The sequence below is a fragment of the Thamnophis elegans genome, chromosome Z, assembly GCF_009769535.1.
Source record: "Thamnophis elegans isolate rThaEle1 chromosome Z, rThaEle1.pri, whole genome shotgun sequence".
NCBI lineage: Eukaryota > Metazoa > Chordata > Lepidosauria > Squamata > Colubridae > Thamnophis > Thamnophis elegans.
The window spans coordinates 114,710,723-114,774,810 of record NC_045558.1 but is presented as its reverse complement, the minus strand read 5'-3'; the positions used below and the strand labels follow the sequence as shown (position 1 = coordinate 114,774,810).

At 40.0% G+C, this 64,088-nt stretch overlaps 3 protein-coding genes across 3 annotated transcripts; 1 reads left to right on the top strand and 2 right to left on the bottom strand.

The window, feature by feature from the left end:
* Nucleotides 1-4,419: 4,419 nt before the first annotated feature.
* Nucleotides 4,420-13,323, bottom strand: LOC116521571 (vomeronasal type-2 receptor 26-like). The gene is made up of 6 exons (XM_032236230.1): nt 13,154-13,323; nt 12,015-12,306; nt 10,285-11,148; nt 9,244-9,471; nt 7,359-7,485; nt 4,420-5,321 (listed from the first exon to the last, which is right to left on the bottom strand). The coding sequence occupies exons 1-6, from the start codon at nt 13,321-13,323 to the stop codon at nt 4,420-4,422; spliced, it is 2,583 nt and encodes an 860-aa protein (XP_032092121.1).
* A 14,563-nt stretch (nt 13,324-27,886) lies between these two features.
* Nucleotides 27,887-39,916, bottom strand: LOC116521570 (vomeronasal type-2 receptor 26-like). The gene is made up of 8 exons (XM_032236229.1): nt 39,867-39,916; nt 36,146-36,289; nt 34,729-35,020; nt 34,507-34,583; nt 31,846-32,581; nt 31,460-31,609; nt 29,237-29,363; nt 27,887-28,638 (listed from the first exon to the last, which is right to left on the bottom strand). The coding sequence occupies exons 1-8, from the start codon at nt 39,914-39,916 to the stop codon at nt 27,887-27,889; spliced, it is 2,328 nt and encodes a 775-aa protein (XP_032092120.1).
* Nucleotides 39,917-41,856: 1,940 nt separating this feature from the next.
* On the top strand, nt 41,857-56,518 carry LOC116521569 (vomeronasal type-2 receptor 26-like). The gene is made up of 6 exons (XM_032236228.1): nt 41,857-41,972; nt 43,101-43,392; nt 46,078-46,932; nt 47,162-47,311; nt 55,042-55,168; nt 55,617-56,518. The coding sequence occupies exons 1-6, from the start codon at nt 41,857-41,859 to the stop codon at nt 56,516-56,518; spliced, it is 2,442 nt and encodes an 813-aa protein (XP_032092119.1).
* The last annotated feature ends 7,570 nt before the right edge of the window (nt 56,519-64,088 follow it).

Below are 64,088 nucleotides of genomic sequence, written 5' to 3'. Positions count from 1 at the left end.
TTAAGCCTTGACTTGATTCCCTATGGAATTGCTAGAGAAGCTGCATTTCTTACAGTTCAGCAAGTGCTTTCTTTTCTACTCAGACAGGAAAGGCTATTTTGGCATAATTCAAAATGGACATTTTTGTTGCCAATTGAGGGACCACAAATAAGCATTTGTGAGACAGTTGAGGGCCACATCATGAAAGTTGGTAGACAGAGGGTTGGGATTGGGGTTTGTGTTGATGTGTTTCCCTTCATTTGGAGAAGGGGTTTAGGAATGTTTACATCAAAGTGCCGGCCGATCTTGTTTTGGGTTATTTTAAAATTATTATGTTGTCTTATAATTGGCTTTGTCCTGCTTTCTGAATTGTGAAGATATGTATTGCAAGACAACAGTCATTTAAATGTAAAAAGCAAACAAATGAAACTGAAATATATTATTCTTGGCCATAATAGGAATGAAACTCTGAGTTGGGAGGTTAGCTAGTCCAATTTTAGGAGAGTGAGTTGTCATTCTCTTCTGTAACTATTACTTTAAAATCCCAGTGTGCTATCAGCTGTGATCTTCCTTAGGGTTCCTCTTTTAAATATTAACAAAATTTGAACATGCATAATTAAGACATAAGCAAATTTGAGAAAGTGCTGCTACTACACAGACATTCTTATATGAACATTTTTGATAAAGGATAATATTTATTTACATGAATCTATTCTTCTTTATTCATGTCATGAATAAAGAGCTGAGGTGGCGCAGTGGTTAGGGTGCAGTACTGCAGGTCACTTCAGCTGACTGTTATCTGCAGTTCAGCGGTTCTAATCTCACCGGCTCAAGGTTGACTCAGTCTTCCATCCTTCCAAGGTGGGTGAAATGAGGACCCAGATATGCTGACTCTGTAAACCACTTAGAGAGGGCTGAAAGCCCTATGAAGCGGTATATAAGTCTAACTGCTATTGCTAACTGCTATGTCATATCATCATGCATAATTTGGGTAGAAGGACAGCCTACTATCCCTGAATTTGAAGTTGAGATGGACAAAAGATCTCCAGCAATCACATATTTTCCATTTCCTCTACCAATGGGTTAGAACAAAGCGTAATTAAGCTTTGCAAAGTATCCAAATATTTCCTTCATTGAAAGTGTCAGATAGTTTTCTGACTGAGAAAGATAAAGTATTGCTCTGACATTTGGGATTGAAAGAAAAATTCCCAAACATGCAGTAGAATTACTTGAAGAAGCCTGAAAGATCAACCAAAAAGCATGTGAATGCCATTTTGACTGGGGGCAGAACCCAGATCAGTCGTGGCCGCCATTTCGATACCCCAATCGGGCAATTACTTCGATGGCTGACAGCAACGGACAAGGTCTTGTGGCAGGCACCGTCAGATGCACTTCTGAAATCGATCAGGGCCGCCTCACGATAGGGCAAACGGTGCCCTCTCCTCCCTCATGTTCGCCACCTCAAGTCCTCTCAGGAAGAAAAGCACCCAGTAAGACCTCCTCATCATCATCATCTCTTAAGGGGTCCAAGGCCAAGAAGTCATCAAAGTCGAGCTCCAAAATCTCCCATAGGGAGCCTACATAGCAGCGCGCTGATGCCTTGCCTGCCTAAGCAGGCTGGCCTAGCCCACTGCCATCTCTACAGCTGGAGATCAGCCAGGGGCTTTTCAGTCCGATGCTCCCTATAGATACCTCTGGGCTCTGGGGTAGTGCAATACCCAGGCCGCAACAAGGCCAGCAGAGGCCACCTTTACCCCAACTGCGGCAGGTCTGCTGTCTGAGGAACAATGGATCACACTGCCGACAGCCTATCCAGTGCCTGCCATCCCACCAATGGCTTAGGCATCCAAGACTTCCTCGCAGAGGCCATCAGGCAGGGTATCGCGGCAGGCCTCCAAGAGAGATTCCAGGGGGTGCAGTCAGGGGGCACTTGGGCTACGCTGGGTGACAGGGTCTCACAAGTGGGGGCACCTACAGTCACTCACTCACCTGCCTCCTGCAGACCTTATCCGCAGCCCTTCCCCCATATCTGAAGAAGGAGAGATTAGAGACGTCGAGCTCTCGGGTGAAGACGTGCTGGGTCCTTGTTCAAGCCGCTGTTAACTAAGGCCAAGGCATCCTCTGATGTCAAGGTTCCGCCCTTCATCACTGCTGCCCTGGCTCAACTGCCATTGGCCAAGGTATTGTTTACAGAGCAGAAAATTGAAACTGATACCAGTGCCTTAGCTATTCATCGACATGGTGCAGAGGCAGTGGGCAGCTCTCGACAAATCCCTCTTATGGCCCAACATTGATTGCCATGGCCCTATTGCTGTGCTGCATTCCAATACCACCCTGCCCGGAGCACAGGAGGACATCCTTAAGCTGGAGGACAGATGAGCCAACCAAGTCCTCCAGCGGGATCATCAGGCAGTGGCCTGGGCAGTGTGGGCCTCCATGTCAGCGTCCTTCTTTTCTCACTCCAGTCTCTGTTGGCTCCAACAGCTAAAGGAGTGCATCCCAGCGGGCGATTCATGAGCACACCAGGACCTTAACAAAATAATTGCAGCTGTGCAGTTCACCACAGATGCCACCCTGAATGCTAACAGATTCACATCCAAGGCCATGGCATCTTTGGTGGCTTCGCGAAGGCTCCTATGGCTGCACCAATGGCAATCTGATGTCAAGCACAAGAGGTGTCTGGTGTCGGAATCATACAAGGGGAGAGACCTCTTTGGGGACTCGCTTAATCCCTTATTAGTCGAGGGAAAGGATGAGCGTAAGATCCTACCCTCTAACCCTAAGAAGGGCTTTGCCCGCTCCACACCCTACCTTAGACGACAACAGTTCAGGGCTCAGGATTATGGGGGATCCTTCAGACAATCAGATTATTCCCCCTCAGGTTTTCGCCAACAGGACGGATTTGTTTACCGCTCCCGGAACCAACAGCAGTATCGGCAACCGAGAGGGGGGAAATCCAAAAGGCCTTTTCAGGGTGGTGGTAACCAATACTACCGGAAACCTTAGACTGCCCCAGGCTCAGACTCTCATTGAGGGAAGGCTGCGAATTTTAGCAGACCAATGGGAGGCCACAACTTCTGATCCCTGGGTCAGGGCCACAGTCAGGTTCAATCTGATCTTGGAGTTCGTCTCCATCGGAACAGATAGTGCTCACCCAGGGATCGCTGGAACACCCAGAGGCCTGTTGGCTCCAGTTTACCACCTGGTGGTTGAGCGGCTAGCTCTGAAAGGGGGTGAGTACTCAGATAGAGTCTATGTATGGGACATACCCAAGTCCAGCCATTCTCAAGGGACGGAAGTAGATCATTCTAGCTGGTGACTCTCTGACCCGACCGCTTGCAAGATTCTATGGCCAAAGTCTGTGTCTGCAGAAGCGAATTTATCTAGTTGATAGTGTCTGAAAAAGGACAAAGGGGACACCCACGCTGCTGCCCTGCAGATCTCGTCCAATGATGCCAGAGTAGACCACACCATGGTGGAAGCGGTGCTCCTTGTGGAATGAACAGTAATGGATGCTATCTCCACCCTTATTGAGAAAGGGCGTTGATACTTACCTGATACGCCTCTTCTAATAAGGGGAGAGATAGCATCCAGGCCCCCCCATCTGTTGTACCAGTTCTAGCTGTGCCTCCATGTTGTGTATAATCTGACCTCCTTTAAAGTTCAAGACTCTTTGTACCATTTATAATTTCTTACTAAAGCCATTGTTGGATAACATCATTGTATCTGTATTTATTTCCTTTGTGGAAAAACTGGGTAGAGTCACTCCAGGATGGGGTTATAAGGCTTGTTAATTAATTAATAATCAGACTCAGTCCAATCAGAGTATGGACAGTGTCAACCCATACATGGATGCTATCTCCCCTCTTATTAGAAGAGGCGTATCAGGTAAGTACCAATGCCCTTTCTCTTTTCTTTTGGACTTTACAGTGTACTCATCGTTTCTGGTGTTGCCAATAAAATAGATAGTGAGTTTACCATCCCAATACCACCCAGGAGTGACTGCCTCTTTTGTTTTTCTTTCTTTGTTAAACAGTGTTAGAACTACGTACAAAATATGTTAAAGATTTTATTTTTTACTATCTTAGTTTATTGCATATTATAAGATAATACAGAAAAGGAGGAAACTTTCTGACCATGTTAATAGCCAAGAATACCACAATAGGGACTAGGAAATGCATTACATTTGAACAGATATTAAAGCACTTATCAGTCTCTGCTTTTTAATCTTGGCCAGTTCCTAGATTATTTCAGAGAGCTGGTCCACTGCTTAAGTTCAAGAAATCAAAGTTTCAGTGAACAAATAGGGATAGAGTGGGCAAAATGTACAGTATATAAACAAGTAGATAAAAGTACTATTTTCCTAAATCTTCTACTATGAATACAGAAACAGAATTCTATCTCCAGAAGATTGATCAAGAATATAACAAATGCTTTTTATCATTCTTTTCTTCTAATTAATAGTTCCCGGTTATTCAGTTCTGGTTGTAATACAATGATATAGCATTTTGGGAAAAAGATGCAAATTAGAAGTCCAGCACCAGAGGCTAAGATGGAAAAGATTTCCACAGCCACCATGTATTTTCCCTTGGAGCTCAAGTATGCTGGGACAAAGGACAGCCAAACACTGCAAAAGACCAACATGCTAAAGGTGATGAACTTAGCTTCATTGAAACTGTCTGGTAACTTTCTGGCAAGGAAAGCTGTGGTAAAACTGATAAGAGCCAGGAAACCCATATAGCCAAGGACACAATAAAACATGATCACAGAGCCTTCATTACATTGTAGTACAATTTCTTCAGGCACTGAGACCATATCAACATCTGGGAAAGGAGGAGCCACAGACAGCCATAAAGTACAGATGATTGCTTGGATCAGGGAGCAGGAAACAACAATGGAATTTGTTAATTTCTTCCCCACCCACTTCCTCATCCTGGATCCTGGTTTGGTAGCCATAAATGCTAGAATCACTGTGATAGTTTTTGCCAAGATAGAAGAAACCGCCACTGAGAAGACCATTCCAAAAGTAGTTTGTTGCAAAAGACATGTCACTTTTCCAGGCTGGCCAATGAATAGAAGTGCAGAAAGGAAGCAGAGCAGGAGAGAGATGAGGAGAATGTAGGTCAAGTCCCGGTTGTTGGCTATGACGATGGGAGTGTTGTGGTTCTTCACAAATATTCCTAGCACCAGAACTGTGACTAGGGAAAAAGAGTGTGCAAGACAGGCTAAACTCAACCCTAAAGGTTCTTTGTAAATCAAGAAACTGACAATTTTTGGAACACAGAAGTCTTTTCTTGTGTTGGGATAATAGTCAGCTTTGCATCTAAAGCATTCATTTTTGTCTAAGGAAAAGAAGAAAAGATGTTGTTTATTTTGCAAGCATGTCATTAATATGAATGGTGTCCAATTATAGTAATAAACCAACTTTTAAAAGAAAAAATCAGGTTTATAGAAGGTCTCCAAGCTCACTGGGTTTTGATAAATTTTAATTTAATTATCTTTTTATTTTTTGAATTTTATTTAAAATTAAGGATCTGTCTGTCATGAAGAGTAGAAGCATAGGCATATTCCAACAGCATTGGAAGAATAAAACAGTGTTCAAATTCAGTGAAAGAAAAAATATCAAGGCAATTAACACCTTGCAATTCCAGATATTAGATATAGAGCTGAACATTAGATATGAAATAGGAGCCTTGGATAGGGAGTCCAGAAAAATAATGATATGGCGAGAAAGAATATTTGTATCTCAGGGTTGAATTGTGGGTTTTTTGGTGATCTCTGAACTTGGTTGTTTTCTTGCAGACATTTAATTCCCAAACTAGATAAGAGCAGCAATACTACAGTGCTGTTGATTAGTGTTTGTTTATCAGACTTGGTAGCTCCTTGTTTCGGATATTGTTTACTGCTTAATTGTCGGTGTTAATCTCTTCTGGGTGTTGATTGATAGCATGGAAATGGTGTGGTCTTTTAGCATTTTGATTATTCCTTTTGAAATGATACATAGATGTTGCGTATCTTTCTGTGCCTGTTAATGGCTGATTTGTCTGAATATGTGACCCGTCAAATGCGCTCCTGACAAAAGTGCGCTGACAAAACCGCGGCGAGAAACCCGCGACGTCGAAAGCACTCCCACAAAAGAGCGCCGACAAAACCACGCCTACAAAAGCGTGATTAGGGTTAAGGTAAGGGTTAGGGTTAGGGTTATTATGTTGTTTTCGTTGTTTTTTGATGGCACGCTTTCGTCAGCGCGCATATGTAGACACGCTTCTGTGGGCGCAATTTCAACCTCGCGGTTTTCTCGCCGCAGTTTTGTCGGTGTATTTAGGTATACAGGGGAAAGGGAGTGTAGGACAAATACAAAAAGAAGTGTGAACGAGAATAAATTAAACAGTAAAACACAACATTCACTCGACATTCGGGAGGGGCGAAAGTAAAACTTATCCCCAGGCCTGACGGGCTAGCCAGATCTTGAGGGCTGTGCGGAAGGCCTGGACGGTGGTGAGGGTACGAATCTCCACAGGGAGATTATTCCATAGCGTCGGAGCCGCAACAGAGAAGGCTCTCCTCCGAGTAGTCGCCAGTCGGCAACTACTCCTCCGAATACGGAGGAGGCCAGCTCTATGCGATCTGATGGGACGCAGGGAGGTAATTGGCAGAAGGCGGTCTCTCAAATAGCCAGACCCACTACCATGGAGCGCTTTATGGGTGGTGAGTAGGACCTTGAAGTGCACCCAGAGATCGACAGGTAGCCAGCGCAGCTCACGGAGGATCAGTGTTATGTGGGCGAACCGTGGTGTGCTTTTGTCATGTGCGCATTTGTCGGTGAACTGTCTGAATGTCTATCATTTTTAGACATTGCTTGCTCTAGGACAGTGTTTCTCAACCTGTGGACTTCAACTCCCAGAATGCCCCAGCCAGCATAAATCCACAGGACTTAAAGTCGCCAAGGTTGAGAAACACTGCTCTAGGATGTTCAAGGTTTCCTAGTTAAAACTACAGTAAAATCTGTCCAATTAAGAAATTTTCATTATGTATTCTGATTTCTAATTGGTTTCATAAATATGCTCTGCTAGTCTTCTGCCGGTGTGTCGTACATAGGATTGTCTTACACTATATGTTGCAGACACATCCTGTTTTCTTTTCTTACTCTATTGTATTTTTTGGTTTACTTAAGATGTTAGGTGGGCTTTAGTTTGCTTCTGTACTACTGTGATGCCATGTGGTTGAAATAGTCTTTTGGTTGTTTCTGAAATGTTTTCATGTGTGGCAGTGTTACCTTTTTCACAAATTGCATTGGTTGTGTTGTAGTGCATTAAATGGTCAGGCAGATTTATGCAAATTTATTTCCCGTAGTCCAGATCAAATGATAATATTTTTACCATTCTCAGTTGAAATGCTCCCATCTGGGCATGGGATGCAATCATAGCAGCAAAATGGCTGCCCTTCCTTGACTTTCTTGCTGAAACCTGGATGACAGCTCTCAGTACAGATAGAAATAGGCTGCACCTAGGAAGAAGATAACAGTAGTCTGAAGAAGTCATCAATTTTTATCAACATTTAATGCACACATTAATCTCTTTCTGGTCTGTAACACTTTTGCTTATATTCATCCATTTATATAGTTTGAATAAATCCCCCTCCCCATTAATTTGTTTAAAGCAGAAAAGGCAATCAATATGTATAGCAAAAAAAGCTCTCTAACAAAAATATTTTGTCTTGCAACAAAAGAGTTAACTTCCATTTCCGAAAAAAGTTTGGCAGAACCTTTAGGAGGCAATAAAATATTGTATTCCAAAAAGTGGAAACAAAACATTGCTACTGTAGAAAAAAATAGAAGAGGCTATCATCTTTCAGGTGCTTCCTTTATTTTGGACAAAATAAATCAAAGAACTACCTGTCTCAATTTAGCTAAGAGTATCCAAACACTTTATCATATACTGCCAAACATTTTAAATGTTATAAGTGATGCGAATGGATGTCTTCTTATTTTAATATTCCCCCAATGGTCACTTCCGAAGTCAACTGTGCTACTCTGAAGATCTGGGTGTCAACACTTGAGTATTTAGGGTTTGTGTAATAAATATGGTAGAAGTTGGTGCCTTTAATAGCAAGCTCATCTAATTCAAGCCACATGCATCTAATATTATTTATTATGTCCTAACCCCTTCAATCTTTTTAATCTGGTAATTTCATTTAAAATTGAGCTATGACTAAGAGTTGTTGCTATTACTTCATTGAGGTTTTAATCCACACCCAACTTCCTTGGCCAGTATGATCTGGGTTAGGAAAAATGACATACAGTAGGTATTACAATTCCTAGATTTATATGGTCAGTAAAGGCCACAGGAGTGGCAGGAGTGACAATTATTTCTTATTTAGACAGAATTATTTAGACAGTCACTTGATCTACGTGAGCTCTCATTTAGAATCCATATCCTGCAAACAATTTAGATATATAAATTTCACTGTATCAATTTCACTAGTTCACCATCAGTTTATCAGCATTTCATGACTAACTCTACTTGTATCAAGCAAAAACTCTGGTTTGACCAATGCTATGTACAAATAGTGCTTGACTTATAACCACAATTAAGAACAACTTTTCTATTTCTGAGTAAGATGGTTGTTAACATTGAGTCATGTTAATTATTTTTGCTACAGTTGTTAAGCAAACCACTTCAGTTGTTAAGTAAATCAAGTGGTTGTTATATTAATCCAGTTTTCCCATTTGACTTTGCTGATTGGAAACTGGCTGGGAAGGTTGCAAATGATAATCACATAACCTCAAGATCTTGTAACCATCATAAATACCATATCAGATCCTACAACCATCATATATCTGAGAAAATCAAATGAAGAAAGAAATCAAACAAATAAATAAAATACATAAACAAACAAACAGGAAGGCTGATTGGCATTGTATCTTTGTAGAGTTGCTAAACAAAGTCAAGGATTAATTGTGCATGCCAGTATAGATGAAGTAAAAGATTTCAATTTTAAAAGAGCAAAGTTACCAATATGAAGAAAGCTTAAACCAATATGTATAAATGTAGAACACCACCAATTTGCAGCAATAGATGTAATATTAAATAATATGCTTTTGTTCCAGACATAATTAGCAGAGGTAGCCATCTAAGCTGATATGAGTAGGATCTCATCATACGAATTGACATAAATTTTTTTAAACTCAATAGTCCGTACAGATCTACCATTGCCTAGAAAATGAATACAAATCAGAATTATGGTGGGATAACTGGACCTTACCTGTTTGAACAAATTGTGCCATGTAATGAGGTCATCGTTGATAGTTAATGCTTGATCTGGAGGTGCTAGGTGATCCACCTTCCCAACTTTTACACGAAGAAATGATTTGTTTGAGAAAGCAATCCAGTTGATAATATCAAATCCAGCTCTTACTATGCCATTTTGGTCAAAGGAGATCTGGTCCCCAGCACTATTGTTAAAAGAGACTCCTCTTAGAAAGTAATGAAGCTGAGCAAATAAATAAATAAACCAAATAAATAAAATTTAACTTGGAAAGTTAAAATACTCATTGCCATGATGATAGTTTTCATAGCAGAAAAAAAGATATACAATTGTATTCTTTGTTCACATCTTTTACATTTACTGTAATTGGATCACACCCACATAGAACAATAGAGTTGGAAAGGACCTTTGCAGGCAGGAGACCCTATACCATTTCAGATAAATGATTTTCGAGGCTCTTTTTTAAAGCCTCCAGTAATGGAGCACCTACAACTTCTAAAGGCAAGTTGTTCCATTGGTTAATCGCTTTCTTTGATTTCTCTTCAGTTCTCGGTTTTTTCTCTCCTTGGTTATCCATTTTTTCTCATCTTGCCTATTGGTGCTTTGGAAAATAGTTTGACCTCCTCATCTTTGTAGAAGCCCCTCAAATATAGGAACACTGCTGTCATATCTCTCTCTCTCCCTCCCTCTCTCATATAGTTAGTCAATCAGTCAGACAGACAGATACAGAAACAGGCATAGACAGACAAACCCAATTCCATGATAGATTCAGAAGGAAAGAGAGTGGGTTTTCTCATGTTATGCTCACAAATATGACTTTAACATCCTAAACTTCGCTCAGAGGGATTCAATAGAATTCAAAGTAAACCATTCAGATAGTCACAATGGAAATGAAATATTGGGACAAAGCTATGAACTGTTATTTCATATTCAGGAGATGGGAAAGCAGATGAAATGCAGATGTAGGTTTACCAACATACCTAGATGCATGGTGCTGTGGCAAATGAGGATATTGATTACCTGTAATACCTGTATTACCTGTAGGATATCTTGTTTATGATTTTTTTCTCCTCTTCTGACCCCCATTGCTCTATGTTTATATCTAGCTGTGGATACGGCATGGAGAGCATGAGCTATTGCATAAATACCATTGTAGATACTGTAGCTATGGCCAGTCATGTCTATTTCAAAAATAGGTGCAGGAAGGCTCTTCAGATTCTCTGTCCCAGTACAAATGTCTTCAGGCACATCACTCACAACCTCACCTGGGAATACACAGTTGAAAGCATCTTGCCAAAACTGACTGATAAATCCATTTTCCTTTCTACTGAAAATGGGGTTTTGCTTTGCAACAAATGACCGAAACTCTGGTAGATAAGCAGAGGGCATTGAGAAGGAAAGGGCACCATGGATTATTTCTGTACTCCAGGAACGTTGAAATGCTGAGCAAGTCAGTTCTACCTGGGCTGACATTATCCACACAATACCTTTTGGTTGAGCATTTGTCTTTTCTATACTTGGTATATATTGCAACCATCTCAAAAATATCATGGTGAAGGACTCTCCATAGATGATAAATGCATTGGCTTTACCACCCATGACCTGATCATAGATTTTTATTCCTTTGTGAAGCATATCATAAAGTCCATCAATATCACTAAATTTGCCAAGTTTTTCAATGAAAGAGTAGCAAATCCCTCTTTTGGATAAAACTGGAATCACAGTTTGTACAAATTTTTCGCCTTGATCATCATCCATGGTAAGGATCCCAATCCACGTCCACCTAAAATGTAGGAGCAGTGAGACAATCCCTGCATACTGGAGCGGATCTGGAGGAACCGTCTGGTAAAAAGTGAGGTCTGGAGATTTTTCATTCATCAATGGAGCCGAGCCATAAATAAGCTAGAGAAAAGCGAAGAAAAATAAAAACAGCATGCATAGAACCCTGACAATGTACGTAAAACTTATTAAGAATCCTACCAGTACTTACATAAAGCAACCTTCAACATGTTTAGTTGAAATCCCATTTCAGTTCCTGTTGTATATACTGTATACCATTGTTTTGTCATAAATCCTATGATGGTGCCTTAAATTTAGAACTCATTGGAACATCCCTTCAAACGCATCACAATGATATTAAATTGCATTAGGCAATTCTGAAATGTTTTACTGGAATTAAAAATGATTTAGAGAGATTATGTATGTTTTTGAGCCCCTGATCCATGAAAAAACATGGATCCTTCTTCCTTATTTTGCTAGAATTTGGTGATATTCACTGACAGGTAAACAAAGATGCAATCTACTTTCATTTTTTATCTGATGTGCAATTTTGTGTGTGTGATGTTCTGGCTTTTACCCAAATTAAAACCATCAATATTTAGGTTGCTATTTCATTTTAAGTCTTAGTTGCTTTATCTTATTTGTACAATGTTCCTTTCAGCCTTCCTGTTCTGATCTGGTCCTGTTGCTTCCCAATATCCTGCATTTTGTTTCCAAGAAAGCCATGATTTCCTTTCTGTCACTTCTTGTTTCTGCTTATCTTGTAGTCCACAAATGTAAGGTGTAGTGTGGAACCAATGCTAAGGATGGAATTTAGACTATTTATTAATATGGTTTGAGGAGAGCCCTTTCTGCCAGTGATTGGTCTCTTCTGCCTTGAAAGGGATGTTAAGAAATTATTCAACAATATTCAACCAATTAAAATTACCTAACTGAAAGGTTACAGAGTTTATTTACATTAGATTTCATGCACATAATAAAAAAAATACCTGTGGAATTTTATAGATATCCAAGATGGTGGAGATGTGAAGAGAGATTTCAGCATCTAATCCTCCAACAACAGATACTAAATTATTATGAATGTTGCAGCTGTAGTTGGGAATCAGTCTCTCCACAGATGAGAGAAACAGCATTGTAGCCTGGTAAGTCCTTTGAGCATTGTCATAGCTGTCATAAATATGGAAGCCTAAAGTAAGATTGGGTAAGATTTGAGGGTTTTCATTTATCTCCTTTACAGCAAATGCCATAGCCAGGATGTGTTGATAATTCTTAGCAACAGGGCTAAAATGAGACAATATGAATAGAGATAAATAATACCAATTTTTCAGAACACTTTATTCTCTGCACAAATTGAAAGCAATGTATAACTTTTTCCCAGATACACACTCACACTATAAATACATATATAATTATATATGGACATCATCCATGAAACTTTATTAGGTAACAGACAGAAGGACAGGGATAAATGCATTCATATATGTGAATTTATAATTACTTGTACTGATTATATAAATGAAATTAATTATATTTAAAATGAGGAACTGAAGGAAACTAAAACTCAGATCAAATGGTTTTTAAAGGTAGAGCTATTTAAATTTCTGCAAATTGCTAGGCTTATACACCTTGGCATTTCTATAAAAGTTTCTTACTTGTGTTTCTGTAAGAAAGCAGATTGCTTTTCCAGAAGATTTTTCAAATTATGAATACGTATTTCCCAATCAGAAAACTGTATTGAAATTGGAAGGGCAAAGTCTTGAAAAATTGTATGAAAAAAGTAGCAATATAAGAGATTGAGCAGGAGAAACAATGAAGACAATGGAAATATTACAGGAAGAAAAAGAAGAGGTTTAAATTAGTCTTCTACTATCCAAGTGGATACCATCTTCTATCTCATGCTTCAATTCCCACCCATTTTCAGAAAACTAGTGAAGAGAGTCACAAATATGAAGGAACATAAGATTTGGGAATGTTGATTTAAATGTGTGAATACTTTCCAAACTATATTTCTCAGTATCTCCTTAGTGTTAGCAAGAGAAATTAGCTTATATTAGAAGACACCAGAGCCAGATATTAGTATTTTAATAACTGATATATTTAAAACACAATTAAAAGTACAGTTCCTTACATAAAATCTCCACGCACTGCTGATGGGGGAGGTTCAGTTAAGCTGATTTGTCTGAAGACAATTGCAGCCTGGGAAACAATGCCACCAACCATAAGGTCTCCCAGATAATGGTATTGGTGATACGGAGTGTGGGGATTATAGATGCTGCACCTGTCTCTCTTGCATACCATGTGAGGAAATAGCACTAGCAGCAAAACTAATAACAATGCCATCCTCTGTAAAAGGCAAATAATAAGATTTTCTCTTCTTCTAAGACCCAGCCATTACTGTATCTATGGTTAATACAGCCTGACTGGAATGGTGTCTCAATCTCAGTGGTGGGATTCAAATAATTTAATAACTGGTTCTCTGCCCTAATGATTTCTTCCAACAACCAGTTCAGCAAATTGCTCAGAAAGTTAACAACTGGCCCTTTGGAAGTAGTGCAAACTGGCTGAATCGCACCACTGCTCAATCTCCTGGTAAAGTCTGAACCTTGGACTGCCTACCATTAGAACGATGAATTCTTTCCTGTCCGAAATCTTGACTCTTCTCTGTGGCTCTAAATGGCATCAGTGTTTATGCATATATATCTCAAGAGAGAAAAAGAAGAAGGCAGCAATCTTAGTTGTGAGTTTTTTTAGTGAGCAGTGAACTCCATGGTGAAGGAGCAGAATAAAATGCAAATCTTTAGATTCAAAACAGAAAGGCTATTATTAAGTTATATGTCCATTTCCGAAGGGTTTGCTGATGAAATAGCATTCCCTATAGATTAGCAAATTGGAGTATGTTAATAGTACAGAAGCTCACAGTTACAGTGGAAAGGTTCCCCCTCTCCAATTAATTAATGTGGAAATAGAAAAATACTGTCTCACCGGGACAATTTCCATTTATATGTTTCTGACAGACATTCATGTATGCAAAGAAAAAAGAAATGGTTTTATTTCAGAAAAATGATGAAATAGTGTTCTGAGCTTTGGTGATATTCGGCTGTTCTCATTTTAGGACATTGCTGATATAATCCAGAATGTAACAGCTTGCATGCTGTTGGATGTTCACAGATTTACCCTTGTTATGCTTTTATTGCACAAGCTATAGTGACTCCCAATTTCCTTCTGAGTCCAATTCAAAATGCACCTTTAAAGCCCTACATAACTTGGGACCTGGCTATTTACAGAATTTGATCTCCCGAAGAATATATGTCTGTGCCACTAGGTCCACTAGGGATATGCATACACCAGGTCACTTCGCTGAAATCCATCTACCTTTTGGGACTTTGGAAGTTGGCCTTTTCAGTGACCTAGCTAGTAAAACAATCTCCTTTGGGCCCACACTCTTTTAACCTTTTGGGAGGCTATTAAAACCTGGCTTTTTAGCAATATGTTGGGAAAAGATTCTATAGATCAGGAGTCCCCAGTTGTTTTGGTTCTGCAGACCGGCAGCAATGGCTTTAGCTGCGGGGCGGAATGTTTCACGCATGCAGCCTAAATCCTGTGTATGAGCAAATAAAGTTTTGCATCCTGGCCTGCTGCTTTGGTGGCCTGGTTCCCAATGGGTCAGGGCCTAGTATTATAGCAGGGAGTTTGGGGGTCCCTGCTATAAATAGAAAGGACAAATTCTATAAAAAGAAAATATGCTTTATATACTGATACATCAGTGGTGGGTTTCAAAATTGTTTATTACCAGTTCTGTGGGCATGGCTTATTTTGTGGGTGTGGCTTGGCAGCCATGTGACCAGGTGGGAGTGGCTTCGCAGCCATGTGACTCGATGGGCATGGCCAATGTAGCCGTCTGTTTTGCCAATGTAGTAGTCCATTAAACAATACATAGCAGCCCCCTTTTTTATTCTTTTTAATACTGCATGAAGTTTTTGCTCTAGGGGTTTTTTTTTTTTTACTAGCGAAGTGGAGGTTGGCAATGCCTGGGGATTTCTGGGAAATTCTCCTCTGTGTTGGTAGCACTAAAATAACAAAGATGATATAAGGTCTCCTGCTGGAGGAGGGGGTTGGACTAGATTAAGGTGACCAGACGTCCCGCTTTTGGCGGGACACCCCCTCCTTTTGATGCATATTCCCGCGTCCCGCCCGCTTTTTAAAAAGGCACGCTTTTTTTGGCGCGCGCAGCTCCCGCCCATCAGCTGCTGGGCTGGCTCATCGTTTCGTTCTATGCTACCTACAAATTTAAGCCAGCCCAGCCTGCCGCTCATTGATTTGATTGGCTGGACTCCAGCCAATCAGTGAGCTGGCCAACCAGCTCACTGATTGGCTGGACTCCTTAGCTGAGGGCGCATGCGCGAGTTTCCATTTTTATTTCGTCTTTCTTTCTTGTTGGGGTTGCAGCTGCTGCACTTACTCACTGGTGGTGAGTAAATAAATAAATAATGTATTATTTTATTCTGATAATTTTATTGTCTTATTGTCTCGGTCACGGACGGAGCTTTGTGGCGGCGCCTGTGCTGTGCGCTTGCCTTCCTGGCTTCCCAGCGATCACGCCGCAAGTCTGCGAGGCGTGGTCGCGTCCCGCCGCCCTCCCCTGCGGCTCTCCTGCCGCAGAGTCCGTTTTTCAGCCTTGCTGCCCTTGCAGACAACTTTCACTCGCTTCCGCGGCTCTCTCGCCGCCCGGCAGAAGCCACGTGGAAGTTCTCTGGGCGAGGTGAAAAACAGCCGCCGCCCCGCCCGCCCTCCCCGGCTGGGCTGGCTTAAATTTGTAGGTAGCCTGGTAGCATAACGAAACGATAAGCCAGTCTGGGCGGGGGAGGCTCCCCCGCCCATCAGCTGCTAGCTAGCTCGCTGGGCTGGCTCATCGTTTCGTTCTATGCTACCTACAAATTTAAGCCAGCCCAGCCTCCCTCTCACTAATTTGATTGGCCTGGACTCCAGCCAATCAGTGAGCTGGCTGGGATGGAAAATTTTCAGCACGCCACGTGCTGAAAATTTTCCATCCCAACCAGCTCACTGATTGGCTGGACTCCTTAGCTGAGGGCACATGCGCGAGTTTCCATTTTATTTCGTCTTTCTTTCTTGTTGGGGTTGCAGCTGCTGCGCTTACTCACTGGTGGTGAGTAAATAAATAAATAATGTATTATTTTATTCTGATAATTTTATTGTAATTTTATTATAATTTAATTTTATTTAAGGAGAGAGGAGGAGGGGGGAGAAAGCACCGGCGTTGCTGGTCGCTGCGTGCTCCCTCACTCGGGGCGGAGAGAGGAGGAGGGGGGGGAAAGCACCGGCGTTGCTGGTCGCCGCGTGCTCCCTCGCTCGGGGCGGAGAGAGGAGACGGGGGGGAAAACACCGGCGTTGCTGGTCGCCGCGTGCTCCCTCGCTCGGGGCGGAGAGAGGAGGAGGGGGGGGAAACACCGGCGTTGCTGGTCGCCGCGTGCTCCCTCGCTCGGGGCGGAGAGAGGAGGAGGGGGGGGAAAACACCGGCGTTGCTGGTCGCCGCGTGCTCCCTCGCTCGGGGCGGAGAGAGGAGGAGGGGGGGGGAAAAACACCGGCATTGCTGGTCGTCACGTGCTCCCTCGCTCGGGGTGGAGAGAGGAGGAGGGGGGGGAAAAACACCGGCGTTGCTGGTCGCCGCGTGCTCCCTCGCTCGGGGCGGAGAGAGGAGGAGGGGGGGAAAGCACCGGCGTTGCTGGTCGCCGCGTGCTCCCTCGCTCGGGGCGGAGAGAGGAGGAGGGGGGGAAAGCACCGGCGTTGCTGGTCGCCGCGTGCTCCCTCGCTAGGGGCGGAGAGAGGAGGAGGGGGGGAAACACCGGCGTTGCTGGTCGTCGCGTGCTCCCATTTTAAAAAAACGGCGGTCCTTCTAGCTCGCTTTGTTGCTTGGTTTGCTGCAGCCCTGGGGAGCCATGGAGAGGGCGAGTCAGAGGCAGCCCAGCACCTGGCGTCCCCCCCCTCGGCGGCACCGAGATGGCTCTCCTGGACGCCTGACCTGCCGGTATCTCCCCCCTCCCGTTTTCCGCCTTCCGGAAGCCCATCGCTTCGGGCGCTTCAGGCTCTTTCCTTTCCTCCCATCCCTTGCCCTGCTTTCTGCTCGAACGGAATATCTTCTGCTGCCTCCTCCTCCCCCAACAGCACTGCCGGATTTGCCGCCCAACGCTGCGGCTGAGGTGAAGCCGCCAAAGCTCCCGCCAGCATCCCTGCTTAGGTACCGCCACCGCTGCCATGGGCGGGGGCGCCTGCGGGAGCTTTGGCGGCTTCACCTCGGCTGCAGCGCTGGGCAGCAAATGTGGTGGTCCTCTTGGAGGAGGAGGGGGAGGCGGCAGGAGTTATTCTGGTGGGGGGAGGCTCATCGGCATCTTCAGCGGCAGCCCTGCCCCTGTGAAAAAACCCGAAGATGGAGCAGATGATGTCGCCGCCACATGACTGGAGGAGGAATTCTGGGAGTTGAAGTCCACAGTCTTAAGCTGTCAGGTTTGAAGATCCCTGTGTTTTTTTTCCCTAAAGGGTTAGGGGTGCAAGGATCTTGTAACTTGACAGCTTTAAGACTTGCATGCTTCACTGCCAGAGTTTCTGAGCCAATATGACTGGAGGAAGAATTCTGGGAGTTGAAGTCCATAAGTCTTAAAGCTGTCAGGTTTGAAGACCCCTGAGGTTTTTTTTCTAAAGGGTTAGGGGTGCAAGGGTCTTGTAACTTGACAGCTTTAAGACTTGCATGCTTCACGGCCAGAGTTTCTGAGCCAACATGACTGGAGGAAGAATTCTGGGAGTTGAAGTCCACAAGTCTTAAAGCTGTCAGGTTTGAAGACCCCAGAGGTTTTTTTTCTAAAGGGTTAGGGGTGCGAGGGTGTTGTAACAATAGCTTTAAGATTTGCGTGCTTCAAAAGCTAGACTTTCTGAGCCAACATTTTGGTTGCTAAGCAGGACCGTTGTTAAGTGATACTGATATTATATAACACTTTTAATTAAGCGGGTACCTTGAATAAACATAACTTTGAGTTTCAAATAATACTGATTTTGTTGTTGTCTTAGGTGACATCTGTTAAAAAAATTCAGGTGCTCAGGCATGAAAATGTACCGCTCAAACACTATACTTTTCCGCTCACACTGAAAAATAATTGGAACATTGGAGAGAGAGTGTGGGTGTGTGTGTGAGAGAGAGTGTGGGTGTGTGAGAGTGTGAGAGGTCATAAAATGGGGCAAAACCAATGTGACCACTGTCTGTGATTCCTTTGTTCCATCCAACTATATACCAATTATCCCATATCCAATAAAATTCTGATTCTTCTTTTCCCTGTATTTCTTTTGTTAATATATCCATTTCGGCACAGTCCATAATTTTTCTTATTATTTCTTCTTCATTTAGGTTTAGTTTATTTTTCCACTTCTGGGCGAAAGCGATCCTTGCTGCTGTAAGTATGCGTAATATTAGATATTGTATTTCTTTTTTGTATTTCATCGGTATAATTCCTAATAGAAAGAGTTCAGGTTTCCAATCTAACTTAACCTTTGTTATTTCTTCCAACCAATTTTTGATCCTTTTCCAGAATTTTTTTGCCTCTTCACAAGTCCACCATAAATGATAATATGTGCCATGATGTATTGAATCACATTTCCAGAAATTTAGCGAGGTATTTGTTGAAATTTTGGCCAACCTTGACGGTGCCAGATGCCATCTATAATAAAGCATTTTGTACTGGTTTTCCTTGTATGGGATTGATAGTGTCATTCTTAAATTTATTCCCCCAAATTTTTCCCATTTGTCTAGTTCAATGTTATAGCCAAAGTTCTGTGCCCATTTTATCATTGGTTCTTTTACAATTTCCTCTTCCATTTGATACTTCAAGAGGAATTTGTATATTTTCCCTATCATCTTTCTGTCCAGACTTTGAATAATTTTATCCAATTCGTGTGGTTCTGTTTCAATACCATATATTTTAGTGTCTTTATTGTATTTAGTTTTCATTTGGAGGTAGGTTAGCCAATCACCTTTCATATTCTGATCTGCCAATTCTTCAATTGTTTTTAAATTTCCCTGTCTATCAATTAGATCTCTGTATCTTAGAATTTTGTTCCAATCTGTAAAATTTGGGTGTGTCGTTCTTTCTGTTGGTGATAGCCAATTTGGGGTTTTCACATAGTGTTTTTTTATTTTATTTTGAGCCATTGTTGCACTAAAGTTCCAATTAAATGATTTTGAAAGTATTTGTGTGTTTTATGTTTGTCATTCCATAAGAAATTATGCCAGCCTGCCTGCAGGTCATGGCCTTCTAAGATCAGAATTCTTTTATTCTTTAACTCAATCCAATCCTTCATCATTGTCATTGTTACTGCAGTTGCGTATATACTAGGCTCCCTGTGTGCTTCCATCCATCGCTACGAAGATCTGCTGACTCTGCCTGCCTGCTGGTAAGTGAGCCGGGTTTTTTCTTTTGTTTTTTTAATGTATTTTAAAATAATATTTTATTTATTGTGCATATGATTTTTTAAAATAGTGGTATTCTGTGTTGATTCTTTTTTTAAATTGTCTTAGACTATTTAAAAAAAGATTCTATCCAAAATAAATTGAAACAAGCCATTTTTAAAATTTCTATGCACAATACTTTGAAATGGACTCAGGAGTCATGATTGACACTGAGTGAATTTGCACTTTAATAATCAGGAAGATACAATGGCATTGAAAAAAGTGACTGATGACCATTTTTCACACTTAGCGACCATTTTCACACTTAGCGACCGTTGTGGAACCTCATGGTTTAAAATCATTTTACTTCAATTTATTCTGTGTGGAATAGTTTGAAATGGTGACAGTATAAATTATTGCTGGTGTAATACTTAACAATGGTTTTTAAGGATTTCTTTTATTTATAGAATACCTTTTTATTATTTTGGGGGGATTTTTATTTTTAAATTGTTTATAAAATGTATTTACTGCAAATGTGATCTTTGCAAATCTTTGTGATGCAATATGTTCAGACCAGGTTTATGTGTCTCAAAGTGGCTGCTATTCTATGGGCAGGGCAGGTTGGTGCAAGGCAGCTTTGCCAGATTTGGTGTGTTTCACCCTCATTGAATTTTATATAGTATAAAATCATATAATTTTAATTTTTTTTAGATTATTAACATGAGTAAGAAAAGAGGATGCAAATTCAACGATGATCTAAGAAATGAATTTCCTTTTCTTAAAAAAACAAAAAGCGACCACATAGTAAGATGTGAGAAATGCAATGGCGAATTTTCTATTGCGCACGGTGGGAGGCATGATATTACAAAGCATTTGGAGACGCAGAAACATAAGAGATATGTAGATGCTGTTGCATCTTCCTCCAGAATGCAAGACTATTTTCATAAACCAACATATGCAGACGAAGACAAGAAATTAGCATTGGCAGAAGGACTTATGTCTTTTCATACTATTAATCACAATCATTCCTTCCGATCTATGGACTGTACATCACAAGTGGTCAAAAAGTTATTCAACAAAAAATTTACCTGTGCTAGAACTAAATCCGAGGCAATTGTGCGTAATGTGCTTTCCCCATATGCATTTACAGAATTAAGCAAAAATCTAGAGAAAATTAATTTTGTATCCATATACTCTGATGCATCAAATCATAAGGATATCAAATTATTTCCAACCCTTATTCGATTTTTTGATTCGGAAACTGGAATAAAAATTAGAATGTTAGATTTTGTTTCTTTGCCTGGCGAAACTTCGGAAATAATTTTCAGTTCCATTATTAATATTTTGGAACAAAACAATTTAAAACACAAAATAATCGCATATTGTGGAGACAATACAAATGCAAATTTTGGAGGAAAAGTGAGAAGGGGTACCAATAATATTTTTTATAAATTAAACCAAAACCTTAATCAAAATATTATTGGTGTTGGTTGTGCAGCGCACATAATACATAATGCTATTCAAACAGCTGCTGACTTGTTGCCCATAGATGTGGAAAATATTATTGTTAAAATATATTGTTATTTTCATATATACACTGTGCGCGTTGAAAGTCTTAAAGAATTTTGTCAAGATGCGGAAGTCGAATATCACAAAATGCTTGGATATAGTAAAACACGCTGGTTAGCTCTTTTGCCAGCTGTCGAAAGAATTTTGAAACTATACGATCCTTTGAAGTCCTACTTTCTATCACAGGATAGATGTCCTAGAATTTTAAAAGAGCTTTTTGAAAAAGAATATTCAAAAATTTGGCTAGAGTTTGTACACAATCAAGCAGCTCTTTTTCAAAATAGTATAAAAATTATTGAAGGTGACAAAATTTCGGCAATTGAAGTAGCAAATGAACTTAATAATTTAAAATTTCAGTGTCAACAGATGCAATTTTTATTCCCATTACTATCCGTAATACTATAAGGCAGCTAGAAGAAGAAGGTGCAATAAATCATGCAGATACCATGAATCATTTTAAAAACTTCTATAAAAACTGCGTAGATTATTTAGAAGAGTGGACGGTACATTTTAACAATATCGAATATTTTAATTGGGTTGAATTAAAAAAAGAACTTGATTGGCATGATGTGCAAAAATCATTCGAGCATATTCATCAAAATTTCCCAAATAATGATATTTCCGAAACTAATCTTTTTACTGAGGTATCACATTTAAAACTATATATGAATAAGGAAAAAGTTGAATCTTGGGCATCAGCAAAAATGACAATAGAGAATAAATGGATAGAAATGTTTAATCATTTTCAAAGAAACCATATTTCATATAATAATGTATTAAAAATTGTGGAATACGTGCTGTCCTTACCAGGAACTAATGCTGCGATTGAACGTGTTTTTTCTACGGTAAATCAAGTGTGGACATCAGAAAAATCACAATTAAGTGTTGAGACTTTGAAAGCCATTTTATGTGTAAAATATAATTTAACGAATTCGTGTGAAAAATTTCATGACCTTTTAAACAATGACAGCAATCTACTAAAAAAAATTCACTCAAGTGAGAAATATGCCAAAGAGTAAAATTATTCTGTACATAATTTTTGTCAATATATTTAATAAATATAAATGTAAATAAATGTATTATATTTGTACTGTACATAATTTTTGTCAATATATTTAATAAATATAAATGTAAATAAATGTATTATATTGTAGTTATGTTGAAATAAAAAAATATTACAATACTATTTTTGTGATGTATGAAAATTTTTGTTGCTCCGTATAAAATTTTTAATCAAGCCCCCCCCCCCCACCCGGCAGAAGCCCCGGGACCGAGTGGAAGTTCTCTGCACGAGGTGAAACGGCCGGCAGCTGCCTCTCCCATGAAGCTGAAAGAATGGAAGGAGGAAGGAAGAGAAAAAAGGAGGAAGGGAGTGAGTGAGGAAAGAAAAGGATGGAAGGAGGGAAGAAGGAAGGAAGAGAGGGAAAGAACAGAAGACAGATAAGGTGAAGGTAGATAAGCAAGAGGAATGAAGGAAGAAGTGAGGAGTCTCGAGGAGGGGGAAAACATTTAGTGACCAAAGTTACAATGGCATTGAAAAAAGTGACTGATGACTATTTTTCACACTTAGCAACCGTTGCGACCATTTTTCACACTTAGCGACCGTTGCGACCATTTTTCACACTTAGCGACCGTTGCGACCATTTTTCACACTTAGCGACCGTTGCAGCATCCTCATGGTCACGTGATCAAAATTTTGTTTGGCAACAGATTCGTATTTATGCTGGTTTCAGTGTCCTGGGGTGACCTTTTGGCAAAAAAAATTTTTTTAACCCCCCCCCCCCCCCCGGGTGAAGGGCGTCCCTCTTTTCCAATCTGAAAATCTGGTCACCTTAGACTAGATGATCTCTGAGGTCGCTTTCAGCCCTGGTTTGCTGTGCTATTTCAAAACATCCTCTGAAGCTGTGTCTAGTGCCAGGTTTGTAGTCCTTTTTCTCTCCCACCCTCCCTCCCTCTATCCATCCATCTATATCTCATTCACTTTCCCTTCCCTTTTCTCCCTTCCTTCCCTCCCTCCCTCTCTCCTTCTCCTTCCTTCCTTCCTGTGAAGAACCCCAGGAGGTCTTTAGTAGGAGGAAGAAATGCCAGGCATTTTGAAACTGAGGACATGTCCATTGATAATCTGGCATTCTTAGAGCTCTATTATTGATTAGCTTAGCCTGAGCCTAAGGATAGCAGCTACCAGAGGTCTTCAAACTTGACGACTTTAAGACTTGTGGACTTCAACTCCCAGAATTCTCCAGCCAGCAGAGCTGAATTCTGGGAGTTGAAGTCCACAAGTTTTAATGTTGCAAAATTTAAAGACCTTTCTGCTTGCTGTATGGTAAGGATTACTTTCTTTCTCTCTCTCTTGAAGCCTGCCCCCCCCACTTTTGCTCCCAGGGGGCTGCAGGGCCTAGCAGACCTGCTGGGAACCACAATGGGCACACACACATACCCACGTTCTATTTTGGGCCTAACAGGCCTGCCTGAAGACTGCTGGGAGCCATAATGAGGCGTTGTGGGGACCCTGGAAGGGACTGGGGAAGGGAAGGTTGTGAGCCCGATGGGGACATTGGGATGGGGTGAAGCAAACTCCGGGGGGGGGGTTAGTGAAACTTACCTATAGGCAGGAGGAAGAGGTAGCCCAGTTGGGGCACAGGGCAGGCACCACGTGGCAGCTAAGGCAGGCAAGGCATCTTAGGCAGAGAAACCACCCGGGAGGTGAGGAGTGACTGGGTGGAGTGGGTGAGCGGGGCATTTGCACTTGGCGCCTTCCAGATGCCAGTGAATAGCACTCTGCATGGCTGGAGAAGGGGATTGCGTGGCCTCACGATGCATGGCCCAGCTCCCATTCCAGAGCCAATGCACCTCCGCTGCCACCGCTGCTGCCACCCCAGTCTGGCTTTTTCCACAGATTTCAAGCCAAATCTTTCGGCAGTGGCTGCTCTGGACGCCACCATAGGGTGTGCCCCCAATATCGGCATGCTACGTTCACTAGATGTCTGATTAAATTGGTACCTCAAAATACTTTAAATGGTAGGGGAGCTTTTGTCTTCCACCCAGAACCCTTTTACATTTTCCCAGAAATCTTGTTAAAATGATGCCAGGAGAAAGTGTAAGTTTTTTTTATTAGTCATGCTGAAGTTAAAGAATGAGCTGAGAGAAAAAAAATTTCTCTGTGTGCAGATAGAACAAAATAAGACTTGGAATGCAAAGACACAGAACATATCAAAGTATAATGAAATAATAGAACATTTGCTTACATTATTTGAAGTATATTGATTTTCTGACTTAGCATTCAATTTACTTTAACTAACACTTTAGCCTGCTAATGGAGTTGCAAAATTCATCTTATTGGGGACCTAAATTGAAAGTTATTGTTTAAAATGACTGCATTTTTTTTGCCAAAATTGGAAACTCCATTTTCTCAGGGCTCAGTTTTAAGTGTTTTTCCTGATATCAAAAGTGGAAGAAAATATTAGACTATATATAACTGTATATAAAAATAACTGTAACAATTAGAGCCATGAAAATAGAATATTTTTCAGTCCTTGATTCTCTCTGAACTTGGGTGCAGATTGTCAGCCTCTGCTTCGCCACTGCTTCAGCTGTCATTGAAACGGGGAGGGGGGCATAGTATTTGGGAGGGGAATCATTATGTGTTGGAGGAGTGTTCTAGAAGCTGTCCTGACCATCTCTCTGCGCATGTGGAGAAAGGGAGTTTCCCGCCAAGGCTAACTGTCCAGCATTCCAGCCTGATGATGTTTTTTGAAGATATCTCCCACTGACAGTTCGGTGAATTATTATTGGACTATGGAATGGGGTGCCAAGGGGAGGGCATTGCTTTATACATGATATCCATTGCTTTCGCGCCAATTTACCCAGACTCAGCTTTGCATTGCTACTTATCGTTTGTAATTAGTAAAAATACACTTAATTCTAAGAAATGGAGTTGAGTGGTTTCTTTCCTGATTTTTAAATGAAGCAGCACCTGACAATAAGCTGAGTCTCACCTCGCACCCAACCCGGAGCGAACACCTTCCGAGGGGGGTGCCCTCACAGAAGAAAGGGAAAAGATGTCTTTACACGACAGCGACCAGGAAGAAGAAATGGGTGCAATGGTAGCACCATCATTAACAGAAATGCTGGCCGATCTGAGAGTGGAGAAACCTGCTGTTCGACCCAGGTGGACTTGGGGAGTGGGACAGAAAGAGGAACCGGATGAATCACTAACTGGAGTCACGAGGAGGAGGCCCAGGAAACCAGCTGCTGACTGGCGTGGCTCTAAGGATGAAGACTACAAGATGTCCCAAGCCATGAAACTCCTCGAAGAGGCATGGAGCGAGCGCCGGGCTCGAGAGAGTGCTGTGGAAAGGGGACCGGCGGAGGAACTAGAGGGAAGGTACCCGTTGCTTTGCTTAAGGGAGATGGGGGGGCAGAAGGGGGATGTGCACAAGAAAACCCAGCACCGACCTCTCTCCCTACAGCTAGAGACATTCCGAGAGCAGGGGGTGGGCAGGCGACGCCAGATGGCTAAGGTCCCAACCTTAAGCATAAAGTATGATGGAGAACCCAGCAATTTGGGGTTTTTTATAATTCAGGTCTGGAATTATATGCAAATATATGGGTCTGATCTGGACTCTGATGAATCCAAAGTAAGAATAGTGTTAATGGCCCTAGAGAAGAAAGCAGCTGACTGGATGGTCGGATTACATAATAGTGACTCCCCTCTCCTGAGGAATTTTGATTACTTTATGGCAGCAATGAGGAGACATTTTGACTACCCTCTCACCAAGCGCCGAGCTAGGCTAAAATTTACAACCCTCAGACAGGGGAAAAAGACTGTGCCTGAGTATGTAGAGGAATTTCAAGAATTATCAGCTTATATGAGGGGATGGCCTGAAGAAGCCTTGTTAGATCGATTCGCAGATGGCTTGAACAGAGACGTTTACCAGCAGTGAGTAAACAGACGAATTCCCCGCCACTTAGAACCATGGTACGAACATGTTGCAGATATTGAGCTTAATTTGGCTAGACTTCGTTACAAGGAAGAGGGAGAAACTGAGGATTCCCCTCCCCCCACTAAATCTCCCCTCCCAAAGGTGCAGAAAGGGGGAAGGGGAGGTTTCACAGGCAAGCCCAAACCCTCTGCCTGCTTCCGCTGTGGGAAGGAGGGGCACCATGCTGTGAATTGCCAAGTCAAGCTGACCCACTTCTCTCTGCCCCCCCCCCCGGAGGGAGAAGAAACCTGAGAAGCCTCCTGGCAAGAAAAAAGAACCTGCTTTGAGAGGGGAGGAGATTTCTTGACGCCTCAAGCCAGAGGAAGGAATAAGCGGAAGCTGACGACAGTGACTATGAGGACGCTGATCGCTGGGTAAGTTCCCGCTTGGGACCCATGCTTATCCCAGTTGAGCTTAGAGTGCCCTCTTCTGACACAAAAGAGAAAATTCTGGCTCTTTTAGATTCTGGTTGCTCAGGTTGCATTATAAGCCCTGAGATAGTTGAGAAAATGGGCTAGAAACTAAGAGCTTAAAAAATCCCAATTGCATTTTGCCAATTAGATGGCTCTATTGCAGGGGGCGGTCCTGCTCATTTTTCTACTGAACCCATCGAGATGTGGCTAGGAACCCACCGTGAAATGATAACTTTTATTGTGGCTCCAGGGATGGACCGGCCCCTTATTTTAGGACTCCCCTGGTTCCGTAGATGGAACCCATGCATTAACTGGAGAGATGGGTGGTTGCGGATTCGGTCTGCCACACCCCCTGAGGGGAATATGGAAGCTCCGGAGTCTGATGATACTGTCCCCAAACTGGTGGCCAGAGGGGAGGAAAAAATTGAGGGGGAGGAAAGAATTCCGAAGGAATATTGGGACCTAAAAGATGTTTTCAGTGAAAAATCTTCTGATAGGTTGCCCCCCCCCCAATAGGGCCACAGATTGCACCATTGATCTTTTACCTGGGGTGAAGCTCCCAAAACCCCAAATATATTCAATGACCCCTAGGGAGATGGATGAAACGAGGAAATTCATTGATAAAAACTTATAAAGGGGCTTCATTGAACCGCCCAGAGCCTTGATGGGATCTTGTTCTCACTCACCTGGGCTTCTGCAGTAGCTTCCCCACGAAGCCCTCCGAGGGAGGAAGGGCCAGTTGGGAGAGGGGCTTTGGTCCTGCTCCAGGCTGTAATTGTGCGGGGCGTGTGTGAGCCAATGTTTTCCATGGCATGGGGTTGCGGCTGGAAGGTGAAGAACACGAAGAGGACAAGGAGGGCCTCTTCCTTCTGAAGAGGATCTGTCCCGAAGAGGGCAGTTCTGGTGGCATCGATCTTGGGATGTTCTGTGGAGCCCCCCTGAGAAAAATGCCACGGAGGATGGCTTTTTAACCAGGTGGCTGACAGAAGAGCACAGCGTGCACCCGTATCTTAGGCGACCCCTGTGAAAGGGCCACATGACCCCCAAAGGGGTCGCGACTCACAGGTTGAGAACTGCTGATTTACAGAGTGCTGTGAAGCACTATATAAATGTAAGTGCTATTGTTATTGCTAAATATCCTTATATATTTCAGGATGAATAAGATAGTTACAAAAGCTATCAAATGCAGCCTATTTGTGGAATTACGCATTGCACCACCTTCTTTATCACAAATTTAAGGCTGGGGTTATACATAGATCTATAAAATGAGCAGGTTGGAAGTATTCTATAAAGTAGACATAAGTTGATAAAAAGGGCTGCTTTTAAAATTTCAAAAGAGGAGCTTTGTCTGCACATTTTAAATGTTCTAAACAATTTATTGTGAACAGCTTTATATAAAAATGTTCTACCTTGTAAATTATGGGAGAGGGCATCACTTGATAAAATCTTCATTTTTTCCTCCCCATTAGGTGTTGTTTGGTATTCAAGTCAGGCCTTAAAACAATTATATAACATTTGGGAAGAAAGATGCAGCCCAGCAAACCAGCACTAGAGACCAGGATAGAAAATATCTCCACTGCCACTATGTATTTTCCTTTAGTGCTCAAATAGGTTGGGACAAAGGATATCCAGACACTGCAAAAGACCAACATGCTGAAAGTGATGAACTTGGCTTCATTGAAAGTATCAGGTAATTTCCTGGCCATGAAGGCAACTATGAAACTAATAACAGCCAAGAAGCCCAAATAGCTTAGGACACTGTAGAACATAGTCACAGAGCCTTGGTTGCACTGCACAATAATTTCTTCAACTACTGAATCCATATCTTGGTCTGGGAATGGAGGAGAAGTTGTTAGCCATGCTATGCAAATACCTGTTTGAATAAGAGAACAGGAAATGACAATGGAGTTGGACAGTCTCTTTCCCACAAACATTCTCATCCTGGATCCTGGCTTAGTGGCCTGGAAAGCTAGAATCACTGTGACGGTTTTTGCTAATACTGAAGAAACCGCCACTGCAAAGACAACCCCAAAAGTCTGTTGTTGCAGGAGACATACCATCTTCTCTGGATGACCAATGAATAGGAATGCAGAAAGGAAGCAGAGCAGGAGGGAGAGGAGGAGAATGTAGGTGAGGTCTCGGTTATTGGCAATGATGATAGGTGTGTTGTGGTTCTTCACCAATATTACAAAGACCATCACTGAGAGCAAAGAAAACAAAAGAACAAAGAAAACTAAACTGATTCCCAAAGGCTCCTCGTAAGACAGAAATGTCAACGTTTTAGGAATACAGGAATCCTGATTGTTGCTTGGATAGTTTCCTTCTGGACACAAGTAACAATCATTTGTATCTGAAAAATAAAATGATTTGAAGGCCTTCTGCAGAATATAGAGTAAAGTTTATCTTTATAATATTCTTTATGTAGTTAGAATGTTTTTATTTCCACTGCAGTAAACACTTAAATATTAGCCTGTAGATTTTAAGAATGCTCTAACTCTTTAAACAATCTATTTAATGGTGATGATATTGTATTTTAATTTCAAAATGATATATAAAAGACTTTTAGAATTTTAATTCTTTATATAGTTATATAATTCTTCCTATAATCTATGCATTTGAGCTAGGTAGGATAATAATAGTCACTTCATTGTCTTCAGCAAGTCCCAATACTACAGGATGTCAATCTCATTCAAAATATTGGACATAATATCAGGCAAAATGAGACTTCAGGTATACAGTGTTGCATTTGGTAACTGCTACCCTTGTGGGAAATAAATGTGTGACATTACATTTCTTACCCTCCTTTTCTGAAACCTTCCCATCTGGGCATGGGATGCAGTCATAGCAACAAAAGGGCTGCCCTTCCTTTATTTTCTTGCTGGAACCAGGTTGGCAATTCCCAGTGCATATAGAAACAGGCTGGGACTGAAGGAACAGACAGACAGACAGACAGACAAGAACAATGATGATATTAGTCTGAATTAGTATATAATTAATGTTATTAAATGTTTATGTTATCCAATTCAACATCTCTTAACAATCAAACAAATGAAATTACAATAAAGCTAATTGATGATGATTATTGTTATGCACTTTGCAGGTACTTTTAAAGATGCTTCCTTGACCATTTTTGGCTACATAAAATAATGTTTAATCCATTCTATACAATCTGAAAGGTGCTTTTGCAAGATGAAACTGAAGATATATTGCTTCTTGGATGAGAAGCAATAAATCTTCAAATAGAAAGTCCAGTTGCCTCTTGAAAAAGCACCTTTGGGACAACCATGACCTGGATAGCTGAGAATTTCCATAGATGTTATATATAATGTACAAATCTTTAGCAGTATACCTACTAAGGTTTTACAATGATAGTGTAATATTTCAGTATTACTATTACTACACTACAGGTAGTCCTTGACATATAACCATTTGTTTAATGACTGTTTGAAGTTATAACAATACTGACTTATGGAATTATAGTATCTTTCCAATTATAGTATCACAGCGTCCCCACAGTCATGTGATAAAAATGTAGGCACCTGGAAAATGGCATGTATTTATGATTATTGCACAATCGTATGTCCACCATTTGTAACCAGCCAGCCAGCTTCCAACAGGCAAAGTCAAAGTGGGAAGTTGTATTTGCTTAATGAACATATGTTTCATGTAATCATGGCAAAAAAGGTCATAAAATCAAGTACAACTCACTTAACAACTTCCTCCCTTAGCAACGGACGTTCCAGTCCAATTTTGTCCTACATGGAGTACTACCTGTAGTCAATTAACCCATAACTATGTCAATAATCAGTCCTTTCTTAGGATGTTATATAATAGTTTTTAAATTTTCTTTCTGGCACCAGGATAGCAACTCTTCTATATAGTAAAACTCAGTCTGACATCAAATTTGAGTAATATTTGATGTGGTTTGGCTTTTTGCAAATATCATTGATAGAATATTATTTCTCTAATTTGATGAAGTTTTAACTTTGGGAGATCTCATATCTATCTTATACCTACTTTAAGGATTGCTGATGAAAGCTTATGAAAGTGATGAAGTATGAAAATTTTCCAGAACTTTGAGAAAGTGAGAAATATTGGGCTGCTTGGAGGAAATGTACCTAGACATTTAACTAGCTAGGACACTTGCAGAAAGTCTGCATTGTTCTATCTACTTATGTATATCAATGAATCTGCATTTCAGGGCATCTTTTATGTGATTATGCTCATGCAAAGATTTATTGGGGAGGAGATCCAAGAAGTTGCACCATTTTTTGCTGGGGTCTAATTTCCTGGGTGTAAGAAATCAATCAGAATCAGTGAGGTCAAGCACGGGTAGGAAATTCAAGTTTACTCACATTAAACAATCTCATACATAAAATGTTTAAGTTTCCTGTTTCCAAGTAAAGTTCCTTTTTAGACTTTTGTTAGGTCTCAATTGGATAATCTTAAAGAGAGATGGGCTACTTGTTTCAGCCTTTTGGGTAGCATGTAAAAATGTGGCATCCAATATCTATTTGAATTAATGTCTATCTCAAGGTGGTAAAAGCAGGTCTCCTAAAAAAACAAGGGGCTGAAGGGTGGGGGGCTGAAGGGTGGGGGGCTGAAGGGTGGGGGGCTGAAGGGTGGGGGGGCTGAAGGGTGGGGGGCTGAAGGGTGGGGGGCTGAAGGGTGGGGGGACAGGGGTTGAAGGGTGGGGGGACAGGAGGTACTTTCTCAGTGCATCAACAACCAGAAGCCAAAAGCATCTCCTTCAGAACCCAATGCCAGCCAGCACAACCACAGTTTTATGAAGGCTAAAAGGGAATGGATTTAATCTCCCATAACAAAATGTTCTAAATGGTAAGAGCCTTGGTAAAAAGATGTCTTATACTCTGGTGCGTATTATACTCCAAAAATACATTATAAAAATACATTGGCATAAATTCCCAGAAGCAGGATCCCACCTGGTTAAACCAACTGTGCCAGGTTATGACATCTTCATTTATGGTGAACCTTTCATCTGAAAAAACTGCAGGGTTTACCCTCCCAACTTTAACTCTATGGAAGGAGTCATTGGAAGAAACAATCCAGTTCAGTATATCATATCCAGCTAGTAATTCTCCATTGTAGTCAATAGAAACCAGATCTCCAGCACTGTTATTAAATGACAGACCTTTTAAAAAGGAGTGCAGCTAGATGGAAAAGAAGTGATAAAAGATTAAAACAGCATCCCTTGGGGAGGTGTTTATGTCCAGGATGTGAGGGTTTAATTCATCAGGATGTGATGTGGCTCATGAAACCAGAGTATTGTGTCCTTTCCAGAGATGGGAAAGGACATCAAACTGAATTCCTATAATTGATGTTAAAGGGCTCATTTTCCTTTGTACAAATAATGTTTTTTTCTTCAAGGTGATGCTCAGTCCATTACCTGCCATGAATCTTGATTTTGAAGCTTCAACCTCCCATTATTTGCCATTGACCATTGGGCAGATCTCGATGAAATCAGGGCATGCAATGCATGTGCTACTGCATAGACAGAATTATAAATACTGTAGCTGTGACCAGTCATTCTCTTTTCAAAAAAAGTTACGGGAAGATCTTCCAGTTTCTCTTCCCCTGTGCAAATATCACCAGCTACCTCATCTACATTTGAAGTTTTAAATGCACAAGCAAAGGATTGTCCCCAAAAATCCTTGATAAATCCGTCTTCTCTCATGGAAGGATTTCTACTTTTAATAAATGACTGGAATCCAGGTGGATCATTGGCATGAATTGTGAAAGACAGAGCACCATTCATTATGTCAGTATCCCAATTTTTCTGATATACATGTGAGTTCAGCCCCATTTGTGCTGTTAATATCCACACTTTACCTTTGACAGTATCTGGCACGTTTTTTCGTGATAAATATGATAGCCATCTCAGCCTTACCATAGTATGAGATTCTCCATAAAATATCAGAACGTTAGCCTTGCTATCCATAATTTTATCACGCGTTTCTGCCCCTTCACTGATCAAGTTATAAAGTTCATTAGGACTTGATATTTCACTAATTTTCTCTATATATGAAACACAGATGTTGTTTTGGTACAATAATGGAACAATCTTTTCTATAACCCTATCTCCATTATCATTGGCTGTTACAACTATGCCAATCCATGTCCACCTGAAATGGAGAAGCAAAGACAGAATCCCTTGATATTGAAGTCTTTCCAGGGGGCTCATCTGGAAGAAAAAAAGGCCTGGTGTTTTATAATTCATGATGGGGCTAGAGCCATAGATGAGCTACATAAGGATTGAGAGCAAAGGAAAGAGATGCAGAGAAAGTAACATATCAGTGTTATTTTTATGCTTTTAAAAATATGACATACATTCATATAACAATACAAGAAATGCTTATGTGAGTGAGTAAAACATAGCATTGCTGGAGTTAGAATGAGGGGACAGAAAAGAGAGATACAGGGAGGTCCACTGCTAGAGAGATAGGAGAGTGCAACAAGTATCCTCCTTTACAGGTAGGAAGAGAAGAAAATAGATAAAATGTGACATTTCAGAGAAAATTCTGTTTCTCTGAAGAGAATAGAAGAGCTAATCTATTCATTCACAAATAATCATGTTTTGAGCAATTTTAAATGAAGTGCAGTATTGATGAATGAGTGAACTAATTAATTAATTGATTGATTGATTGATTGATTAATTTCATTTTATGATATGTAGCTATGTCACATTTAGGCTTTAAAAGTAATAGTAATATTTATTAATATTTTCTTAATTTATTAATATTTGTTTAATATGTAATAAGCAAATCTCCCCTTCCCTCTCTGCATTTAACTAATGTTCATTCATTCATAAATAAAATACATGAATTGTTACTTTTAAATAGGAACAATTCAGACTTTTTCTTGAACTCAGCAACCCTCTGCTGCATTGAAACCTAAGTGAATGACTTGATTAATGATAATTGCTTGCAAATCCCAGGATTTCAGATGCAAAGAGCAGATTGAAATGCAAAAACATCTGGTAATGAAGGGTGGGGGTCTCATCAACAACCTATAGTGTAAAAATGTAATCATACTAAAGAAATTTTGTGATGTAGACTTAGAGACATGATTTATAAGTTGCAAACTGTTTTATTGTCCACAAGAATGTTCTTCATTTATTATAGCTTTTAGTTACATTCCACCACAAGCTTGCATAAACAAACTCTAGCTGACCATATTCTATGGGTTGGACAAAAATATCCAGACTCACTTTCATTGTATTAAGAGATTTCAACAGTGCTTACTTAAGGCAAGAATTTAAGTTAAGAATATGTTAGACCACTGCTACACTACATTAACCACAAATAGTTCTCAGACATTCTGCTCACTGTATGATTCACCTTGTATCTGTTTACAGATAGGCCTAAAACCCTAGAAGAGCCGTTGGGGAGTGCGGAGGAGGGAGGGAGGAGGAGGTGCATGTGCAGAACCATGCCAACTGGGCAACTGGTAGAGGCAGGAAGGTTCTCCGGAGCGCTGAGAACCTTCCTACCTCTGCTGGAGTTCACATTATTCTCTGCGCGCTCCTCACGACTGCAATAGACATCCAGAAGCAGCTTTTGGGGCTAATGGAAGTTGGGCTTCCATCAGATAGATCCCGCCACTTCTGGATGTCTATTGCAGTCGTGAGGAGCGCACGGAGAAGACAGTGAAGTCGAGCAGAGGCAGGAAGTTTGTTGGCACTCCCTAGTTGCTTTTGCTGCTTCCCAGAGCACCCAGAACCTTCCTGCCTCCACTGGACTTTGCGTTCTTCTTCACGCTTCCAAGTGAGCAAGGTGGGGGATCAGGCTTCCTGATCCTCCATTGCTTGCTTGCTCTTTCACCCACCACTGCTCTGGCTACTTCCGTCTGTCCGCGCCCGGCAGCTGCGACAACATTATCAAGACGAAGTGGCTTCCCTCTTGCTCTTCATCTTGATGATGTTGCTGCAGCTGCCGGGCATGGACGGATGAAGGTAGCCACAGCAGCGCCGAGGCGGTCCAGTTGGGTGAAAGAGTGAACGAGCGATGGAGGATTAGGCGGCCTGATCCTCCCTCGCTCGCCTGCTCACATGCTTGCCAGGAAGTGCGGAGACAACCACAAAGTCCAGTAGAGGTAGGAAGATTCTTGGCGCTGCCCAGTCGCTTTCTTTAAAAGAAAGTGAGGTAAGGGGATTTTAATTTAGAAAAAACGCACAACGGACAATGCTATTTAGAAGAATCCCAATTTCTGCCTGTAATTTACCAAATAAAATAGAAAAGTTCTAAAAAATTAGGTATGCTCTGTTTCTTACCTGTGGGATCTTATAGATATCCAAGAGATTTGCAATGACAATGGAAGTTTTGGAGTCTAGTCCGCCAATCACTGAGGTCAGATGATTCTGGATATCACAGATGTAATTGAGAAAAGGATTTTTCCTGTTGTAAATCAGTAACATTGTTGAATGGTATGTTTTCTGTGCACTGGCGTAACTGTCATAGATGTTGAAGCCAAGGGTGACATTGGATAATATCGCTGAGTTTTTATTGATTTCCTTGATGGCAAATGCCTGGGCCACAATATTTTGGTAATGTTTAGGAACTAATCTGAAATAGAAGATAAATTCAAAATCAGATAAATATTTAAAAGGTCTTTTAAAATAAAATATACATGAATTGTTACATCTCACTTTACAAGTCTCAGAATATTTATTTTTATTAGTATGTATATGAAAATAATGCAGTGGTTATTTTATAAAGCAGTTATTTCATATAATATAATGTATGGAAAGCAACAGTATTTTGTACACATCTATTTATTTACACAACCCATCAGCTTTACAACTTGAAATTTAAAACTACACCATCTATAGATTTGTATTTTTCCTTTGTTTTTGGAAATCACGCTTTAGTTCTTTGATATGGAATAGTATATTACAATACAATACAATAGCAGAATTGGAAGGGACTTTGGAGGTCTTCTAGTCCAACCCCCTGCCTAGGCAGGAAACCCTATATCGTTCCAGACAAATGGCTATCCATATCTTTTTAAAGACTTCCAGTGTTGGGGCATTCACAACTTCTGGATGCAAGCTGTTCCACTGATTAATTGTTCTCACTGACAGGAAATTTCTCCTCAGTTCTAAGTTGCTTCTGTCCTTGATTAATTTCATATTGGAACACTACTATCATGTCTCCCTTAGTCCTTCTTTTCATTAAACTAGTCATACCCAGTTCCTGCAACCGTTCTTCATATGTTTTAGTCTCCTGTCCCCTAATCATCTTTGTTGCTCTTTTCTGCACTCTTTCTAGAGTCTCCACATCTTTTCTACATTGTGGTGGCCAAAACTGAATGCAGTATTCCAAATATATTCATAATATATAGATAACAACCATCCATATCTCTAATGTATAAGTAAATGCCACATTTTACTACAATCATCTCAATGGTGTATACCTTAAAAGGAAGAAAAGCATGAGGAAGAATGAGTAAAATTCTCAAAGAAGATGCAGACTATTAAACTTTACCAGGCAAATCTATATAGAATAGTAATGTTTTAAATGATGTTTTCTCCTGGCCCAGACTTAGCATTAAACATTGACTGGGTAAAATAGTAAACATTATACAAATCTCCAATGCTTTGATACAACATTAAGCAGAGTAGACTAATTGAGTTATCTAATAGCATCTTATACATTTAGAATACATAGAACTAAGCATAAAATCCTTACACAAGCTCTTCAGGCAATGGTGGTGGTGGGATTTTGGTGAATTCCATAGTAGCATGCATGATAACAGCTAATGTGACAATGCCACCCACAATATGATCACCTGACTGATAGTACATATGATATGGATCATGAGGACTTTGAACTCTACATTGGATTTTATATGACTTAGAGAGTGGGAGATAAAGTAATGCTGGTGAGAATATTATTAAGACTAACATTGTTGGACAGAAGCCATAGGTTTCCTTGACATATAGTTTCTTTTTGCTTCTTTGATGACAGTGATATTAGTATTCTGGTAACAAAAGGTGGTGTTAATGTAAACCTTCAGAAAGAGTAAAAAACTTCCACAAACTGCTGTATAATTGAAGTGCTTTTAGTCTACCTAACATGAAGAAGTTGAGACATTTATAATACTCTTCATGTTTTGTTCTTAAACACTGACATTCTGCATCTGGTTGAACATAAACAAGTTAGCTACCATCCTTTCCAAATTAAATAGGTATGCAATTACTTTATGGAAATCCCAAGAGAATTGAAGGAAACATGTTTTGACTGATAGAAAAAAAAGATTTCTATCTCATTTGAAAAGAAGATGCTTAAAATGGACAAGATGTTTTCTTAAGGGAAAAAAAATCCCACCCAAGACAATCCTCCCTATCTAAAGAGGTCAGCTGCAGCTTTTTGCTTACAAGATAAAAACTAATTCGGTAAAGTGGCAGGCTTAAAATAAATAAAGAGAAAACTAAAATATTAACTAAGAATTTAACTAAAAGACAAAATGAAGAACTGGAGGAGAAACTGGAAATTTCGAGGGCCAAGAAAATTAAATATTTGGGAATAATGCTATCAGCAAAATGTATTACAATAAAAGAAGATAACTACAACAAATTGATACAATATATACAAAAAGATTTGGATAATTGGACTAAACTACATATATCACTGGGTATGTCTAGTTTAATGAAAAGAAGGACTAGGGGAGACATGATTGCAGTTTTCCCAGTTGTGGGTTTCAAAAAACTTTGGAACCTCTTCTGTAGGTGTGGCCTGCGTTCCGGGTCCACTGGTGGAACCTCTTCTAACTGGTTCAGTAGATTTGACGAACTGGTTCTACCAAATAGGTGCGAACTGGTAGGAACCCACCTCTTGAGTGTTCCAATATGAAACTAATCAAGGAGAGAAGCAACTTAGAACTGAGAAGAAATTTCCTGTCAGTGAGAACAATTAATCAGTGAAACAGCTTTCATCCAGAAGTTGTGAATACCCCAACACTGGAAGTCTTTAAAAAGATGTTGGATAGCCATTTGTCTGGAATGGTATAGGGTTTCCTGCCTAGGCAGGGGGCTGGACTAGAAGACTTCCAAGATCCCTTTCAATTCTGCTATTGTATTGTATTGTAATATATTATTCCATATCAAAGAACTAAAGAATGATTTCCAAAAACAAAGGAAAAATACAAATCTATGGATGGCATAGTTATTGAGTTTTAAATATCAAGTTGTAAAGCTGATGGGTTGTGTAAATAAATACATGTGTACAAAATACTATTGTTTTCCATTTAATCTACCGTCTCTCGGTGAACACTCTGATGGGGCACAGGAGTTCATGGCTTCCATGACAACCATGGACCTTACCCAGGAAGTTCAGGGTCTGATTCTTAGGGCGGGACACACGCTTGACCTTGTATTTCTCTCGGAGCAGTGGAGACGTGATCTTGATTTAAGGGGAATAGAGACCTTGCCCTTGTCATGGTCAGATCACTCCTTGCTGAAGCTTGACTTCAGGACACTACCCCCACACTGCAGGGAGGCGGAGCCGATTAAGTGGTTCGGCCCCAGGCACCTGATGGACCCTGAGGGGTTTCAGAGGGAGCTTGGAGAGATACCTGACTCCCTTGTCTGCAATCCGGCCGAGTCTTTGGTCACTGCCTGGAATAGTGCGGCGGCTGGAGCATTGGATCGGATTGCGCCTTTGAGGCCTCTCCGTGTCAGCGTCTCCAGGAGGGCACCTTGGTTTACCAAGGAACTCCGGGAGATGAAGCGCCAAAAGAGACACCTAGAGCGACGTTGGAGGGCTAGTAACTCTGAGTCTAATCGATCACTACTAAGAGCCTTTATTAGGACTTATCTAGTGGCGATACAGGCGGCAAAATGTGTGCATTTTCCCACTTTTATTGCATCCGTGGAATCTCGCCCAGCCACCCTGTTTAGGGTGACCCACTCCCTCCTGAAAGGTGAGGCAGTGGGGGAACCCTTTCAGGGAAGAGCTGAGGAATTTGTTCAGTTTCTGACAGATAAAACCACTCAGATTTGGATAGACCTGGACTCCGTTTGGGCAATGCCAGCCAAGATGCTGAGGGCTAGTCTTAATCAGAATTTTTGGGATGAGTTTGAATTTGTCACCCCAGAGGAAGTGGACAAGGCCATGGGAGCGATGAGTGCCTCCACCTGTTTATTAGACCCGTGCCCCTCCTGGCTGGTTTCGACCAGCAGAGAGGTGATACAAGGCTGGCTCCAGACAATTATCAATGCATCTTTGCAGGAGGGCTTTTTCCCGCAACCATTAAAAGAAGCAATGGTGAGACCCCTCAAGAAGCCTTCCCTGGACCCAGCTGTTTTGAAAAACTATCGTCCCATCTCCAACCTTCCTTTTTTAAGGAAGGTTGTTGAGAAGGTGGTGGCGCTTCAACTCCGATGGATTATCTAGACTCCTGTCAGTCTGGTTTCAGGCCTGGATACAGCACGGAAACTGCTTTGATCGTCCTGACTGATGATCTCTGGTGGGCTAGGGATAGAGGACATTCCTCTATCCTGGTGCTTCTTGACCTCTCAGCGGCTTTCGATACCATCGAACATGGTATCCTTCTGCGACGCCTGAGGGAGGTGGGAGTGAGAGGCACCGTATTATGGTGGTTCTCCTCTTACCTCTCTGACAGGTCACAGTTGGTGTTGGTCGGGGGGCAGAGGTCAACCCCTAGGCCCCTAGAGTGTGGTGTGCCACAGGGTTCGGTCCTGTCCCCCCTCCTATTTAACATCTATATAAAGCCGCTGGGTGAGATCATACGACAGCACGGGGTAAAGTATCATCAATGTGCAATGATACTCAATTATATCTCTCTGCCCCTTGTCAGCTCAGTGAAGCGGTGGACATGATGTGCCGATGTCTGGAGGCTGTTAGGGTCTGGATGGGGGTGAACAAACTTGTGCTCAATCCCAATAAGACGGAGTGACTTTGGATGTTGCCCCTGAAGGACTGTTTGGACAGTCCATCCTTAACCCTGGGGGGAGAAAATTTACACCCCTCAAAGAGGGCTCGCAATTTGGGAGTCCTCCTGGATTCACAGCTGAAATTGGAACATCATCTGTCGGCTGTGACCAGAGGGGCTTTTGCCCAAGTTCGCCTAGTGCACCAATTGTGGCCATATTTGGATCGGAATGCACTTCTAAGGATCACTCATGCCTTGTCACCTCGAGGCTGGATTATTGTAACACGTGCTACATGGGCTACCCTTGAAAAGCGTTCAGAGACTGCAGTTAGTTCAGAATGCGGCCGCGCGGGTGATAGTGGGTGTGCCGAGGTACACCCACATTACACCTATGCTCCGAGAGCTGCACTGGCTGCCTATTGGTCTCCAGACTCAATTCAAAGTGTTGGTTATCACCTTTAAAGCCCTACATAGCTTAGGGCCAGGATACCTTCGAGACAGCCTGCTGACGCATACCTCTCAGCAACCAGTAAGATCCCATAGATTGGGCCTCCTTTGGATGCCATCGTCCATACAATGTCGGCTGGCGGACCCTTGGAGGAGAGCCTTCTCAGTGGCTGCTCCAACTTTTTGGAACCAGCTTCCCCCTGAAATCTGGACCATACCCACTCTGATGGCCTTCAGGAAAGCCGTAAAAACTTGCTGTTCCAGCAGACCTGGGGCTGTTGACCTCACTATTGAGGTCCAGCCCCGACTAGAATGAATTTGATGGATGATTATTTTAAATTGTATTGTTTTTATGTTTTTTTATATTTTGTTTGTAAGCCGCCAGGAGTCCTTTGGGATTGGGCAGCATATAAAAGTTTTAAATAAAATAAAATAAATAAATAAATAAATAAATAAATAAATAAATAAATAAATAGTTTTTAAAATCATAAAAATAACACGGAAATATTAATTTCTCTGCATCTCTTTCCTTTGCTCTCAATCCTTTTGCAGCTCATCTATGGCTCTAGCCCCATCATGAATTATAAAACACCAGGCCTTTTTTTCTTCCAGATGAGCCCCCTGGAAAGACTTCAATATCCCCTCCAATAGATATTTATTCCTTATGTTTTCAGATCTTGTACAGATTTTAGTTCTCCTTTTTCATCTAAAAGCTCTGCATGTCTTACCATTTTACTGAGATCTATAGTATTTGGAGATGTCATTGCCTCCATCATTGATAACCAGATTGGGATTTTCAGGCAGTGGTTTTTTTTTTACTTTTCCCAGACCGTAAACAGGGCATCCCTTATTATACGTCTCTGGAAGTAGGAATAAGATTTATTTTTTCCTTCCCAGAGGAAGTCATGCCAACCTAGTTGGAGATTGTGGCCTTCTAGCATAAGCATTCTTTTATTTTTTAGTTGAATCTAGTCCTTTAGCCATGTTAGGGTGCCGCCTGATAATAAAACTCCCAATCTGGGAGGCGGAAGCCCTCTTTCTTTCAACTATCTTGTAGAAGTTTGTATTTAATTCCCCCTTTTTTCCCCTGATCAGATAAATTTGGATACCATTTTGTTTAGTTGTTCGAAAATAAATTTCTCTAATTTAATCGGTATTGTTTGAAAAAAAGAAAGTAGTTTGGGTAGTACATTCATTTTAGTTGTTGAGATTCTGCCAATTAGTGATATATGTAGTTTAGTCCAATTATCGAAATCTTTTTGTATCTGTTGTAGCAATTTGTTGTAGTTATCTTCTTTTATTTTAATACATTCTGTTGATAGCCATATTCCCAAATATTTAATTTTCTTGGGCCTCGAAATTCCCAGTTTCTTCTCCAGTTCTTCATTTTGTCTTTTAGTTAAATTCTGAGTTAATATTTTAGTTTTCTCTTTATTCATTTTAAGCCTGCCACTTTACCGAATTGGTTTATATCTTGTAAGCAAAAAGCTGCAGCTGACCTCTTTGGAGAGCACAAACTTGAGGGAGGATTGTCTTGGGTGGTTTTTTTTTTCCCTTAAGAAAATATCTTGTCCATTTTAAGCATCTTCTTTCCAAATGAGATAGAAATCTTTTTTTCTATCAGTCAAAACATGTTTCCTTCAATTCTCTTGGGATTTCCATAAAGTAATTGCACACCTATTTAATTATGAAAGGATGGTAGCTAATTTGTTTATGTTCAACCAGATACAGAATGTCAGTGTTTAAGAACAAACATGAAGAATATTATAAATGTCTCAACTTCTTCATGTTAGGTAGACTAAAAGCACTTCAATTATACAACAGTTTGTGGAAGTTTTTTACTCTTTCTGAAGGTTTGCATTAACACCACCTTTTGTTACCAGAATACTAATATCACTGTCATCATAGAAGCAAAAAGAAACTAGATGACTAGGAAACCTATGGCTTTTGTCCAAGAATGTTAGCCTTAATAATATTCTCACCAGCATTACTTTATCTCCCACTCTCTAAGTCATATAAAATCCAATGTAGAGTTCAAAGTCCTCATGATCCATATCATATGTACTATCAGCCAGGTGATCTTACCGTGGGTGGCATTGTCACATTAGCTGCTTTCCTACATGCTACTATAGAGTTCACCAAAGTCCCACCACCACCATTGCCTGAAGAGCTTGTGTAAGGATTTTATGCTTAGTTCTATGTATTCTAACTGTATAAGATGCTATTAGATAACTCAATTAATCTACTCTGCTTAATGTTGTATCTAAGCATTGGAGATTTGTATAATGTTTACTATTTTACCCAGTCAATGTTTAATGCTAAGTCTGGGCCAGGAGAAAACATCATTTAAAACATTACTATTCTATATAGATTTGCCTGGTAAAGTTTAATAGTCTGCATCTTCTTTGAGAATTTTACTCATTCTTCCTCATGGTTTTTTTCCTTTTAATTTATACACCATTGAAATGATTGTAGTAAAATGTGGCATTTACTCATACATTAGAGATATGGATAGTTGTTATCTATATATTATGAATATACTTGGAATACTGCATTCAGTTTTGGTCGCCACAATGTAGAAAAGATGTGGAGACTCTAGAAAGAGTGCAGAAAAGAGCAGCTAAAATGATTAGGGGATGGACAACTAAAACATATGAAGAAGGGTTGCAGGAACTGGGTATCACTAGTTTAATGAAAAGAAGGACTAGGGGAGACATGATACCAGTGTTCCAATATGAAACTAATCAAGGAGAGAAGCAACTTAGAACTGAGGAGAAATATCCTGTCAGTGAGAACAATTAATCTGTGGAACAGCCTCCAGAAGTTGTGAATGCCCCAACACTGGAAGTTTTTAAAAAGATGTTGGATAGCCATTTGTCTGGAATGGTATAGGGTTTCCTGCCTAGGCAGGGTGTTGGACTAGGAGACCTCCAAGGTCCCTTCCAATTCTGCTATTGTATTGTATTGTAATATATTATTTCATATCAAAGAACTAAAGAGTGATTTCAAAAACAAAGGAAAAATACAAATCTACGGATGGCATGGTTAATGAGTTTTAAATATCAAGTTGTAAAGCTGATGGGTAGTGTAAATAAATAGATGTGTACAAAATGCTGTTGGTTTGTATACATTATATTGTATGAAATAACTGCTTTATAAAACAACCACTGCATTATTTTCATATACATACTAATAAAAATAAATATTCTGAGACTTGTAAAGTGAGATGTAACAATTCATGTATATTTTATTTTAAAGACCTTTTAAATGTTTATCTGATTTTGAATTTATCTTCTATTTCAGATTAGTTCCTAAACATTACCAAAATATTGTGGCCCAGGCATTTGCCATCGAGGAAATCAATAAAAACTCAGAGACATTATCCAATGTCACCCTTGGCTTCAACATCTATGACAGTTATACCAATGCACAGAAAACATACCATTCAACAATGTTACTGATTTACAACAGGAAAAACCCTTTTCTCAATTACATCTGTGGTATCCAGAATCATCTGACCTCAGTGATTGGTGGACTAGACTCCAAAACTTCCATTGTCATTGCAAATCTCTTGGATATCTATAAGATCCCACAGGTAAGAAACAGAGCATACCTAATTTTTTAGAACTTTTCTATTTTATTTGGTAAATTACAGGCAGAAATTGGGATTCTTCTAAATAGCATTGTCCGTTGTGCGTTTTTTCTAAATTAAAATCCCCTTACCTTACTTTCTTTTAAAGAATGGCAGTAACAAGCTAGATAATTTTAACCTAATAATTTAAGACAGAAAATTACTTTGGTATGAATGAAAAATATAAATTATTTTTCTGTTTAAATGGGCTTGAAATATTTCCACAGTCAGAACTGTAGAACCCAATGTATAACTTTAAATGCATAATATTAAGATATCTTCTTGTTGAAAAATAATTTTAATAAGCAAGTAATAAGTGACTATTTAGAATACCTTGTTGAAAAATGAAGGAATAACATCTTTGTTTGAATGTATGATGTATAAGGACAATAATGAACATAAGCAAACTCGATAGTTGATTGGTGGGATTATACATAATTGAAAACAGTGACATACAAATATAAATGGTTGGTAAAATAAATTTCATATCGGGATATGTGATTTTGTTATTATGTGATATTGTTATTAAACGGACAATCAAGAATGTAAGGAAATTACGTTTATTGGGAAAAAATATTAATTGTAATTGAATATACACTGTACAATGAAATGAGGTACCTAGTTATATTAGATGAAAACACTGTGATTGTAAATATAATTGAGAATATGGATGCAAAAACAATTGTAACCAAACAACATGCTGTATGTAATGGATGAGAATTTTTTTATGTATTTTTTTATGTTTAAAAATAAAAACAAATTCCAAAAAAAAAAAAAAGAACTGTAGAACCCTGATACCAAAAACTCTCTCAGCATTATGGAGAGAGTGGCAATAGTTCACAGTGGTTTCCTCTCAAACCTACAGCAAAACACAGGTTATGTTGCTAGTGGTCAAATCTCTTCAGCCTGGGAAGGAAGTTTGCTGAAGCCAGTGATATATTTGAGAGTTTCCACACATTTGCTGGTTCATAATAGCTATTTTTTTTGTTGTTGCTCCTATCTCCCTTGTTACTACATCCCTGGCTTGATTGTACAGCATCCTATCTCCTTTTCTATAAGATTCTTCTGTGGCAGGATGTAGCTGCTTGAGTTTAGCTGTAAATCAAATTTGGTGTTGCTGTGTATTCATAGGCTTCTGCTTGGCACATATACAATAGAACTTCACAAAAAACTATCATATGTTGTCACAGTATCTCTGAGTTCATCCAGGTCTGCAGAGGTAGCTTCAAAAATGTTCCAGTCTGTGCAATCTCCTCATTCCAAGCTTTCACTAATTTAATTGTTGGTTTTAGACAGTGGTGGGTTTCAGGTTTTTTTAGAACATCTTCTGTAGGTGTGGCCTGTGTTGTGAGAGTGGCTTACCAGCCATGTGACTGAGTGGGAGTGGCTTGGCAAAATGTGGTGAAAGTCACTTAACAACGATCTTGCTTAGCAACTAAAATATTGGCTCAGAAACTCTGGCATTTGAAGCACGCAAGTCTTAAAGCTGTCAAGTTACAAGAACCTTGCACCGGTTACCAGTTAGGAAAAAATCAATCCCCAGGGGTGTTCAAACTTGACAGCTTTAAGACTTGTGGACTTCAACTCCCAGAATTACATACATACATACATACATACATACATACATACATACATACATACATACATACGCAATTTTTATGACTCACCAGAATCTGCATCTATAGATAAAAGTATGCCAATAAAATATACATTCATTTCACTGTCTCCCATCTATTTTCCAGCTAGAAGTATTCATCCATCTGTAAAATGACCATTATCTTGACAATATTCATGTTACATTTAGCATAAAAGATAGGTAGTGGATATTGCATATCAAACATTTTGTATATCAGCTTAAAACATGCTCACTAAATATCAGAATTTCATATGATACCAAACAGAAAATTCTTTTTCCTATAAAAAAACATTGTACTGAGAAAATGGAATTAATTCATTGCATCATATTATTCTTACCTTAATATGTACTTTAAAAAAAAATTAAGATGAATGGTAATCTAACTAGTTTCCTCTTCTTGCTTTCTTAATGTTATCACATTTCAGAACCTAAAAAGCCTCCGGTATTTGATCAACCTCTTAAACCAGTAACAATAAATGAAGGCAAGATCCTGCAATTTGCTTGCCATGTAGCTGGACCACTTATTACATATTAAACAAACATTAATAAATTAAGAAAATATTAATAAATATTACTGTTTTAAAGCCTAAATGTGACATAGCTACATGTCATAAAATAAAATTAATTAATTAATTAATTCACTCATTCATTAATACTGCACTTCATTTAAAATTGCTCAAAACATGATTATTTGTGAATGAATAGATTAGCTCTTCTGTTCTCTTCAGAGAAACAGAATTTTCTCTGAAATGTCACATTTTATCCATTTTCTTCTCTTCTTTCCTGTTAAGGAGGATACTTGTTGCACTCTCCTACCTCTCTAGCAGTGAACCTTGCTTTATCTCTCTTTTCTGTCCCTTCATTCTAACTCCAGCAATGCTGTGTTTTATTCACTCACATAAGCATTTCTTGTATTGTTATAAGAATGTATGTCATATTTTTAAAATCATAAAAATAACACGGAAATGTTACTTTCTCTGCATCTCTTTCCTTTGCTCTCAATCCTTCTGCAGCTCACCTATGGCTCTAGCCCCATCATGAATTATAAAACACCAGGCCTTTTTTTCTTCCAGATGAGCCCCCTGGAAAGACTTCAATATCAAGGGATTCTGTCTTTGCTTCTCCATTTCAGGTGGACATGGATTGGCATAGTTGTAACAGCCAATGATAATGGAGATAGGGTTATAGAAAAGATTGTTCCATTATTGTACCAAAACAACATCTGTGTTTCATATATAGAGAAAATTAGTGAATTAACAACTCCTAATGAAATTTATGACTTGTTCAATGAAGGGGCAGAAACACGTGATAAAATTATGGATAGCAATGCTAATGTTGTGATATTTTATGGAGAATCTGATACTATGGTAAGGCTGAGATGGCTATCATATTTATCACGAAAAAACATGCCAGATACTGTCAAAGGTAAAGTGTGGATATTAACAGCACAAATGGAGCTGAACTCACATGTATATCAGAGAAATTGGGATACTGACATAATGAATGGTGCTCTGTCTTTCACAATTCATGCCAATGATCCACCTGGATTCCAGTCATTTACTGAAAGTAGAAATCCTTCCATGAGAGAAGATGGATTTATCAAGGATTTTTGGGGACAATCCTTTGCTTGTGCATTTAAAACTTCAAATGTAGATGAGGTAGCTGGTGATATTTGCACAGGAGAAGAGAAACTGGAAGATCTTCCCATAACTTTTTTTGAAAAGAGAATGACTGGTCACAGCTACAGTATTTATAATTCTGTCTATGCAGTAGCACATGCATTGCGTGCCCTGATTTCATCCAGATCTGCTCAATGGTCAGTGGCAAATAATGGGAGGTTGAAGCTTCAAAATCAAGATTCATGGCAGGTAATGGACTGAGCATCACCTTGAAAAGAAAACATTATTTGTACAAAGGAAAATGAGCCCTTTAACATCATTATAGGAATTCAGTTTGATGTCATTTCCCATCTTTGGAAAGGACATAATACTCTGGTTTCATGAGCCACATCACATCCTGTTAAACCCTCACATCCTGGACATAAACACCTCCCCAAGGGATGCTGTTTTAATCTTTTGTCTCTTCTTTTCCATCTAGCTGCACTCCTTTTTAAAAGGTCTGTCATTTAATAACAGTGCTGGAGATCTGGTTTCCATTGACTACAATGGAGAATTACTAGCTGGATACGATATACTGAATTGGATTGTTTATTCTAATGACTCCTTCCATAGAGTTAAAGTTGGGAGGGTAAACCCTGCAGTTTTTTCAGACGAAATGTTCACCATAAATGAAGATGTCATAACCTGGCACAGTTGGTTTAACCAGGTGGGATCCTCCTTCTGGGAATTTATACCAAATATACCGTATTTTTGGAGTATAAGACGCACCAAGGTTTTGAAGAGTCAAATTTTTTAAAAAGTTTTTGCACTCTGCAAACCTAAAAACAGGCCTGTTCCCACCCAACCCTCCCCAAAAGGCCATGAATAGCCCTTAGAAGGTTTGTAGAGTATTCCGGGAGGGGGGCAAAAATGAGCAAAAAATTGCCTGTTTTTTACAAAAAAAATAAGAGTGCTGCTGTGGGGTAGGGACAAAAAATGGGCCGTGCTCATTTCTTTCCTCCCCACCCCCAGGATCTCTCTGAAAAACTCCTACAAGCTATGCATGGCTATTTTGGTGAAGGGGTTTCAGGAGGCAAAAAAAAGCTGTATTCAGTATGTAAGATGCACCCAGTTTTTCAGCCTCTTTTTTGAAGGAAAAAGATGAATCTTATACTGCAAAACATACTCTACTTTTTAACTAGATGCTTAAAAGAATAATTCAGACCTGATCAATTATCAACATGTACTATAATTCAACTAACAATGTCTACAAAGTTGCTGCTTCAGCTGAACTTTTTATGAATTCATTAGTTAATGATGAAATAAAATATTTGATATGATATATGAATTAACTTTCTCAAATGGGATTGGCCTACCCCACTTGTGCTGGCAGAAGGGGTCTACCACAAATCCCACCAGCCAAGGAATTTCAGCTAGTGTGACCCAGGGAAAGAAGCCTTTTTACCAAGGCTCTTGTCATTTAGAACATTTTGCTATGGGAGATTAAATCCATTCCCTTTTAGCCTTCATAAAAGTCTTAAAACTGTGGTTGTGCTGGCTGGCATTGGGTTCTGAAGGCTTCTGTTGGCTTCTGGTGGTTGGTGCACTAATAGAGAAAGTACCTCCTCTCCCCCCTTCAGCCCCTTGTTTTTTTAGTTTTTTTTCATTTCTGTAATTTTAATCTCTTCTTTATTTATAATTGTTAGATGTTTGTCTGTGGATTTTTGTTGTTGTTGACAGAGTTGTTGACAGAGTTGACAAATAGATAGGCAGACAGTTCATTATTTCATAATCTTTTTTGTTCGTGCTGGCTTACAACAATTAATTATTAATATGACAGTTTATTTAAAAGAAAATCCAAATAGTTGATATTTTGCTTTTTAAATTTGAATTGAATAATTGTGGGTGCATGATGCCTCTTTTTTTTCCAAATTTTAATCTATAAAATACAGAATATGTAAACTATTTTGTTTATCTTCTTTGAATCTGTTGTTTGGCTATTTCAATAGCACAAATATAAATAGTTCTTTTTGGATCAACACTTACAATTAAATTTTAGCTATACAAAATGTATGGGTTTCTTAAGTAAATTGTTAGATAGAAATTGAGCAAGGAGACCTGCTTTTACCACCTTGAGATAGACATTAATTCAAATAGTTATTGGATGCCACATTTTTACATGCTACCCAAAAGGCTGAAACAAGGACCGCATCTCTCTTTAAGATTATCCAATCCAGACCTAAGAAAAGTCTAAGAAGAAAATGCTGTATATCTAATGCAGCACTTTACTTGGAAACAGGAAACTTCAACATTTTATGTATGAGATTGTTTAATGTGAGTAAACTTGAATTTCCTACCAGTGCTTGACCTCACTGATTCTGATTGATTTCTTACACCCAGGAAATTAGACCCCAGCAAAAAATGGTGCAACTTCTTGGATCTCCTCCCCAAGAAATCTTTGCATGGGCATAATCACATAAAAGATACCCTGAAATGCAGATTCATTGATATACATAGGTAGATAGAACAATGCAGACTTTCTGCAGGTGTCCTAGCTAGTTAAATGTCTAGGTACATTTCTTTCAAGCAGCCCAATATTTCTCACTTTCTCAAAGTTCTGGCAAATTTTCATACTTCATCACTTTCTTTTTTTTTCTTTTTCTTTCTTTTTAATTTTTTTTAATTTTTATTTTAAACACATAAACACATCAACAGAAACAAACACATAACTTAAAAACACCATAGGAACAATAAGTTCCATCATATATCATACAGCAGTTCCGAAGCGGTTTCTCTGCAGTTAGTGTTTTCCCTTCTATACATTTCTATCTTGCGTTCATAATCTCGTTATTCATTATCCATTTTTATATACAATTCTTTATTTATTTCTACTTAGCTACTTATGATCAAGTATTATTTACCTATATTGTGCTTTACATTTTTACTGTCATTTATTCTCTTACATACAGTTATAGGTATACATTCACATAGTTATTCTTTTTCTTTGCCATTCTTATATTATTATTATTCCATTTAAAAGGTTATAAGGTATAATTTGGAATGCTTTGTTTACCATCCTTCACACCTGCTATGACACCACCTTATTTTCTCTTTCTTTTCCTTTCTCCCTCCCTCCCTTCTCTCCTTCCTTCCTCCTCTCCTTCCCCTTCTTCCTTCCCTTACTTCTCCCCTACTCCTACCTTCTTTCTTCTCCTTCCTACCCTCTCTCCTTCTCTTTTTCTCTCTTCCTCCCTCCTCTCCTTCTCTTTCTCTCCCTTCCACACACCTCTCCTTACCTCTTTCTTCTTCCTCTACCTCTCCTGCACATTTCTTCTTCCTCTCCTACTATCTCTCCTTCTCTCTCTCTCTCTTCCACCCTCCACTCCTTTCCTTAGTCCCTCCATTCCCTACTTCCTTCCTCCCCTCCTTTCCTTCCTTCTTCCCTTCCTTTCTTTTTCTATTGTTATAGCTGTCTCTTTCAGATCCATTTTATGTTTTCTTGGGGATGTTATTTCCACAAGTCCATTTTTTTCATATCATTTCTTTTCTCTCTCTATCATTCTACAATCTATATGCCAGCTATCATCCTGATTTGATTTCACCAATCATGACCCCCTTGTTTTACTCATTATTATTTTTGAGAGTTGCTCTATTCTTTCATTGCTTTTTATTTCTTTGCTCCATCCATCTATACCAATTATCCCATATCTGGTCTACTTTCAATTTCTTAAGATTATTAAACATCTGGGCTCTTTTTTTTAGTGCGTTCAGTCCATTCAAGTTTATTGACATAATTGTTATTTCTTGATCCACCTTTAGCTGAGATTGTTTTTTTTACTTCTAGTTTGTATCTGACTTTTCCCTCTCATGCCTTCCTTCTCTGCTCTCTCTCTTTCTTGCCTCTGTTCTTCTCTCCTGCTTCTTCCGTTGTCTTCTAATGTTTCTTCCTCTTGACCTCTGCATTCTAGTTCCTCTTTGCTTCCTTGTTCTCCTTCCCTATTGCAGTGTTCTTCATAGAATTTGTGTGCTTCTTCTAAATTCTCTATCTTATATCTTTTTCCTTGCCAAGATACCAGAACTCCTTCTGGTACTAACCATCTGTACATTATTGTATTTTTATTTAACTCATTTGTTAAGAATTGGTATTGCCTACGTTGTTCCCAAATTCTCCGTGGGATCTGTTTAAGTGTGGTCAGCTCTTTTCCCTGTAGTATAATAATCTCTTCTCTAGTTTTTTTGTACACTTCATCTCTGGCAGTTTTCTTAGTGAATCTTACATGCACTTCTCTCGGGAGTCTATATCTTCTTGCATAGTTAGTGTTCACCCTGTAAGCATCATCAATGTTCCCTCTCACTTTCTGTTCTTTTTTTTTTTTTTTTTGCAGAAATTCAGTGAGGATATTAATCATTTTTTCTTTCAGATCTTCCTTCTTCTCTTCCGGTATGCTTTGAAATCTTAGGTAGAATGCCGCTTTTTCATTTTCAAGTCAGATTATTGATAATTCTAATTCCTTATTAAGTTGTCTATATTCTATTTCCATTTTTCCCATCTTCTGATCTGAATGTTGTATTTTTTCTTCCATACATTGAATTTTCTGTTCATTGATTGCTAAGGCATTCTGTATCTTTTCAACTTTATCATCTACATTCTTGATAGTTCCTTTCAATTCTCCCATTTCATTTTTTAATTCTTCATGGTTCTTCCTTGTCTCTTCTTGGCTTTTTGCCAATGTTTCCTGTATCATCTGGAACATTGATTGCATATTCTGCATTGTTGGTGCTGGTCCCGCAGATTCTGCCATCTTTTCACCTTTCTCCAAACCCCACGCTCTCTCAATTGATCTTTGATTTGAAGAGGGAGGTGTTGCTAAACTCACATTAGGTATGGTTTTTTCCCCTAATTTTACTGAGGTTGCCATTTTTAACCCCCTATTTGTCCTTGCCCACAAATGGCTATAACCTTTACCTTATTTCTAGTTTATCAGTAGAATCAATGATATAAATAAATGTATAATCCAATATTCTACAACAATTCAACAATTAACCTTTCTTGATATCACATTTCAATAGTTAAACATTCCCATGTAGTATTTTACCCTATTTGGTTATTTGATTTTTAGTCCTTAATTAAGTCTTTAATTAATTTGTTTAATATATATCATAGATTTATATATCACACTCTTATCTTATGGCAATAAATGTCTCTCAATTTTATCAGTTATGCAAGTATTCGATTCTAGTACTTAGTCTCTCTATGTATGTATGTATGTATGTATATGTATGTGTTGTGTATGTATGTGTGTGTGTGTGTATGTATGTATGTATGTATGTGTGTGTGTGTGTGTGTGTGTGTGTATATATATATATATATATATATATATATATATATATATATATATATATATATATATATATATATATATGATTTTTTACAACCCCTGGTAAGCCCCAATTATGGGAGGAAGCTAACTGCTTCCATCATCTGTCCTTCGGCTCGTCACAAGAGTCCATCACGACAGAAACCCAATATTTTTACTGTTGCCTTTGTTATATTTGTGTTTTTTTTATTTTTTTGTTTTTTTATTTATTTATTTATCAGCACAAATAAACACACACACACACACACACACACACACATATATATATATATGTGTGTGTGTGTGTGTGTGTATCAGTTTATAGCAATAATTGTTCTCTTACATCCGGCTTCACAATTCAGATTTACAGTCCACTAGATGTCACTCTCTCCTCAGTGACACTGTTAATATCCACGAAGCAAAAGACTCTTCCAGACAGACTTCTATTTATTGTCTCTGGCACTGTTCCAAGCTCCTAGTCAGATAAATATCAAATACTTAAAAGTTCAACACAGCAGCAGAAGGAATAGTGAGCAGAAAAATAAAGGAACTCAGTTTACCAACCCGACTTTTAAACAGTCTCTTCTTTGAACCTTCCAAATCTTTTCGGCAAATATTGTCCCTGCAGTCCATGTCGGATTTTCGTTCTTACTGTGGCTGATCTTTAGGTTCCTCCGGCTGTCCCTTCCTGTCCCTTCGAACTCAGCGTCTCTGCTCCGCTTCTTTTCGGCAAATTAAACTGCAAAGGCAACCTCTCTCCCAGCTTCTTCTTCTTCCAGCTCACGCTCTCTGCCAGTTTCGCGTTGCTCTCCTCTTTGGGTTGTCAGCAATAAAAACAAGCATCCGATTTCAACTGCTTCTATCTCTGTTCTTCCTTCTATGCGGACACCATTGCTAAGGTCCTAACCAAAAGGTAGGATATTTCTTCGTCCGTTTAGGGGGTTTCTCCTATCCACAGGGGGATTTGCCTTATCACCCCAGAATCTACAGAGTATCGCCTTTGATCTGCTGATCTCTTCGGGATCAACAGTGCTCCAAAAAAGAGCCCAAACGAAGAGGTTAGAGTTAGGGGTTAGGAGAGCTCCCATACCCCACTCTAAGCACAATGACGTCACCACCAGAAGCTCTGACGTCACCACTGGAAGCTCCATACTTCATCACTTTCATAAGCTTTCATCAACAATCCTTAAAGTAGATATAAGATAGATATGAGATCTCCCAAAGATAAAACTTCATCAAATCAGAGAAATAATATTCTATCAATGATATTGGCAAAAAGCCAAACCACATCAAATGTTACTCAAATTTGGTCTCGGACTGAGTTTCAGTACGTAGAAGAGTTACTATTCCTGGTGCCAGAAAGAAAATGTAAAAATATTGTGTAACATCCTAAGAAAGGACTGATCATGTGACATAGCTATGGGTTAATTGACTACAGGTAGTACTCCATGTAGGACCAAAATTGGACTGGAACTTCCTTTGCTAAGGGAGGAAGTGGTTAAGTGAGTTGTACTTGATTTTATGACCTTTTTTGCCATGATTACATGAAACATATGTTCATTAAGCAAATACAACTTCCCACTTTGACTTTGCCTGTTAGAAGCTGGCTGGTTGGTTACAAATGGCGGACATACGTTTGTGCAATAATCCTAAATACATGCCATTTTCCAGGTGCCTACATTTTTATCACATGACTGTGGGGACGCTGTGATACTATAATTGGAAAGATACTATAATTCCATAAGTCAGTATTTTGATAACTTCAAACAATCATTAAACAAATGGTTATATGTCAAGGACCACCTGTAGTGTAGTAATAGTAATACTGTAATATTACACTATCATTGTAAAACCATAGTAGGTATGCTGCTAAAGATTTGTACATTATATATAACATCTATGGAAATTGTCAGTCATCCAGGTCATGGTTGTCCCAAAGGTGCTTTTTCAAGAGGCAACTGGACTTTCTGTTTGAAGATTTATTACTTCTCATCCAAGAAGCAATATATCTTCAGTTCCGTCTTGAAAAAGCACCTTTCAGATTGTATATAATGGATTAAACATTATTTTATGCAGCCAAAAAATGGTCAAGGAAGTATCTTTAAAAGTACCTGCAAAGTGGAATACAATATTCTTACAATAACAATTGTATATATTTGGAAAGGATGGTAATCTGATGCATCTTTCCATAAACAATATTATTGTTGTAGGCCAGGTAGAACACAACATTTAAACAATTTTACAGAAAACAATTATGCTTGGAAGAATAAGCAGTAAAAGGAAACCAGGCCAACAAAGAATCAGTTCTAGACACCATCATGGCTGACTCCTGCCAGACCATAAAACAACTCAAAAAAGTAGTGCAAGATCAGAAAATGTGGAGAGATCTGGCCCACAGAATCAACAGGTTTCCGATACAACTAAATGAGTAACATTATATCATCATCATCATCATCATCATCATCATCATCATCATCATCATCATCAATTAGCTTTATTGTAATTTATTTGTCTGAATTAAAACAAGTGTATTAAAACTGAGGACCAGGCAGAAGGGGAAAAAATCATGGCTTCAAAATCTAAGGGACTGAGTTTTGGACAAAACAGTAACTAGCAGCACTTTTTCATGTGGCTGTTGACAAAAATAGGATCGCTAATATGATTGCCAACATCCGATGACGGATATGGCACAAGGAGAAGAATTCATTTCTTTGTTAAGAGTTTTGGAATTGGGTAGCATATGAATTTAATAACTTATTGTTAATTATATCCTAACTCGGACTAATATCTTTATTGTGTTTGTTTATTGTTTCTACTTCAGTCCCAGAATTTATCTATATGCACTATATCTACATGCATCATCATCATCATCAATTAGCTTTATTGTAATTTCATTTGTTTGATTGTTAAGAGATGTTGAATTGGATAACATAAAAATTTAATAACATTAATTATATACTAATTCAGACTAATATCATCATTGTTCTTGTCTGTCTGTCTGTCTGTCTGTCTGTTCCTTCAGTCCCAGCCTGTTTCTATATGCACTGGGAATTGCCAACCTGGTTCCAGCAAGAAAATAAAGGAAGGGCAGCCCTTTTGTTGCTATGACTGCATTCCATGCCCAGATGGGAAGGTTTCAGAAAAGGAGGGTAAGAAATGTTATCTCACACATTTATCTCACACAATGGTAGCAGTTTCCAAATGCAACACTGTATACCTGAAGTCTCATTTTGCCTGATATTATGTCCAATATTTTGAATGAGATTGACATCCTGTAGTATTGGGACTTGGTGAAGACAATGAAGTGACTATTATTATCCTACCTAGTTCAAATGCATAGATTATAGGAAGAATTATATAATTATATACAGAATTAAAATTCTAAAAGTTTTTTACATATCATTTTGAAATTAAAATACAATATCATCACCATTAAACAGATTGTTTAAAGAATTAGAGCATTCTTAAAATCTACAGACAAACATTTAAGTGTTTATTGAAGTGGAAATAAAAACATTCTAACTATGTAAAGAATATTATAAAGATAAATTTTACTCTATATTCTGCAAAAGGCCTTCAAATCATTTTATTTTTCAGATACAAATGATTGTTACTTGTGTCCAGAAGGAAACTATCCAAGCAACAATCAGGATTCCTGTATTCCTAAAACTTTGACATTTCTGTCTTACGAGGAGCCTTTGGGAATCAGTTTAGTTTTCTTTGTTCTTTTGTTTTCTTTGCTCTCAGTGATGGTCTTTGTAATATTGGTGAAGAACCACAACACACCTATCATCATTGCCAATAACCGAGACCTCACCTACATTCTCCTCCTCTCCCTCCTGCTCTGCTTCCTTTCTGCATTCCTATTCATTGGTCATCCAGAGAAGATGGTATGTCTCCTGCAACAACAGACTTTTGGGGTTGTCTTTGCAGTGGCGGTTTCTTCAGTATTAGCAAAAACCATCACAGTGATTCTAGCTTTCCAGGCCACTAAGCCAGGATCCAGGATGAGAATGTTTGTGGGAAAGAGACTGTCCAACTCCATTGTCATTTCCTGTTCTCTTATTCAAACAGGTATTTGCATAGCATGGCTAACAACTTCTCCTCCATTCCCAGACCAAGATATGGATTCAGTAGTTGAAGAAATTATTGTGCAGTGCAACCAAGGCTCTGTGACTATGTTCTACAGTGTCCTAAGCTATTTGGGCTTCTTGGCTGTTATTAGTTTCATAGTTGCCTTCATGGCCAGGAAATTACCTGATACTTTCAATGAAGCCAAGTTCATCACTTTCAGCATGTTGGTCTTTTGCAGTGTCTGGATATCCTTTGTCCCAACCTATTTGAGCACTAAAGGAAAATACATAGTAGCAGTGGAGATATTTTCCATCCTGGTCTCTAGTGCTGGTTTGCTGGGCTGCATCTTTCTTCCCAAATGTTATATAATTGTTTTAAGGCCTGACTTGAATACCAAACAACACCTAATGGGGAGGAAAAAATGATGGTTTTATCAAGTGATGCCCTCTCCCATAATTTACAAGGTAGAACATTTTTATATAAAGCTGTTCACAATAAATTGTTTAGAACATTTAAAATGTGCAGACAAAGCTCCTCTTTTGAAATTTTAAAAGCAGCCCTTTTTATCAACTTATGTCTGCTTTATAGAATATTTCCAACCTGCTCATTTTATAGATCTATGTATAACCCCAGCCTTAAATTTGTGATAAAGAAGGTGGTGCAATGTGTAATTCTACAAATAGGCTGCATCTAATAGCTTCTGTAACTACCTTATTCATCCTGAAATATATAAGGATATTTAGCAATAACAATAGCACTTACATTTATATAGTGCTTCACAGCACTCTGTAAATCAGCGGTTCGCAACTTGTGAGTTGCGACCCCTTTGGGGGTCGCGTGACCCTTTCACAGGGGTCGCCTAAGACACGGACACATGCTGTGCTCTTCTCTCTGACAGCCGCCTGGTTAAAAAGCCATCCCCCGTGGCATTTTTCCCTGGGGGGCTCGGTAGAACATTCCAAGATTTATGCCACCAGATCTGCCCTCTTCGGGACAGATCCTCTTCAGAAGGACGAAGCCCTGCTGGTTTCCTGCACATCCCCCCCCCCTCTGACACAATTACAGCCTTGGAGTCTTCATTAATGGGAGGAACCTGTTCTCACTTACCCAGACTTCTGCAGAAACTTCCCTCTGAAGCCCTCCAAGGGAGGAAGGGCCAGTTGGGAGAGGGGCTTTGGTCCTGCTCTGTAATTGTGCTGGGCGTCCGTGTGCCTATGTTTTCTATGATGTGGAGCCGTGGCCAGAAGATGAAGAATGTGAGGGGACCAGCGGGGCCTCCTCCTTCTGAAGAGGACCTGTCCCTGAAGAGGGGAGATGTGGTGGCATCAGTCTTGGGATGTTCTGCAGAGCCCCCCAAGGAAAAATGCCCCTGCTGGGTACTTTTAACCATATATTTTGGTCCTATAACTGCTGAATGCTGCAAAATGCAGGGCAGTTGTTGAGTGTTTCAAATGTGATTGCAACACTCAACAAGGTGACCATACTGTGTGTGTATGTGAGAGAGAGAGGGGGGGGGAGTGAGGGAATCAGAAAAAGAGACAGACAGACAAACACAGGGAGACAGTGAGAGAGACAGAGAGTGGAGGGAGGGAGAGACAGACAGAGAGAGACACACAGAAACAGAGAGAGTGAGTGAGAAACACACACACAGAGTGACAGATGGAGGGAGGGAGGAGGGAGAGACAGTGATACACACAGAGAGAGAGAGAGACAGACAGACAGACACACAGAGAGAATGACAGAGATACAGAGAGTGAGGGAGGGAGAGAGAGAGATAAAGAGCCACAGAGAGAGAGGGAGAGACAGAAAGAGAAAGAGAGAGAAAGAAATGAAGAAAGAAAGAAAAAAGAAAAAGAAAGAAAAAGAAAGTTGGAGAGAGAGAAAAGAGAAAGAAAGAAAAAGAAAGAGAACTTATGACCACAATTGAGCCCAAAATTTTGGTTGCTAAGCAAGAGCATCGTTAAGTGAGTTTTACACCACATTTTGTGCAATTGTGCAACGAGTTGGATGTGCCGAACAATTCTCTGCCATTTCATATTGCGCATACTGTCACAAAATGTAGCAATGTAGTTTACTGTTGTTAAGACTGTTACCCATGCTACATCATGCTTCAAGAAAAAAATTCATTTATTTGTAATTAGAAATAAATATTTTACAATATATAATTACATATTGTTTTTGTGATTAATCACTATGCTTTAATTACAGTATGTTCAATTTGTAATAGTGATTATACATACTGCATATCAGATATTTACATTACAATTCATAACAGTAGCAAAATTAAATTTGTGAAGTAGCAACGAAAATTATAATTTTATGGTTGGGGGTCACCACAACATGAATTATTAAAGGGTCGCAGCATTGGGAAGGTTGAGAACCACTGCTCTAAGTAGTTTAAAATGTCAGCATATTGACCGCAACAATCTAGGAACCAATTTTACTTATTTTGGAATGATGGAATTTTGAATGAATCCTGAGCCAGTCAGAATCAAATCCTGGCTATGCTCAGAGTTAACTTGAAATACTCCATTCTAACCACTGAGCTACCATGGTGCCTTAATGACAACTAAGGTCATTTGGGGAAAAAAGAATTGTTTCTTATCCCCAATGTTTTACCTGCAATTTTTAATTTGAGAATATCTGACAATAACATGTTTCAATAGACTGCAATATATGTAGTTCAGGGTTGAACTGTGGAATTCTCTGAACTTTGTTGTTTGTACTGATATTGTTATCTTGTTGGTTAATAAAATATCTGCACCCAAGCTCAGAGAGAATCAAGGACTGAACAATATTCTATTTTCATGGCTCTAATTGTGACAGTTATGACGACCTAATATTTTCTTCCACTTTTGATATCGGGAAAAACACTTAAAACTGAACCCTGAGAAAATGGGGTTTCCAATTTTGGCAAAAAAAATGCAGTCATTTTAAATAATAACTTTCAATTTGTCCCCCAATAAGATGAATTTTGCAATTCCCTTATCAAGCCCAAGGGTTAGTTAAAGTAAATTGAATGCTAAGTGAGAAAATCAATATACTTCAAATAATGTAAGGAAATGTTCTATTATTTCATTATAGTTTGATATGTTCTGTGTCTTTGCATTCCAAGTCTTATTTTGTTGTATCTGCACACAGAGAAACTTATTTTCTCTCAAGCTCATTCTTTAATTCTCAGCATGACTAATAAAAAAAAACTTACACTTTTTCCTGGTATCATTTTAACAAGATTTGTGGGAAAATGTAAAAGGGTTGTGGGTGGAAGACAAAAGCTCCCCTACCATTTAAAGTATTTTGAGGTACCAATTTAATCAGACATTTAGTGAATGTAGCATGCCAATATTATAACAGTCCATGTTTATATGCGGGTGTGTTTCAGCTGTGTTTTTTAATTAACTAACTATAAGGGAAAGGAGTCCTGCAATTTTACTCCATTAGTCATTGCTGACTATATGGGGCAGTGCTCTCATCTCCATTTTGAGGCCAGTGCTGTCTGAAGATATTGCCGTGGTCAGGTGACCAGTATGAAGTCATGGAGCATGGTTTCATCCACAACAAAATGGTATCCTATTTAGCTACTTGCATTTGCATGCTTTTGAACTGCTAGGTAGACAGGAGCTAGGCGAAGACAGGTGCTCATCCCCGTTGCACAATGCTCTAGTCTCGATCCTACGCTATTGGCCTTCCAGGTGACAGATCCAGTATCTTAACTACTGAGCCATTGCGCCACCCTATTACTATAACTAAATTATAGATATAAGTAACTTCAATTTATATAAACTATAACTAGTTTAGTTATATTTATATTTAATTTATTTAAATTTCATAAATATTGTCAAGAAGCCACAATCCTAAATCAACTAAAGCCTATCAGGAATCAAGAGTGTCCTTACCAATCCTTGTGTTATCTCACTAAAGTCAGCATTGCAAGACAGAGAAAATACGTCATCCAGTAAGAGGGCATTGTAGTATTAGTCATTCCAAACCTGTCATATTACTGTGTTTCCCTGAAAATACGACAGGGTCTTATTTTCTTTTTACCTACAAAATATGGCTTGGGCTTTATTATGGGGGGAGCCGGGCACAGCCTCACCCGCCTCCCAGCCTTACAATGCATGGTCTTGGTCTCATTATGGGGCCAGGGCACCTCCGCTGCTGCCACCATCCCAGCCTGGCTTTTTCCGCGGTTTCCAACCCAAGTCTTTTGGCAGTGGCCGCTCTATGGTTGTGGGCCAGCTGCCTGCAGAGCGTACAACCATGCAGCATGCGGTTAGCTTCATGGCTGGTGAGGCAAGCACAAAAGCCCCGCTGAAGCTCCGGTGCCACGTCTGCTATAGAGCGGGACCCTCACCAGCCATGAAGCTCACTGATCTATAACCACCCTTGGCAGGACCTCCTGCCCCCCCTCCCTCCACCCAGGACCTCCAACCATGTCCCTCCACAAGCCCCCACCGCGGCCTGCCCCCCAGGTGCCCCTCCCCCCTGGGCCTGAAGCCCCCCACCCTCCCGGGGGGAGGGCTCACCTGCCACCAGGGCCAGGGGGGCCGCTGCCACCTCCCTCCGCACCCGCCGCCATTGCCGCCGTGCCCATGTGGAGCCACCGAGTTAGCGCCAAATGAGTGCTAATCAAGTTACGCTGGCCAGAGGAGCGCTGAGCCGTCGATGGGCTCCTGAGTGCAAGCAGAGTGCCTTCGGGATCGCCGGGGAAGAAGTTGGGGAGTGAGGGTGACCCGGACCACGCAGCCTCCCCACAATCACTCCTGCAGCGTCTGCTATGGCAAGCCGGCACTTTAAAGGCATGCCGGCACTCAGGCAGGGCTCGGCCACCATTAAGTGAAACATGTTTCGCTGAATGGCGGCCGAGCTCTAAACTGCTGGCATGCCTTTAAATGCCGGCTTGCCGGCGCAGAAAGCAAGCCGGCACTTCAAAGGCATGCCGGTACTTTAGCGTGCCGGCAGGCAGGGCTCGGCGCCATTCAGCGAAACATGTGCAGTCCGAGAAACTTTTGCTCTCCCGATTTGCTCGCTTTTTTTGGACTTTAAATTCTGCAGCCTCAAAAGTTTCTTGAGTTTTATTTGCACGCCTGGATCGGTGTGCATTGTGGGAGCGAAGGGAAGAAGAAGAAATTACTCCAGACAAGAAGAAGCCGAGAATTTAGAAAAGAGAAAAAAGAAGTTCCATTTTTCTGGGATTCTTTTTTTTTAAAGATTGGCGAGAGATACTTTTTTTTATAATTGAAGCCAGCAAGTGTCATTTTGTTTTCTTTTTCCTTTTCCTCCATGCAGGGGATAAGAATTGCCCGGCCTGCCAACCCAGGAAGAAGGCTGAGCAGTGGGGGGGGGGGTCAAAACTCCAAAGTTTTTAAGGAAAAAAAGAACTATCTTGTGGGCTTGATTTCAACCAGATGGCAGGCTGGTAAAAAAGAAAAAAGAAACTGAGAAAGAAGAAAAGAAAGGAAGGTAGAAGGTAAGGAAGGAGTAGGGGAGAAAAACCCCTACTGAGTTTCCAAGATAGGTACTGCCATTTGTACCCGAAGGCAGAAGGGTCTTTTGCAAACTGGGTTTTGTGTCTTGGCACTGGCCTGCCTGGGCTCTGGAGTTCTTTAAAGTGCATGCCACCCGGCCACAAACCAGGACATGTTTCTCTCTATGGTGCGCCGAGGCGGCATGGCTTAAAAAAATAAAAAAATGAAATGAAAAATAATAAATGAAAAATAATAAATGAAAAATAAAAATAGATGTGCCAGCCTGCAGGCCAGCAGAGGCGGGTAAAAAAAAAACCACACACATGGACATACACATAATAAAAACAAATTACAATTACCTACATTACAAATAAATTGAATTCCTTCCCCTTGCCCCCTCGCTCTGACCCACATACCTTCCAGCTGCATCGAAAATGCTAGATTTGGTCTAGCCAGGGCCAGGCAGGCTAGGCTAGTTGCTGCTAGAGTCACCACGTGGATGACTCTGCTTAAACGTTTTAAAATAGGCTCTAAACAAAGTGCCCTCTGCAGGAGGAGGCGGGAGAATCACGTGGCTCATTTGCATATAGAATTTTTTGTGTTTTAACCCTTGGTTGACTCTTAAAAGGTGAAAAATTCCTTATGCAAAGGGGGCCCATAGTTCTCTAGCCTCCTCCTACTAACTGCACTAAGGAGACTAAGAGTCACTATGACTTAGAGTCTGGGAGCAACTACCTTGGCCTTTTTAATTATTTTAAAAATAGCTTCCTTTCCCTCAGGAGACTGGTGAGGCCTCCCTTGCCTCTAGTGACTGCAGGTCACTGAGCGTGCGCCTAGAGCGGCCACTGCTGAAAGACTCGGCTTGGAAGCCGCAGAAAAAGCCAGACTGCGGTGCAGAGGTACCTTGGGTCCAGAATGAGAGCTGGGCCATGCATTGTGAGGCTGGGAGGTGGGTGAGCAAGAGCGGAACAGCCACTCATGCAACCCCCCTCTCCAGCCATGCAGAGCGCTATTCACTGGCACCAAGCCACCAAGCTGCAGGAACCAGCTGGCAGCGAACAGACACTCACACGGCTTGGAGATACCCCTAGGTCAGTAAATAGCACTGTGCCCAGCTACAAAGAGGGTTTGCCAGGTGGCTGCTCATAAGAGTGGTCTCTTCATTGCTGTTGTGTTGCGCTGTTGCGACAGCGCAACACAGCCATTCGCCCATGAGACTGTGCCCAGCTCTTTGGGAGCCCACTTGCAAGAGAGCAGCCGCCCGGCAACCCCCTCTTCAGCTGGGCACAGCACTGCTCACCAACCTAGCGGTATCTTGAAGGCACCAAGCAACACGATCACCTTTGCCTCCCCCCACGTTCCCGTAGCTTGGCACCTTCAGGATACTGCTAGGTTGGTGAGCGACCTTCTGTCTGGCTGGAGATGGGGGGTTGTCCAGGGGGCTTATATGCAGGGGGGCTTATATTTTTGCCCACCAGAAAAACGTGGCATGGCTGTATTATGAGGACATGTCGTATTTTCAAGGAAACATGGTAGGGTTAAGGATTTTTTCTACTGATACCTTTACAATAAAATTAATGAATTAAACTATATTCATATGTCAGCTTCTATTTTATATGCTACAGCTAAGTTCTCGCAAAATCTCACAAAAAGTAAATTTGCATAAAGTAAGACACTAAAGCAGCTGAAAAGTTTCAAACTGGACAAAAGAGGTGCAGATAATGGCCTTGGTCCTTTCTCCATGCATTGTGCTAAAAGTCCTAAGGTTAGCTGAATTCACAATACCCAAAGGCAAGCAATGCACTCTATATGATTTGGGCACTATTAAAGTTTGGAGAACATGATTTCTATTCAGGACAACAAAACTCATATCTGTCTTCAGTCATCCTCAGTCATCTTCCCTTAATACATTAACATCATAAAAAGTAAGAAATAGGATGGCATGGATCGCTTTGTTTTCCTCCAGTCGATATCATCATATGCACGGAGATCAATCCCTGAAAAATCATTTATTTATTTATAAAATTTGTATGGCTGCTTATCTAAAGTTTACATTTTACAGCAACAATGAAACTGTCCAAAGTTACCCTTGGATAAGATGGACAGCCAATAAATTGAATAAATAAAATGAATGAATGAATGAATACTATTAAACAATCATAAAACAAAACTTTGCACTTTAAATGTTCCCTTGAGATGCCCTGCAGCAAGCTCCAGTTGCCCTCATTCAATAGTTTCTATGAACTGCAGAGGCGGGTTGCTACATATTCGGTCAGGTTCAGCCGAATAGATAGTAACTTTGGTGGACACATGACCATACAAGTTCCATCATCCATCTTGGTTTTTTGTTCTGCACATGCACAGAACAATTTTCATTGGAAAAATGTACTCTTTTCCCACGTTTAAAATATTGTGCGCATGCGCAGACTGTTTTAAGTGCAAATGTCCTGCTCATCTGCTCCACTCAGTCACTCCTCACCTCCCGGGTGGTTTCTCTGTCTAAAATGCCTTGCTTGCCTTAGCTGCC

Excerpts from the sequence above, each read along its gene's own strand:
- LOC116521571 (XM_032236230.1), bottom strand. The coding sequence starts at position 13,323 with ATGGTATGCAAGAGAGACAGGTGCAGCATCTATAATCCCCACACTCCG. Across the intron at positions 11,149-12,014 it reads ATATCTATAAAATTCCACAG|CTTATTTATGGCTCGGCTCC; the intron begins GTATTTTTTTTA and ends GCTTTTCTCTAG. Across the intron at positions 9,472-10,284 it reads ATAAACAAGATATCCTACAG|CTTCATTACTTTCTAAGAGG; the intron begins GTAATACAGGTA and ends TTATTTGCTCAG.
- LOC116521570 (XM_032236229.1), bottom strand. The coding sequence starts at position 39,916 with ATGGCATCCAAAGGAGGCCCAATCTATGGGATCTTACTGGTTGCTGAG. Across the intron at positions 29,364-31,459 it reads ATAGAGTTAAAGTTGGGAGG|TCCCAGCCTGTTTCTATATG; the intron begins GTAAACCCTGCA and ends CTGTTCCTTCAG. Across the intron at positions 28,639-29,236 it reads GAAGGTTTCAGAAAAGGAGG|TGATGGTCTTTGTAATATTG; the intron begins GTAAGAAATGTA and ends CTTTGCTCTCAG.
- LOC116521569 (XM_032236228.1), top strand. The coding sequence starts at position 41,857 with ATGTACTATCAGCCAGGTGATCTTACCGTGGGTGGCATTGTCACATTA. Across the intron at positions 43,393-46,077 it reads ATATCTATAAGATCCCACAG|CTCACCTATGGCTCTAGCCC; the intron begins GTAAGAAACAGA and ends ATCCTTCTGCAG. Across the intron at positions 55,169-55,616 it reads GAAGGTTTCAGAAAAGGAGG|ATACAAATGATTGTTACTTG; the intron begins GTAAGAAATGTT and ends TTTATTTTTCAG.